Below are 72,089 nucleotides of genomic sequence, written 5' to 3'. Positions count from 1 at the left end.
TTGAGCTTTAAGCTAACTTTTTCACTCTCCACTTTCACCTTCATAAAGATGCTTTTTAGTTCCTCTTCAGTTTCTGCCATAAGAGTGGTGTCATCTGCATATCTGAGGTTATTGGTATTTCTCCCGGCAATCTTGATTCCAGTTTGTGTTTCTTCCAGTCCAGCATTTCTCATGATGTACTCTGCATATAAGTTAAATAAACAGGGTGACAATATACAGCCTTGACGAACTCATTTTCCTATTTGGAACCAGTCTGTTGTTCCATGTCCAGTTCTAACTGTTGCTTCCTCACCTGCATACAGATTTCTCAACAGGCAGATCAGGTGCTCTGGTATTCCCATCTCTTTCAGAATTTTCCACAGTTTATTGTGATCCACACAGTCAAAGGCTTTGGCATAGTCAATAAAGCAGAAATAGATGCTTTTCTGGAACTCTCTTGCTTTTTCGATGATCCAGTGGATGTTGGCAATTTGATCTCTGGTTCCTCTGCCTTTTCCAAAACCAGCTTGAATATCAGGAAGTTCATGGTTCACATATTTCTGAAGCCTGGCTTGGAGAATTTTGAGCATTACTTTACTAGCATGTGAGATGACTGCAATTGTGCGATAGTTTGAGCATTCTTTAGCATTGCCTTTCTTTGGGATTGGAATGAAAAGTGACCTTTTCCAGTCCTATGGCCACTGCTGAGTTTTCCAAATTTTCTGGCATATTGAGTGCAGCACCTTCACAGCATCATCTTTCAGGATTTGGAGTAGTTCAACTGGAATTTCATCACCTCCACTAGCTTTGTTCATAGTGATGCTTTCTAAGGCCAGCTTGACTTCACATTCCAGGATGTCTGGCTCCAGTTGAGTGATCACACCATCATGATTATCTGGGTCATGAAGATCTTTTTTGTGCAGTTCTTCTGTGTATTCTTGCCATCTCTTCTTAATATCTTCTGCTTCTGTTAGGTCCATACCATTTCTGTCCTTTATCGAGCTCATCTTTGCATGAAATGTTCCTTTGGTATCTCTGATTTTCTTGAAGAGATCCCTAGTCTTTCCCATTCTGTTGTTTTCCTCTATTTCTTTGCACTGATTGCTGAAGAAGGCTTTCTTATCTCTTCTTGCTATTCTTTGGAACTCTGCATTCAGATGTTTATATCTTTCCTTTTCTCCTTTGTAGGGAAATGAGTATGTTATTGGGAATAGGTCAGAAGCAGGTCTGAGGTTGTAGAAGTTTTTCTCTTGTTTGTGCCTAAGACATTTATTTATAAACATCAGCAAAACTGAGGAGAAAAAACTTAATGAGTTTTATATAATGAGTGCCCTTCAGAAGAATAAAAATAGGATAGGATATGTAACTATTAACACAGGAGAAGAAAATTTGATTTACCCATTGGAAAGTAATAAATAGAAAAATAAATGAAGTAAAATTATTGTGAAATAAAAAAATAATGGTATAAATAAAACCTAATTTATTAGTAATTACAGTAAATACACATGGGTTAAAATCACAATTCACCATTCAAAAACAAAGATTCAGATTAATTTATCAAAATATACCAAAATCTAGCAATATATTGCCTAAAAAGAAAAAAAAATTAAAACAATAGGGTGCATAAAAAGGTGAATATGAATAAAAAGAAAGTTGGGTAGCAATTTTAGAAATGGCAAACATAATTTAAAGATTAAAATGTAAAAGGAAATAAAAGGAATGTTAATGCAGAAGATATAATAATAAAGATGTATACATCTGTTAATATAGCCTCAAAGTACAAAAAGCAAGAAAGTGAAAAATAAAGATATGGTTACAATAATAATTATGTTTGGGTAGTTAACTGATCCAGAATTGGAAAAATATCATAGAAGATTGCAATAATAGTATCATATTCTATGTGAATTTACATATATACATATAATTTTCACCTCCCCAAAAGAGAATACTTTGTTTCTGAGCACACATGACTCATTCACAAATATCAACTGAGTGCTGATCGAAAAATTAAGCTTAATGCATTCCTGAAAGTTAATCCTACAGAACAAAGTTTAAAATTTATAACAAAAAGATAGCTAAAATGTTTAGTGTATTTGAAATGATAAACATACTTTATATGTTACATTATATTAGCTGTTGATGCAAGAAGAAAATCATTTAGAGAATTATTAATTTAGCTGTGAAAAAAGCATATATCAAAATTTGTGGGATGGAGTTAGATCATTCTCAAAAGTTATTTCTGACAGTAGATATATTTATCAAAAAGCAAACAGCAATGACAGCAAAGAAACAGAAGCAAAGGAGCTAAATATTCAACTCAAACAGCTTGATAATGAGCACCAAAGTAAATTCAGAGAAACAGAGAAGCAATAGATAAGGGAAGAAATCAATAAAATGGGAATAGCAAAAACAATACTACCATAAAAGTTATAAAAAGGAAACAAGGTTTTTAAAAAAAGATTGATAAAATATGTTGTGAAAACCAGTCAGGAGAAAGATGAATTGCAAATTTATAATATGGAAAATAATTAGTTATAATTTATATTTAGAAAATATATAATTATTTTCTAATTTATCATTAGAAAATAATTTTAAAACAGAAGTTTTAAAAATTGGGAATCAGTGTACAGAACACTGAACTATGAATTATGAAAACTGACTGTGTGTGTAATTCAGAAATCCTAGATAAAGTATATAAAATATATGACTTTATGATTTTCATATGCAATTTAAGAACTTTTTGTTTTGAAAAACTTAGAGAGATGTTTGCCTTGGTTGGACATGCCAAAGAATTTTTTCACTTTGATCAAAAACCATGGTAATTTGGCAAGCCTGCTTTGGGGAGTGATGTAGTTCAGCCTTAGGGTCATATCCTTAATCTCTCAGGGTTTACAAGAGAAGACAGATGGCCTTACTATGTTAAAGCAGCTCCTAGTTAAATACTGTCTCCAGAGGATACTAAGCAATGATGATAAATAAATGAGAAAGTGAATTATATTCTTATGGAGCAAATCACAAACAAAAGCTCCAGTGTCCTTGATGGGCAAAAACTCATCATCAAGGAAGCAATGTTAATTCAGAGTCACCCGATCATGTATGGTTATCTCATGCTTAGTGGGCTGTGTTGTTTTGTTAATTTTTAAGTAGACTCAGGAAAATGTGTGTGGGCACTCAACTTGAGAGCAGTGTTGATTTTCTGTGGGACCCTGTGAACCACGCTTTCCTGAATCCATCTCATCCTTTAGTCGCACGATTTACTCTGTCGTTTCAAGCCCTCTAGCTTTGATACTCAGAGTTCTGAGTCACTTTCTCCAGGTAGCAGTGGCTTGGCTTGACTACCAAGGATTTCTCTGTGGAAGTGGTAAAATGTATAATTTCCTCAGTACTTTTTTATGCTCTAGAGAATTGAAGGGGATATTTTATACCAGGGTAAAATGGTAACATTTCTGAAAAAGATTGGCGGTTAGTACTTCTTTCTAGATAGCATATTCAAAAGCAGAGACATTACTTTGCCAACAAAGGTTCATCTAGTCAAGGCTATGGTTTTTCCTGTGGTCATGTATGGATGTGAGAGTTGGACTGTGAAGAAGGCTGAGGGCCGAAGAATTGATGCTTTTGAACTGTGATGTTGGAGAAGACTCTTGAGAGTCCCTTGGACTGCAAGGAGATCCAACCAATCCATTCTGAAGGAGATCAGCCCTGGGATTTCTTTGGAAGGAATGATGCTAAAGCTGAAACTCCAGTACTTTGGCCACCTCATGCGAAGAGTTGACTCATTGGAAAAGACTCTGATGCTGGGAGGGATTGGGGGCAGGAGGAGAAGGGGACGACAGAGGATGAGATGCCTGGATGGCATCACTGACTCGATGGACATGAGTGTGAGTGAACTCCGGGAGTTGGTGATGGACAGGGAGGCCTGGCGCAATTCATGGGGTTGCAAAGAGTCAGACACGACTTAACTGAACTGAACTTCTTTCTGTCCTTATTATTCAGAAGCAAAGGAAAGCTTTAGTCTTGGATCAGAGAATGGAGGGGTTCGAGCTTGTGCCCTAGAGGACATTATTTCCCCCTCAAAGCCTTCACTGGGGCTGCTTTATAGGGCTCTTTCCAGCAGGGAGGGGCGAGGGCAGGGTTCTTGCAGGTCAGGTGGGGCAGCTCTGTTCCTGCTGCAGCTCCCAGTGCAGGCACAGGGTCTCTGAACACTGGCCTGCTACTTCTGTCTTGGTTGCAGAACTTCTGCACACAGCCCCAGAGCCAAGGTGTCAGCACCCGCAGGTGGGACTCGGGTAGAGGCAGAGCACAGTGGCCAGGTAGAGAAAGACCTCTTAAAAGGAACAATTCCTCTCCCTCCCCGCCAAAGCTCATTGTGATAGTTTCATAAGCACTTCTCACCTTGAGAGTACAGCTGAAGTACCATTTCCACCTTCCTAAGACTGGAACAAGAAAAGATCTAAAATGATGTAGCTATTTGTACTCTCCCCTTTTCTGTTCAGTTAGACCAGTGCAATTGCAAGGGCGAGAAAAGATACATACTATAGCTAAATGCAATCTGCTTCCACAGAAATGCCTCAGATCTTACAAGAACCACAGACTTTCCGTTAATGCCCTGGCTAAAGTTGCAGACTTGTAATATAAAGAGTGGGTCAGGTGTGAGTATTGTCAGCATTGTACTGGTGACAGAATTTGTTAGGCATAAAAAGAAAAATGAGCTTTAGAACGTTTCAAGTGTTTCGGCTGAACAGACATAAACAAAAAGATTGGCATTCTTATAGCTGTATCTTATGTTTTCAGAAGTCCCTTCCTATCCCTGGGGAAAAAAAGAGTTCATAATGTATTTATGAAAAACAAAATTAGCTGTTCATAAAAATCAAAGGCAATATGTTTTGCTTATATCAACTGGTAAAATTAATACATTTTTTCCTATAATAGTTCATTTGGTCTGACATGATTTTGAATATCGGAACAAAATGTCAAGAAGAGTTATAAATTGAAATAAGAGATAAAATTCTTCAAGTGAATTATTTTCTCTGTAGAGTTATAGGAATCAATTATTTATTATTCAGAAGAAATGTTACACTTCTAACTTATACAGGGGCTTTCCATCTTTACTTATTGATTCACCTATAGGGCATGCCCCTATTGTAAACATCAAGGTACATTGTTATTATTGCTGGCACTACCTATTAATAACTGGATATTGGAGCTGTGCTTCCAGTGACATGCTTAATCTGCTTTTGATTAAACCGAGCCTTCAAATCTTCTTAGATAATATTGCCTTGAATCATACTTTTGAATATTCGGAGCAACAAACTTTCTCTTCTTCCTCTCATGTTCTTTTAAATGTGTCCCTGTTTTGTAAAAATGACTGGTGATGTATTAAAACTGCCTCATGGTCAATCTTGCAGACATCAGTGTTCTCTTCCCCGAACAGGTAGTGATGGAACAGGCAGCTTCCTACATACAAGACAGCACTTGGTAGGATTATTCAATTTTCAAACTTGCTGCTGCTACCAAGGCTGTTAATTGGTGCCAGCTATGACAGCTTGTAGCATGATTGGACTCTTGTTCAACACAAATAATCATTAGCTGCTAATGATTTTAAATCACTGTGAACAAGGCAGAAATTGACCCTATGACCTAAATGTTCCAGGGGATACTCAGGAGTTATGTGGTCTCCTGAAATGCATAAAGTTAGTTGTCTGGATTGAGAGCTGAATTTCTTTTTTTTTTTGAAATTCAGGCAAGGCTTTATTGGGACCCCTGCTGCAGCAGGGAGAAGCTAGAACAAACACCAGGTTCCCTTGCTTGCTCCCTCCCCGTGGGGTGTGGTGAGCTGTTTCCTTGAATAGGGCGAGGGTAGGGGTGTGTCCGGGGTCAGGCTCAAGGGGCCTTAGGAGTTTTGCCCAGCCCCGCGGCGATGTGTGAGAGGAGCATGTTCAGTGCCTCACTTTTGCTCCTGACACCATGTTTTTGCTCCAAGTCCTTCAGAAGTGGCTGTTGGGCTTTTTGGACTCTTGGTATCTTTTGTTTCTAATTTTCCCCAACTGCACATGCACGCAGTTATTTTTAGTTCCATACAGTTTCTTTGTATTTTGTTGCTAGAAGAGAGGTGTGTTCAGGTGCGAGCATTATGGCTCTGCAGTCAAGGGTCCCATATCCCTGCCTGTTTCATTCCACCCTGTTTTTATTTTTTTGTTAGGCACGGAAGTAGTTTCCTTAAATAAGTAATGTATGATATTGAGGTCTCAATTTAGTTAATTTAAAAAATGAATGTTTAATCTGATGTTGTATATTATGTGTGTAAAATTAGTTGCATACAAAAAAGCCACATAGGAAATGAAGTAATTCTTGCAGATTTTGTTTGCATGTTTTTAAGCTTTAGGAATGTCACTTTTATTTTTCTTTCCATCATGATTACCATCGTTAGTTCTCCCATAATCTCTAGATAATGGGTCACTTAAGATTTGCTTGGCTGAAAAAGGAATGAATCAATGGAAAAAGAAAGATGACTCCATCAAGTCATTTTGAAAGATTAACAAAAGGATGAATTGGTGGTGTAGTTTTTCAAATATATTTTGGATATATTTACTGTTTTGTAAACAGATACTGGGGTTACACATGCTAACAGAAGCAGAAGACATTAAGAAGAGGTGGCAAGAATACACAGAAGAACTATGCAAAAAAGATCTTCATGACCCAAATAATCACGATGGTGTGATCACTCATCTAGAGCCAGATATCCTGGAATGGGAAGTCAAGGGGGCCTTAGAAAGCATCACTGTGAACAAAGCTAGTGGAGGTGATGGAGTTCCAGTTGAGCTATTTCAAATCCTAAAAGATGATGCTGTGAAAGTGCTGCACTCAATATGCCAGCAAATTTGGAAAACTCAGCATTGGCTACAAGACTGGAAAAGGTCAGTTTTCATTCCAATCCCAAAGAAAGGCAATGCCAAAGAATGCTCAAACTACTGCACAATTGCACTCATCTCACATGCTAGCAAAGCAATGCTCAGCGTGAACCATGAACTTTCAGATGTCCAAGCTGGATTTAGAAAACGCAGAGGAACCAGAGATCAAATTGCCAACTGTTGGATCATCGAAAAAGCAAGAGAGTTCCAGAAAACATCTATTTCTGCTTTATTGACTATGCCAAAGCCTTTGACTGTGTGGATCATAACAAACTGGAAAATTCTGAAAGAGATGGGAATACCAGACCACCTGACCTGCCTCCTGAGAAATCTGTATGTGGGTCAGGAAGCAACAGAACTGGATATGAAACAACAGACTGGCTCCAAATCAGGAAAGATGTATGCCAAGCCTCTATATTGTCACCCTGCTTATTTAGCTTATATGCAGAGTACATCATGAGAAATGCTAGACTGGATGAAGCACAAACTGGAATCAAGATTGCTGGGAGAAATATCAATAACCTCAGATATGGAGATGTCACCACCCTTATGGCAGAAAGAGAAGAACTAAAGAGCCTCTTGATGAAAGTGAAAGAGGAGGGTGAAAAAGTTGGCTTAAAACTCAACATTCAGAAAATGAAGATCATGGCATCTGGTCCCATCACTTCATGGGAAATAGATGGGGTAACAGTGGAAACAGTGTCAGACTTTATTTTTTTGGGCTCCAAAATCACTGCAGATGGTGACTGCAGCCATGTAATTAAAAGATGCTTGCTCCTTGGAAGAAAAGCTATGACCAACCTAGACAGCATATTAAAAAGCAGAGACATTACTTTACTGACAAAGGTTTGTCTAGTCAAAGCTATGGTTTTACCAGTAGTCATGTATGGATGGGAGAGTTGGACTATAAAGAAATCTGAGCAGTGAAGAATTGATGTTTTTGAACTGTGGTATTGGATAAGACTCTTGAGAGTCCCTTGGTCTGGAAGGAGATCCAACCAGTGCATCCTAAAGGAAATCAGTCCTGAATATTCATTGGAAGGACTGATGCTGAAGCTGAAACTTCAATACTTTGGCCACCTAATGTGAAGAATTGACTCATTTGAAAAGACCCTGATGCTGGGAAAGATTTAGGGCAGGAGGAGAAGGGGACAACAGAGGATGAGATGGTTGGATGGCATCACCGACTCAATGAACATGAGTTTGAGTAAGCTCCAGGAATTGGTAATGGACAGGGAAGCCTGGAGTGCTGCAGGCCATGGGTCGCAAAGAGTCAGACAGGACTGAGCGACTGAACTGAACTGAAACGGTTACTGAATTTATATGTATTACTATATCTAGAGACAGACCTAAGAATGATCTTAAACCATACTAGAATTAAATAAAGATTTAACAAAAAATTTTAATGTAGCATAGGGGATATGAGAAATAAGAATGTAAGAAATATAAAAGTGTAATAATGAATAAAGTATTTGAGACCTCCCAATGGTATTGCTAAATAACTTATTATAGCATTACTCTATGCTTTAACTTCTAAACAGAGCGTTAGAGCATATGAATTGGTATGAGTTGGGAGTAGAGTTTTGGGTTGTAATTTTATTTGCTACTTGCTTATGAAAAGTGAAAGTGTTAGTGGCTCAGTTGTGTACGACTCTTTGTGACCCCATGGACTGTAGCCCACCAGGCTCCTCTCTCTGTGGAATTCTCCCGGCAAGAATATTGGACTAGGTAGCCATTCGCTTTTGCAGGAGGTCTTCTTGACCCGTGGATTGAACCCTGGTCTCCTGCATTGCAGGCAGATTCTTTACCATCTGAGCCATCAGGGAAGCCCCACGTGTTGCATAACAGCATCTAAAACAGTCAGTGCACAGAACCCCTCAAAGGTGGGCGATTATTGCCACTCTCCCAGTGGTGACACTGAAGACACAGAGTTGTCATCACACTTGTCAATAGCCAGTGAGTGGTATTCACAGACACCAAACATGACATATTTTCCAAAATAGAGTTTTACTTTTAAACAAGCACAATTGCCACTTTTTTTTTAAGATTCCCTATAAACTTGTATGCATTTCTTAAGAGATTATTATATATGGGATTGATTAAACAATTATTAGTCTCATCTGGCAGATAATGTGGAACAAATCAAAATGGAATGACTTAGAAATCTGCCTGGTTTCTTTTGGAATGACAGTGTAGGGAGAGTTACAGATGGGAAGTAGGAATTCTCAAGTTTTTCAGAATTGGATTCAGTGACGTCCATATTCTTAGATGAAGGTGAGGTTTAGAATTTTTATGGTAACATTGCGTGTTCTCAGTGTGTGTTTTATTCTACCTGGCTCAACCAACTTGTAACTTTTCCATACCAACTGGGTAAATTTTATGACAAGAAGATGCTTAGTTTAGCAGTAAAAACTTTTATTTATTGGTTGTCTGCCATGTCCCAAGAATTCGGCTAGGTACTTTCACATATATTATCTCATTTTCACAAAACACATTCCAAATTGATGGAGAAATTAAAAGCCAAATGTAAATGCATCTCAACTCTCAAGAAGCATGGGGTTGGTTCTTGGCAAAGTTGTCTCTATTTATCTCTGGTCCTTCCAGTCTCCCTTTTTTTGCATCCTTTCCTAAATCCTTGCCCCATGAATACCTGCTCTAAAGAAAGAATATGATATTGGCCATTTGCATCTTATGAATATTTAAGAAACATCGATGACAAAAACCCAAGAAGTTTTGATGTTAATATATAAATAAGAACAATAGCTTATTTTAGGATAAAGCCCTGGGTGCTCCTGAGGGCATTAGAATCTGGAATTCTCTGAGATCCTGAGACTGACAGTCACAGATCTTAAGACTGCTGTTGGGTCTGGGGAAAGAAATCAGAGTTTCCTCAGTTGAAGGTAAAATCATAGAACCATGATCCCAGAAAGGTTCTGCAGAGGAACTTTATTATTATTTATCACAAGCCCCAGGACCCAAAGTATCAATGTCTAAATTAGAGGGACAATCAAAGAGCAAAAGCACTTCCAGATTTTTTTTTCTTTTATCATTAAGAAACTCTAAATGTGTGTATTCTTGAGTGTGTGTACACGTGCTTGTGTGTGTGTGTGTTCTAATGTCTATATGCCCACATCTTTGAGCTTATGTTTGTGCAATGGTGTGTACACGCATGATTTCTCAGAAAGAAACATCATGCACAATGCAGAACACCATGCTGGTTTGTCACTGAGTGATCATACCGCAGCGAAACAGAAAGAAATTTTATTAAACTTTATCCCTTTTGCAGATAAATCTACATCAGGTTAGATTCATAGGAGAAAAATGAAGCAACAGATGAAGTTATGGTTGTGAAAGACAGAGGATGGAAAACAAAGGAAAGAATCATTCTAAAATTGTCAGCTTCAAGCCAGGGAAATTTAATCAGAGCCATAAAAAAGTCTAAGATGTGACAAAGCCAGGAGTCTAACTGGATAACCGGGTGCTTGAAAAATCTAGCTGGACCATCTTTCTATCTGTAAATTGAGGATAATCTTTGGAGAGAAACGTGGGCCTCTGGCTGCTTAGATTCTTCTTCTAGGCTCAGCACTATAATCCAGGTCAATTAAAGGAAATTGGCAGAGGTTCTGTGGTGAAAACAAAAGCAGGTTTTTAATGCAACATGTGCTGTAGGTTAAATAATGAGCCCCTGGCTTCTTGGGACAGGATGTACCACTGGATGTGTACTGGGTTCATTACAAAGAGAGCTTGAAGCGTCCACCAGGGTTACAATCAACAGTTATTAAATCCATTTCCGACTGAGACTACAGCTCGCTCAGGTTCTTCACAGGCCTCCTTCCTGAACTGACCTGATTCTCCTGCCATGAAGGTATGGTGTGACTTGCAAAAGCTTCGCTCAGGATAGTAACAGTACCTTCTTTTCATGATAGTCTTTTCCTCTAGGGCTGGGCGTTTTTCCCATCTGGCTCTTATGTGACTCTTGAGAAATCGAATCCTGTCCTGGCTCTGTGTAAATCACCCTAATGTTTTTGTGTTTCATTATTATTCTTTAATATTTATGGATGTGACATCATAATCATTGTGTGCCCTCTGCCAACTTCTGTAACCTCATTTTGACAGTCTGTGCCCACAGGGCTGTAGATGCTCTGTGACAAAGGTGCAGCTTTGAGAGCACACTTCAGTGAGGTATCTTAGTGATAGCTTGCGAATTATAATTATCGTGTTTTCTCTGCATTTTGTTGGGTGGCTTCAATCTTTTTATTTCAGCTTTTCTGCATATTATTTATTTATTCATATATTTGCCTCTTCAGACCACATCATCAAATTTTACTTTGTGTAACTACCTCTGAAAAGAAAATATCCGTCATTTTCCCCAGTAATTAAATGGGGCTATTTCATTGCTAATTTACTATCTGGTAAAATCTCAGAGTTTTCTTGAGCATTATTCTCAAACCTAACCCATACGACATGTTATCACAAATATTTAAAGTTTTGTGATGAACCTAATGAGATCTCATGATAGTTTTGGTGATACCATATTAAAAATCCCTGCAGTATAATTAAGCCCCACCATCCTGCTTTTAATTGAGGGGAGGAAATTCTGAACTGTAAAGTCAACAGCTGCAACCACTTTACGAAAATGTTAAGACAGTTAGCAAAGCCAAAACAGATACAGATTACTATTATGTAAATTTTAAATTTACACACACATTCACATATGCACACATGCACAATAATATACACATCTGCAGGAGATGAGACTTTGCCTTGAAATGAAGATATAAGTTACTGAAATTTACATCTACGTTAACATCAAGTCATGTATAAATCAGCACCTTCTGCTTGGCCCTCTCCCCTTTCCTCTGCTATACAGGTCCATGGGAACTCACCCTTCATTAGTATTCTCACTTCTGATTGACACTGGAAGTCTTGCCCTGCCCCGTCACAATTCCTGGAACTTCTTTCCCCCATGTTTGAAGTCACAAGGCTATAAAACCTGCTCTAGAGTGTGGTAGGGCAGCAGTAGCCCACCTACCCTTAAGTCCAAACCACTAGATATGGAACCAGCTTCTGAAACCTGGTTCTCTCTCTACTCGTGCACCAGAAACATGCTCTATAACAGCCAGGGATGTATTCTGCTCTAGGTCTCCAGAGGTTTTCATCTGTTGGTGAAATGAAATAATAATAAAGTAAAATAATAAGTAATGAAGTCTCTGGATATAATTTTTAATTGAGATTTTTGAAATGAATGTAGATTCACATGCAGTTAAAAGTCAGGGCTTCCCAGGTGGCTCAGTGGTAAAGAATCCGCCTGTCAATGCAGGAGATGCAGGTTCGATCCCTGGCTCAGGAAGATACCCTGGAGGAGGAAATGGCAACCCACTCTAGTATTCTTGCCTGGAGAATTCCATAGACAAAGGAGCCTGGTGGACTATCGTCCATGGGGTTGCAAAGAGTCGGATACGACTCTAAATGTAGATTCACATACAGTTATAAGTTATAAATAATCCAGAGAGATCCTTTGTACACTTTGACCAGTTTCCCCCATAGTAACATTTGTAAAACTACAGTATAAAATTACAATCAGGGTATTGATATTGTAATAAGCCACCAATCTTAGATTTCCTTAGTTTTTTTTTTTACTCATATGTGTGCATTAAGTTCTATAAATTGATCACCTGTGCAGGTGTGTGTATCCATCCGTGGTTAAGAGATCGACTCTTCTTGTCCTTTTACAATCGTCTCCACCACCTTCCTTCTTCATCATACCTCATTTCCTAACTCCTGGCAACCACTAAACTATCCTCCATTTCTAAAATTTTGTTCTTTCAAAACTGTTATATACATTGACTGATACAATATGAAACCTTTGAGGACTGGAAATTTTTATTCTATTCATAATATTCCCTGGAGATTCATCTTTATGGTACTGTAGCAAGAATGTGTTCCTTTTTCTTTCTGAGTAGTATTCCATTGTATGTATTTACAGTAGTTTGTTTAACTCTTCATTTATCGAGAAGCATCTGGGCTGTCTTTAGTTTTGACTATTACAAATAAAGCTGCTATGAACATTTATGTAAAAGTTTTTGTTAACATACGTTACATTTCTCTGGGATAGAAGTTCAGTAATGCAATTACTGTGTTATATAGTAAATGCATCTTGATTTTTAAAGAAACTGTCAAGTTGTCTTCTAAGGGGCCAGACCATCTTACCAGCCATGTATGAGTGATCCCATTTCTCCAATATCATCATATCCTTGCCAGCAATTGGTTTTGTCAACTATTTTGTTTTAGCCTTTCTCATAGGTATATATAGATACTTCACCGTGGCATTAATTTACATTTCCCTAGAGGCTGTGGATATTAAATATCTTTTCTTGTATTTATTTACCACCTGTGTACCTTCAGTGAAATGTCTGTTCGTGTATTTTGCCCACTTTTTAATTGGATTTTTTGTTTCTTTACTGTTGAATTTTGGGACTTCTTTAGATACTAGTTCTTTGTCAGATTACGTCGTTTTCAAATAATTCCTCCCAGTCTATAGCTTGTCTTTTCTACCTCTTCATGTTTACTTTCACAGAGAAAAAGTATTAAATTTCTGGACATCATTGTAACAGTGCTGCGAACAAGGCCAGAGGGAAAACATTGGTGTCTATTACTTAAAGACCATCATTAAGATGTAAATGAAACCACAAAGTCTGTAATAGTCCCATATCTAGTTCAGTATAAAGATAATAACAGCCAGTGGCAAAATACAATATTTGAGGGCCTGTTGTGATAAATAACTCTCTATGAATTCATGTATTCATTCACTGAATAAATATTAAGTGAGGCTTATGTGTTAGGCCCTATGCTGGTGATGCAGTAGTAACATACTGCAAGGATGGAAAACCAGAGCTGAGGTGAGAAGTCCACAGTAATGGGATATTGTATAATGAGAGTGTTTAACAGAGGAACTGAAATGCATTTTCAGAAGTAATGCCTGGGTTGAGAGTTGAAGGATGAGTAAGAGTTAACTGGGTGAGGAGCAGAGGAGAAAGATCCTCAGTGGGCCTGAGATGGGGAGATGGATTGTACTCAGAGGGGCACCTCAAGTGCAGAGACCCTCCAGTGGGAGGGGACACTGAATGCTGAGGAGTGAACAGGGCAGCTGTCGGGTGTAGCGAGTGAGAGGGTAAGATGGGGCTGGCCTTGGTCTCCATTCCAAAGGTGGTTCAAAGGCTTGATGACATTTACAAGGTAGAAGCGAGCAACGAGATCAAACCTGCATTCTGAAAATAATACCTCCACATTGTATATAATGGAGGGCACAGGCATTGACTCTCGTCACAAAGTTAAGAGGCTTCCGTGGTTGTCCCCATGGATTCCAGTGGTGGTTTGAACTGAGATGCTTCCAATGTGCTCTTGTTAAAATTTTCTAAGATTTCACAACCAGCCTCGGACAGAGGAATTTCAGACAAGATTTGGACTGCATTTGTTCTGAGGATTTGGTGGACTGTTTTCGAACACACAGTGAATGGACCGCTGCAGGGGCAGTTGCTTCTTTAAGAAAAGACAAAGACTATTTACTCACCCTTGAGGGCTGAAGCTAGAGCTCTGAATGCTTTGTCTGGTGGCTGAGGGCTAGGTGACACTATTCTAACCAATTTTGCGATATTTTGGTTCAACCAATCCTAAACCATTCTGTAGATCTAGGACCCCAAATACAAATGTACCGAATAGCTCTCCTAAGACCTAGTGGTAAGAAGAGCAGTATGCTAAAAAAAAAGGGGGGGCAGGGGACGGGGGCGGGGAGGGGAGAAAGGATAAGAAAACGTAAGATAATAAGAGAAAAAAAAAGGAAGTGAGTCAGGGAAATATAGAGTCTGTGACAAATAAGAATGAGGAAAGAAAGGCGTACATGTAGGGAGTGCCATTCCATGATTAGTTGGCATATTCTCACCAGCAGAGGTTCCTACGTGTGTTTTTCCCCTTTTCCAGGCATGATTGGTGGTGGGGTTGCTATTTTGTGGAAGAAGAGTGTAGCAACCCTAAGAGCTAAATTGGAGCCATCTATGGGGTAGTCTTAGTTGCTGGAAAGGGTCCATGTAAAAAGCAGCAATTTTGTTATAGAAGCTGTGAGAGGGGTGGGGCAGGAGTGGGTGTAGGTACATCTGTAATATAAACCAAGGACAAAATTTTACTCTAAATTCAGAGTCAGGTTTCCAAGTCTACTTGAAACATTTGGTGTCTGTGCTTGTTTATACTTGGCAAATCATAGTTTCCTCTGCGTGTATGTTTTAATAAAGAGCTTGAAGAGAAAAGAAATACTTCTAAAGCTTTTGGATGACAAATAGAGCTTCCAAACCTTTTTTTTTTTTTTTAATAACCTAAGTGTAAGTGATTCAAAAGCATGTAGATGGAATCTCTCAAAATATTAAGCAAAAGAAAAATATGTAACTAGCACAAATGTATTTTTCTTACCAAACATTTCAGAATTTCTCATTAATATGCAAAAGGTCTGTGCCCCAGTCATGTTTACCTGTCTCAAGGTTAAAAGGGAAAGGAAGGACATCTCTATGAACTAAGAGGCAAATGAAATCTAATTTACTTTGGATATAGGTTAATAAATATGTATCCTGGATGTCAAATTAGTTCTAGTAACTTAATCACTGCTAAGTATAGTTGCTCACAGAGAAACTATCTAGTTACTCAGTGAGTTCAGATAAACTCATTTTGATATTGTTGGCTTTTAGAAAAACTACTTTTTTCCCCCCATTATTCTTTCAGCAACCATATTCACATTCTAATTTTAGCATATGGGAAAGGGGGGCCATGCTGGTGGTTTGGGCCTTGGGGCAGTAGGGGCAGCTGGCATCACGAGAAGAGAAGTCCAGGAATGCTCAGGACGGCCCTGAAGAAGTAAGCGCAGTTGTTGATGGCTGTCTCGAGCAGCATCACCACAGCTTTGCCTCCATGAAAATGACCCCTCCTTTTTTGTGCTTGGAAAACTCAGGAAGAATTGCTTATGTTCCACCTCAGATAACTGCATTTTGCACACTTCCTTTTGATATTCTACTGAGGCAGATCCAGTTGCAAACTGTGCCCTGAAAGACATCCACAGACTAGTACTTGCCAAGTGGTCACGCACATTAGCTATTCCATCTGTAGGCTGTTGTCAGATCATACTCCCTCTTTTGTCCCTTTGAATGAAAGAAAGAGAAAAATATCAGAAAGATCAGAAAATCTCAGGAAAGAAAAGGATGAACCAGTTATATTTTCTACGTCATTTTACCTATCTCTTTGAGACAATGTTAGATTAGGAATGATTTTATTGTTTGAACTCAGATTGCTTTTTTTTTTTTTTATAATACTGTTTCACCTTGGGAGTTCTTGTCTATTTTGTGAAGAGCCAATTCCATTGGGGGAATTTTCTGAAAGCACAGAATCCTCTCTTTCTCAGTTGCTGCCAAATTTTCAAAAAAGATGATTGTGTTGTGCTGCCCAAAGAGTCAGGTGAATACATTTACCTCACAGAAACTTTATCCATATGGGGGAACTTCATGGATAAAGGATCCCAAGAGTTGATTCTCTATACAGTTGGAAATCACTCAGATGAGCTTGAGGAAAACGAGAGCCAACTGGGTGGGCCAGACAATGAGAAAGGGATGGAGAGACTCAGGGAAGTAACTGTACTAGATAAGGCTGAAGAGCCTGCCCGACGTCTGTGTTGTGAAGGAAGTCCCAAAGGACTCTCCATTTATCAAAGCAGTAAGGAATGTGTTGTTGCTAGGCACCAGCATCATGGAGAAGCTCCATGGTGGCTCTGCTCCATAGGCCAGAGTTGGACAGTAGGAGTTGCCTTAACAGAACTGGACTCTCTGACAACAAGGAAGAAAGGATCCTAAAATAATGACTACAATGTCCTACACCTGCTTTCCATTGCTGGGGCGTTCAGATCTGCCCTGAGCCACCACCATGGAGTAGAAAGGAATCCCTCTATTCTGTTGGACTATTACATGCAAAATGGTGAGAACCTTTGTTGATACCCTTCAAACCTGAAGTGAAAGCTGCTTTCCTCCCTTCTGTGCAGTGATTAAATTACTGTTTTTGTAGTAGTAAATCAAGGACAATTTTACCTCTCATTTGGACTTTTGAAGTTAGCTTCTGTTTTGAATTGTAAGATCTAGATTTGGTTTTATCCATTACTTTTAGAAGGCTTCCCAGAAGCTATAACCTGAAGTGTGTACCTATATTCTGCTGCTGCTACTGCTGCTAAGTCGCTTCAGTTGTATCCCACTCTGTGCGACCCCATAGACGGCAGCCCACCAGGCTCCCCCGTCCCTGGGATTCTCCAGGCAAGAACACTGGAGTGGGTTGCCATTTCCTTCTCCAATGCATGAAAGTGAAAAGTGAAAGTAAAGTCGCTCAGTCGTGTCTGACTCCTAGCGACCCCATGGGCTGCAGCCCACCAGGCTCCTCCATCCATGGGATTTTCCAGGCAAGAGTGCTGGAGTGGGGTGCCATTGCCTTCTCCGACCTATATTCTAAAGGTTGCTAAACCCCAGATAAATGGGGAAAGGCATTAATATTTACCAAATATCTATAGTATGTCTGCCATTATGGTTGACCTGTCCTTATTCATTTACTTTTCACACCCATCATGTATTTTAATTATTATTTTTATGTAATTATTCCCATTATATAAAAAATGTGAAAGATAAAGTGACCTGACCAAAGTCAACTCATGAACTGCCAGTAATCAAGGGTAGAATCCAATCAAGGATAGAATACATGTTCTAAATCTAAGTTTAAAGCTCTTTCCACAGCTAATTTGACTGCACTTTATGACTAAAGCCCAATTTCTCTTCTTGACATGTTTTTAAGGTCTTAAAATTATATCATGCTTACCTGTAATATTGTGATTTTACAGAGAATTAGACATTGTTAAAATATTATTTCATTTTCCAAAAATCACAGAGAAATTTCTGAGATAATTTCAGAAAAATTATCTCACTTTTTTGCCTCTGAAAGCCATAGACTATATCATTATTCTTTTTAATTCTCTGGTCTCAATTTGGATAATATTTCACTTGTAAGAATGATAATTTTATAAAATACAATTGTGGTTTGTATATGTAAACGTGTAAGTTTGTGCTTATGTGTGTATTTAATTTGTGTGACATATATCATTGCCTCCTGGAAGTGAATTAATGACTGTTAGAGTGGTTTGGAAATATTTCATGTGTTTTGGGGATGATTCTCTGTCTACCTCACCAGTGGTTTTAAAGGGTGCCAGGGTGATTGGCTTCCCTGGTAGCTCAGAAGTTAAAGCATCTGCCTGCAATGCAGGAGAGCTGGGATCGATCCCTGGATTGGGAAGATCCCCAGGATGAAGGAAATGGCAACCCAGTCCAGTATTCTTGCCTGGAAAATCCCATGGACAGAGGAGCCTGATGGGCTATACTCCACAAGGTAGCAAAGAGTTGGACACAACTGAGCGACTTCACTTTCTTGGAGAAGGAAATGCCAACCCACTCCAGTGTTCTTGCCTGGAGAATCCTAGGGATGGGGGAGCCTGGTGGGCTTCCGTCTATGGGGTTGCACAGAGTTGGACACGACTGAAGCGACTTAGCAGCAGCAGTAGCAGGGTGATGGGATAAAGTGGTAGTTTCCCTAAATAGATAAGAAACCAATGACCCTGAATGTCCCAGATAGTGACTATAAAGGATGATATATTCTCTGTACGTTAGATACAGTTGTGTAGTGCATGTGTGTGTGCTCAGTCATGTCTGACCCTTTGTGACTCCATGGACTGTAGACCACCAGGCTCCTCTCTTCGTGGGATTCTCCAGGCAAGAATACTCGAATGGGTTGCCGTTTCCTCCTCCAGGGGATCTTCCTGACCCAGGGATCAAACCCATGTCCCTTGTGTCTCCTGCATTGGCAGACAGGTTCTTTACCACTGAGGCACCTGGGAAGCCCTAGCTATAGTTGACCCTGCTAATATGTATAATTATCAAAGGAATGACTTTAGGAAGTAAGTCCTTCTGCTTTATCATTTTAGTTAGAAGAAACCCTTTGAAAGAACTAGCAGAGTATAATAGCCTAGCATAGCATGGAGAGATAAATAAATGATGCCAGACAGCATTGAAAAATACTTGAATGCATCTCCTTAAGTCAACAGCAGAATTTGTAACACACATCTCAATTTTCTCTCTACTCTGGAGAGGAAAACCAGGGAGTGCAATATATCATTTATGTCAGTACAACAAGAACAATTCTTACTGGTTCAGGGTCTGGAGCAGTGACTCAAAGGTTTATGGGACTGCTGTTCATCTCTGAGCATATTCTGCTTATTGTTTCTGATGCTTCATTTTGGAATCTTAGGGTCAGTGTGTTTTCATGTGGAAAACCCTAGACTGCCCAATAGAGTCTGTTTTGACACTGACTCAAGAGAGTTCCCTGGTGGCTCAGACGGTAAAGCATCTACCTACAAAGCTGGAGACCCGGGTTCAATCCCTGAGTTGGGAAGATCTCCTGGAGAAGGAAATGACAACCCACTCCAGTCTCCAGTATTCTTGCCCGGAAAATCCCATGGACAGAGGAGCCTGGGAGGCTACAGTCCATGGGGTCGCAAAGAGTCAGACACAACTGAGCGACTTCACTTCACTTCAAGAGAGTTACAAAAGAACCCAATTCAGTGCTTGCACAAATGGTTAATCTTACTTAACACTGCAGTAGTTCTATAAGCACAAACCCTTTGGTTTAGTTATGAAATTACACCCAATGACTATTACACCCAATGAAAGTTCTGATGACCTGCAGTTAAACTACTGGAGCGATAATAATTCGTCCTTATGTGTTTATTTTATAATTTCTAAGGTGTTCCGTTTCATTTGAGGTCTTGAATGTTTAATATGACTAATTGCTTCTTGCTCTGGAAATAAGCTTGTTCTTTGATAAATTGTGTGAGTGTTCAGGCATATAAATTGAAAAGATTTAGATTTCTTGACACTGCATAGAGCATGTAAGTTGATGAAGGGAACCTCATGATTACATGCCAAACAGGTTCTTCAACATTATATATTTCCAGAAAGACTGCTGAAAATTAACATAGAGTTAGGAAAGGTAACTTCCTTTCATTGCAAGGTTTTTGTTTTAAGCTAGAAACTGTTGAACTGTCCTTGAACAGGCGAAAAAGTCTTAAAGGTTTACCTAACATATAATGCAGACACATACACGTACAACCAGCCATTAAATATTATGTGTTTTCTGAAACATGTGAGAAGGCCAAGAGTAGACCTTGGAATAACTATAGATGGTGGTGGGCGGGGGAATAGAACAACAATGCCACCAATTACCTTCATCAGCCATGTCATCTTATTATGTAACTCATAGAGATAATGTGGATGTAATTTGATAGATTGGCTTTGGTTTATCTCTCGAGACAGATGTTATCATCTGAACTGAACCCGGTACATCATACATTCATAAAAGCCAGATGGGTGACATGCCTGCAGTGAGTTTAGTGCCTGTCTATAAAGACCAGATGGGTGCCGCTTCACAGAAAGGTTTATGTCGATCAGCTGTGGCTGCCTTCCAGAGAGTGAGGAAATGCTCTCCATTCTCCAGAGAGTTTCTCCATTCTTTGTTCTCTGTTGTAATTGTCTGCAGAACCTTTCAGGACCAAGACTTCTCATCAATAGAATCATATGGATCCTGTGTTGAAAGACAGTTGTGCTTTTGATACATAAAGAAGACAAGGCCCTCGGTAACCACTCTAGCCAGAGAAAATAAACCAGTCCTTGCAAGATGATTTTATGCTGGCCTTTTCTCTCACTTATAAATGGCTTTGAGTCCTATAGATGTAGCTGAAAATATGCAAATGTACAAGAGACTTCTTGGATGGAAAACACCCAAAATCTAGTCTCTTCACTTATATTAACACACAGGATTCCAGAACCTTGTGGTGAGTGAAAATCAAGCCAATGTTGAATGGAGACTGATTTGATATTCCATCTCTATGTGGTTTCCTCATAAAACATTTATTTTTTGTGACTTGTTCTCTTTGTGACTGGTGCTGACTTGGTGACTAAATTGTTCATGCTTGGTTTCTTCAATTTTCAGTCTTATAAATAGTTTGCTCATGGTATAATATTATGATGTTTAAATCTTGGATATATAACCAACTCTTGAAATTCAAGAGAAAGCCATCGCAAGGCTTCATAAATATTCAGATGTATAAATATCACAAGAACAAATTATTTTCCCCATGAAACTTTTTATATTCTAAGACCCATGACTTTCTTAGATCATTTTGCATTCTCTTTCATTTCTTCTACTAGCAATATCAATTCTTTCTCATGTGAGGATGTTTTTCTTCACAGGATGGATTTGTATCATCTTCTGATTTTTACTGTGTAATGGCAACAAGTAAAGATAACAGATCTTCCAGCTTGCAGCATGTTCAACCCAAATTCTTCAGGGTTACTCACTATGGGTAAAACGATGGATATTGTATCTGTGAATGCTATGCCAACTGTGTTACCTAACCCAGGGTACCTGTGCATGGCAAAACCCTTAAGGATTTGGAGATACATGAGATACATGACTATTTATTGTGCCTAGCAGAGTAAAGAAGCATTTGATACAGGAGACGGAAAGTATGGATTCCTTGCCAGCACTGGGGTCTTTGTTGTCTTCAGATTTCTCCAAGTATTTCTATGTAGCTTCTCTTCACATAAAGCTTGAAAAACACTTAGCTAGACAATGAATTGAAGGTTCCCTCAACTTTCAGGTGTCTGGAGCCAAGGATTCAGAGGATTTAAATTGTTTGGTGAGAAAGCTAAGAGAAAAGAAAGCCATAAGGCACAACCAGTTCACACTGCTCACGGGCCAACAAGCCAAAGAGATGGTTCATCAAATATCCCCCACACTTGGCTCTTCCAGCTTTCAAAGCAGTAGGGTTTCTTCACAGGTATTATGGGGTTGTTGAAAAGTGAACATGGCTCTATTGCTGTTCCCCATCAGAAAGTAGAACTGACAGCCTGAATAGTAATTCCTCAGGAGTCTTGGACTCCTGAGTCTGCTGTGGTCTAAAGAGTGACAGGCTGGAGCCCAGCGCCACCATGTTGGCAGGACCCTGTTTATCTGTAGTGCTCAGGGTGAAGCAGGAGAGATGAATGAGCTCTCTGGGAATATGGGAATCTGATCTCCTTAAAGATCATTTACAGTTAGAAATAAAGTACTGTGAAAATTAGAAATTGCCATGTCCACTGTTACAGACTTTTTTTTTCAATTAAAAGGAATCAGCATTATAAATAAAATAATAGATCTTTTAAGATCATTTATAAAGTGTTGTTACTAATTGCACTAATACCTGTTGCTATTATAATCCAGTTGCTTTGGGAAATTTTATAATTAATAGTAAGTCCTTAATTGGAGTGATAACATTTTCTGTGTTACATTTAATGTTACTTTTAATGAGACTGCTGCTTCAAAAATTTATAACAGATTTGGCTACACTGGAAAGGACTCAGAGTTATATAATAAGAGGGTTTGAAATGAATTTTGGGACGAATTGAAACTAGGGTTTTATGTTTGTTTTTTGTTTTGTTGTAGTTTGAGGAAGATAAACTGTGATTATATTAATATTTATTATTCAAATATCTAGATTAAAGTGATACTATTTGGAAAGCATCATATTTTGTCTGTAATAATCTGAATATTTACATCCCAAAGTAGACTCTGAAAGATGGTTCTAAAGTACCAGAACTATAGAGATAATTCTTGTAATAGCAAAATTAAAATAGGTACTTGCTTTTTCTTGCTTGATTTGCATCAGTTTTTATTTCTCTAGACTGTGTATAAACTTAAGGAAAGCAAATACTCATTTTTGGGGGCCAATTCTTATTCGATCTTACTGGATTTTAACCACACAGTCAGAACAAAACCAAACTTTAAGGACTTGTTTACATTTGGTTTACACATTTCTAGACTTTTCCAAATGGTCTAAATAATTTTTGGTAGTTTACTTTTGTAACTGAAGCAGATGTATGACATTGACAGAAACACTGAAGAAAGGTTTCAGTTTATTAATTAGAATGTTTATGACTTCTTCAAGGCTGGTATCTAAATGCAAGGTAAGGCACTGGTCTGTGAATTCTTCTTTGTTTTCAAGATAGAGCTGCTATGGGCATTTAAGCAAGATTTAACTGAAAGAGAAAGTTCTCTGGCTAAATCAAAGCATTATAACATTTTAGTGAGGTTTACATTTTGTTTCACTTTCCAAACTTGCAAATGAGTTCCCCCAAGCATGAAAGGCAGAAATAAGAAGCTTGGGAAGAATTCAGTCCCTGTATTACGAAGCTCAGTCCCTGATTTCTGTATAACCACCCCATTCCATTTTGATTTATTTCCAAAGTTTGATTGGGATTTCTTTTGTGGTCATCTGCAACTAAAAATGTTGAACTGATAACAAACAACTGTTAAGTTTTCCTTCCAATAGTTAGGTGACAGATAACCCATTCTGACTTAATCGAATGCAGGGAACTTGAGGATGGAACCAAGGCAATTCCTTTTCCATAGTTTTGTTCCAAGAAGATCAGTCAAGATTGAACTTGAAATAGATCACTGGCACTTTCCAAAGTGGTCTCAGAAAATGGTCCCTAATAGGGTCAGTCACTCACTCTCTGACCAGATCTGGTCTAGATCACTTCCATCAGAGAGGTAGAGAGAGAATGAAAGATGATCTAGGCTAGATCTCCAGTGTAGTTACAGCAGTTTTCTCTTTCATCTTTGGTAGTGTGACAGCCGTGGTTAAAGTCAAGTTGGTGTTACCATTTGTACTACTCCTTCCTCAAGGAAAGCTCCCTGGTAAGCAAGGTGTGCTGAAAGACAGAACAAGATGCAGTAGGCACTTTTGAAGGTCCCTGGCCACCCAACACTTTTCTATAATATGTGCTCCATTTCTTGCCAATCTTAGTGCTTAACACTTTGCTCAGCCTGAAAATGAATGCTTTGTCAGTTTAATAAAACTTTAAATTAAATCTTTAAAACTGATAGGAAATATATAGCAGATAAGAACTTAGTTACTAGAGAATAAAAATATAAAGAGAGAGAGATGACCTTGAGCCATAACAGATGCAAGTTTCCATGTATAATACTCATTGAATATGACCTTGGAAAACATTAGTGATTTCTAATTTTGTGCTCCCAGGTGAAATGATACTAGATTTGAGAGGAATCCTGCAGCAAAACCACTCTCAAAGATACACAATGTGAGGAAAATTGGTTTGAGCTTTCAGTACATCCTCATTAGAGATCTTACAGTGATGGCTTTATAAAAGTATTTAAAATTAACATGGAAGAATTAGAAAATGTTTATATTCTTTTTGATGGATTAATGCAACTTCTGAGAAAACCAATAAATCTAAAAAAATTCATGAATATGGGTCTTAGATCTATAACTCTCTTTATTTCAGGTTCTAGAGGATCAAGTCTGTGATAAAACTGGGGTGCTCAGGTATTACTGATAGGCATAACCCCAGAGCAGGTCCAAGGCAAAAAGGCAAGTGAGACGAGAAGAAGGAATGTAAACATGAAAAGATACATAACCAGGCTGGCCTCAGCTTTGTAAGAAACCTAACTGATGAACTTGGTTCACAGAGCTTTCCAAGCAGGTCCTGCCTCAGAGCAAGCCTTTGTGGCAGGGGTCCACATACTTTCTCTATAAAGGGTCGGATAGTAAACAGTATTTCAGACTTTGCAGGGCACATATCTCTGTGACAATTATTCTACTCTGTTTTGTTGTGAAGATTGTCATAGACAATAAGTAAATGAATGGGCATGGCTATGAATGGGCAGGTTCCAATAAAGCTTTATTTACAAAAAGAGGAGGCAGGCCAGATTGGCTGTTTAACTATAGTTTGACAGCCTCTGTCTTGGAAAAGGGAGAGGAATTTACTTGACCTTTCTTTCTCTTTTAAAAAATGTGCTTATTTGGCTGTGGGCACTCTGGTTTTGGTAGTTGCAGCATATGGGCTTCGTTGCTCCGAGGCACATGGGATCTTAGTTCCCTGACAAGGGATCGAATCTGCATCCCTCGCATTGCAAGGCAGATTCTTAACCACTGGACCAGCAGTCTCTGACCTTTCTTGTTTCTTCTTTCTCATTGGTCAAAGTTTACTTCACTTCAGTTGCTCAGTCGTGTCTGACTCTTTGCGACCCAGGGCACTACAGCACGCCAGGCCTCCCTGTCTATCATGAACTCCCGGAGCCCACCCAAACCCACGTCCATTGAGTCGGTGATGCCATCCAACCATCTCATCCTCTGTCATCCCCTTCTCCTCCTACTCTCAATCTTTCTCAGCATCAGGGGCTTTTCAAATGAGTCAGCTCTTTGCATCAAGTGGCCAAAGTATCACTTCATGGGGTGGTAATACTTCTGGACTCTGTTACCTGCCCCGCCAGGTGGTCACTGAGGAAACAGACATCAGACATCACAGTGTGGTGCATCATTTGGCGTTGGAAATGGAGGAGGAGGAGTTACAGCCTTTGCGAGTCCATTCAGACTGTACTGCTTCCACCAGTCACTGTGGCTGTCTCCCCATTGGCAGAGGCTCAGATGCTGATGCTGAGGGGATAAGGGCCCGTGGTGGAAGCTCAGGCTGCCCACTTGAACACCCAGCCATGGCCTGGGGGCTGGGACCCTGGTGGGGCTGATCCAAGCTGAGGAACCACTGAAACCAAGCCTGGCAATGTATCCTAGTCAAATAAGAATGAAAGGTCTCCATAAAGGAGACAGAAGTGAGAAGAGATGATTGAAGTGTATCCGACCTATCATTTTGCTTTAGTTTGTTAAAGTACCACCACTGTAAAACTGATGGTGCTTCCCTCATTTTTAAATATTTGATCATCTTTTTAAAAACTTCATTTTTAATTGAAGGATAGTTGCTTTATACTATTGTGTTGGTTTCTGCCATATGACAACATGAATCAGCTATAACTATACATACACCCTGTCCCTCGTGACTGAGCCTTAGATGATTACTGAGAAAATTGGGATATAGCCAACATTTGAAGATAATATCCATGAAGACTTCAGTTGTCCTCCCATATGCCCTAGGAGGCTCCTGTAATCAGCAGAATAGGTAGCTGAGGAGATGGCTACAGGAGGTCTGGCCCTATATGTCACAACAGTAGGCGTGACCCAGTTATAGGTGTCAGATAGTCTGGGTTCAAATCCTGGTTTTGTCTCATGGAGGAAGGTGACTCAGGGAAAGTTACCTAATCCCTCTGTGACCCCATTTCCTTGTTTATAAAATAGGAAAACAATACCTAATGCCGTGAGGCTTAAGAACGTAGTAAGTTAACTGACAACCATAATGCTTGGCACACAAAGGCATTCAGTGAGTGGAAAGGATCAGCTACTTTTATGTAGACTTCATAAAGCTACTGTTATATTCCGCGTGAGCCTCTTGAGAGGAAGCTTCCTGTGGATGACGTATTTGGTTTACTGTTCCCTTATTTATCATGCATTTTTCTTGTAAACATTCATCATGAGTGACTGCAACTCTGAGCTTCAGTTTTTCTGTTCATCAAAGGAGTTTTTTTTATACCTAACTTCATACTTTTATTGGGAGCATAAGTGATTTAATATGCATGTGTATGAAGTACCTAGCACAGTGTTTGACATATAGTAGGAGTCAGCTCAATGATAGTTACTATTGTTATAATTATTACAATTCAGAACTCCTCTCATACAATAAATAAATCATTCACTGTTTAGGGTCTGTTGTTTCTCCATAGCCTCTTCCTATAAAGAAGCACAGTGGGTCGTGAACAAATTAGCTGTATCAGTGAATTTATTATGCTTCTATTTTAATCATTATTAGAGTTGTCTGATAACATCAGTCCTGCCAGGAGCATTGTGCTCTGTGGTGGGCTAAACACCAGTTGGAAATGATGCCCCTGTGACCTGTAGATGCTGGGATTGTGGGAAAGGAGAGTGGAAGCTCCCTTGTTTTGAACACCAGCTACTTCCCAGTCACTCCGCTGGTTTGCTTTACATATAGTTAATCACCAGCACAGTCCTATGGGTGTGTGTGTGTGCGCTAAGTCGCTTCAGTCATGTCTGACTCTTTGCAACTCTGTAGTCTGTAGCCTGCCAGGCTCCTCTGTCCATGGGGTTCCCCAGAAAAGAATACTGGAGTGAGTTGCCATGCCCTTCCCCAGGGGCTGTTCCCATCTCAGGGACTGAACCTGTATCTCTTATGTCTCCTACATTGGCAGGCAAGTTCTTTACCACTAGTGCTACCTGGGAATCACCAACACAGCCCTATGGGTGGGTGTTCTTACTATCATTCCCAGTTTCCTGATGCCTGGAGAGTCCATGGAGCTTCCCCAAAGCTATAGGGCTATCCTGTGACCCAGCCAAGACCCCCAGATTGTCTGGTGCCAAAGCCCTTGTCTTTCAGCTATTCTCCTGCTAAATTTCTGTGTGAGAATAGAAATAACATCTCCAGTTCTTCCTGGGCTATAAACTCAGCTTGTGACTTTGAACAAATCATATCCATTTCTAGGCCTCAGTTTCCTAATCTTTAAAATGAGGTGGTTGTATAAAATGAAGTGGTTGTATTTAAATTCCCTTCAGATCTACAATTCTGTGCATAGTGATTAGAAGAAATGTACATAATAATGATAAGTGTGTCTGTGGCGGATGGGGGGCAGATATTGCTGGAGATGGGACAGGCAAGGTATGCACCCCTCCCTTTCATCCTTGCCCCTGTAGCTAAAGGTGCAGATGCCCTCAGCAAGCTGTTGCCTTTCAAACGTGAGCTGGATCCCGTCACTCCAGTATCTCTGTCTCTCCGAGTGAGACACCCTGTAGTGGCCTATGAGTCTCCTGCTGCTCTTCCTGTCACCCCTTTGTCTCTCTGACCCCATCACTTACTCTGGCTGTTGCTCACTCCTCTCCACCAGGTTGGCCTCCTTGCTGTTCCTGAAACACACCATGCATGCTCCTGGCACAGACCATCTCACCTGCTGCTTTCCCGCCTGGATACCCTCAAGACTTGGCCCCAGGACTTGCCTGGTGGTCCAGTGGTTAAGAATCCACCTTCCAGTGCAGGGGATGTGGGTTAGATCTCTGGTCCAAAAACGAAGATCCCACGTGCCGCAGGACAACTAAGCCTACGCAGCACAACTACTGAGCCTGCACACTGCAACAGAAGGTCCCGTGTGCTGCAGTTAAGACCCAGCACAGCCAAACGAATAAAACTAAAGCTGGGACAGTGTTGTTTAAAAAAATGTACCGGACCCCCACCTCCTCGGGGTCATTGATGTGATGGCGCTTGTCCCGTGAGGGCTTCCTAGGCCACTTGTTTAAAATCACAGACCCCTTCTCCTCCAGCACTCCAGCTACCAGTCCCTTGTTTCATTGTCTGCATAGCACTTAGGTCGTTCATTTAATGAATGACACTTGGATTTCGTTATTTGTATCAGTTGCCTGTCTCTCCTCCTGTAGAGTAGGCAAAGATGTCTCTATTGGTTGCCGTTGGATCCCCTATGCCTTGAACAATCCTAGCACATTTTTACATGAGGGGAAATTAGAAATAAGGCCATATAGCATTATATATATTTTATTTCAAGTGTATAAAATTATACATATGACTCGGAGAAGGCAATGGCAACCCACTCCAGTACTCTTGTCTGGCAAATCCCATGAACAGAGGAGCCTGGTAGGCTGCAGTCCATGGGGTCGCTAGGAGTCAGACATGACTGAGTGACTTCACTTTCACTTTCATGCATTGGAGAAGGAAATGGCAACCCACTCCAGTATTCTTGCCTGGAGAATCCCAGGGACGGGGAGCCTGGTGGGCTGCTGCCTATGGGGTCGCACAGAGTCGGACACAACTGAAATGACTTAGCAGCAGCAGCAGCATACATAGGACTTAGTGACTGAATAACTGAACAACAACAATACATGTGACTTGTAGACATCATTTAAAAATTCATCGTTGCTGTTATTCAGTTGCTAAATCGGGGCTGACACTTTGCAACCCCATGGACTGCAGCAGGCCAGGTATCCCTGCCCTTCACTACCTCCTGGAGTTTGCTGAAACACATGTCCATTGAATCAGTGTTAAACATTCATATTCATTAAGAAGGAGTTAGTTAACTTTTAATTTTATATAATATCTACCTTAATTTACTACCAATCTGTAATGTGTATCCAAAATTTGAGGGAAGGATGAAAGGCTTTAAAAATTAAGAATTCCCTGCAGATTTCAATTTTTCTAGCAACAACGCTCAAGACTAATAATTTATGTACAAGTAAGTGATTAAAATTTTGAGTTTACGTATTCAGTGGAAGTTGTATATTGTGGCTATCAAAATCATTAAAACATCTTTAAATGAATTAACATATATTATAAATTAACTTCATATTACAAAAAGAAAATATCATCAAAAATTTTGGAGGTTAAAGTGCATTGAAATGATGCTGATTTGTTGCCAGGACCAGGACTCAGAAGCTACCTTGTTATGATTTTGAGTAGAATTACTGACTATTTTAAAAATTACTGTGTCTCAAACTTTAATATGTAGATTAATCACCCCAGATCTTATTAAAATGCAGATTCTAATTCAAAAGGTCAGAGGCAGGACCTGAGATTTCTTCATACCTAGAGGACAGAAAGGTGATACTGATGCTGGTCCTTAGACCATCTGAAGTGGAACCAAATTCCTAGTGACTCTGCCTCCTCCTTATAATATCATTATGAGGTCAGGTGAACTTGAAGTAGAAGAGACATTTTCTCCAGAAGAAGCTTCGTTGAGCCATTGACCAACTGGTGTCACTTAGTGCTGGAACTTAACGCTGTCCTGTGGCTCAGATGGTAAAGAATCTGCCTGCGATGAGGGAGACCTGGGTTCAAACCCTGGGTTTTATCCCTGGGCTGGGAAGATTCCCCTGGAGGAGGGCATGGCAACCCACTTCAGTATTCTTACCTGGAGAATCCCATGGACAGAGGTGCCTGGCAGGCTACAGTCCATGGGATCACAAAAAGCTGGACATGACTGAACGACTAAGCACAGTGCTGGAATGAAATAGACACTTGCTGTTACAGACATCACATCAGCTGGGAGAGGACCAGATCTCAGGCTTAAGGTGTATCTGACACCTAAAGGGATGCAGTGAGGCATCCTGACCATTCTCTATGAGTAGAACTGATTTCATTCCCATATCCCAGCCTCAAACTGGGTTTTCAAAACTCTAATATTTAAAAACGCATTCTCTTATTTTCTAATAACACAGCAGAGATGGGAAGAGAACTGAACACTTTAATCCCTAAAATATGCAGTGAAATTGAATAAGGGGTTGCGGAGGGGAAGAACAACCACAAATTTAATATTTAACCACAGCAAACTTAGAAATTGCACAGAAAATAACAGGCTTGCCTCTTTTTGCCCCTGTTCTCATTTGGCACGGCTGAGGGAACCTTGGGGAAGAGGGTGTATCCAAGTGACTTGATGCATGTGAGGCTTAGTTTTGCAGGTGGAGTGCAGCACAAGGGTGGAGTGACCTATCTTACTACAGTAATTCTGCTGGATAAACACCAGCCCCTGGGCCCCTCCCTGGAAGCAGTTCTGTTTGTTTGAAGTGGTCATACCAGAGCTTCTTTGGTAGTGATTATTGACAGTACCCAGAAACCTTTTCTCAGCTTGACTGTGGATTGGCTGGAAAATATATGTTCAGGAAACTCCATTGCTGACATTCTGAAGGGGGTTGCCCTTTCAAGTACATCTCCATAGTACTCTGAAGCTTGTTGAAAAAGAATAAAGCTGAAAAATCCTTGAAGAGTTTCTTGTTTGTTTGAATTCAGCTAGAAATTCTTTTTGAAAATGTTTTAATTTATTTAAAAAATGGAAGTGTAACTGCTTCACTGTATTATGCTAGTTTCTGCTGTACAACATGAATCAGCCGTATGTCTCTTGAGCTTGAGTTTCTGCTGTACAACATGAATACATCCCCTGTCTCTTGAGCTTCCCTCCTGCCCCTCATCCCACCGCTCTAGGTCACCACAGAGCACTGAGCTGAGCTCCTTGTGCTCACAGCAGCCTCCCACGAGCTCTGTTTTACATATGGCAGTGTATATATGACAGTCCTACTCCCAATTATTCCACCCTCTCCTTCCTCCTCTGTGCCCACAAGTCCATTCCCTATGTCTGTGTCTCTATTCCTGCCCTGCCGAAAGGTTCGTTTGTACCATTTTTTCTAGATTCTGTATAAATGCTTTGCTGCTGCTGCTAAGTCACGTCAGTCGTGTCCGACTCTGCGCGACCCCATAGACGGCAGCCCACCAGGCTGCCCCATCCCTGGGATTCTCCAGGCAAGAACACTGGAGTGGGTTGCCATTTCCTTCTCCAATGCACGAAAGTGAAAAGTGAAAGTGAAGTTGCTCAGTTGTGTCCGACTCTTAGCGACCCATGGACTGCAGCCCACCAGGCTCCTCCACCCATGAGATTTCCCAGGCAAGAGCACTGGAGTGGGTTGCCATTGACTTCTCCGATATATGCATTAATATGTGATATTTGTTTTTTGTTTTTCTCTTTTTAACTTACTTCAGCTGAGAACTTTAATCAAGTTACTCTCTATCTTGACTTCCTCTTGATTTCTAGGACATGCTTTTGAGCCAGTCAAAAGCAATTAACCAAGTTGTTATGGTCACGAGAGGTAAGATGTGATGTCCCTATCTGCTTCTGGATTGGGTGGCACAAATGTCATCCTGAGTTACTCTCTTCACTGTCTCAAATCCCTCCCTTCTCTCTGCCCAGTGAATAGAGGGAAATGGTCTCCACTTGCTAGTGTAGCCAGAATGACATTCAACAGCTTGGGGCTTTCTGTGAGAATACAGGAATGTCAGACTTTCCCACCTCTGCAGTCATGAAGCCAGCTCCTCGTTCAGAAGATCCCTGAGATCTAACTTTTATTTGCTGTCTTAAGCAACCTCAGAGCCAAGACAAGTTAGGTCCTCTGTATTTTCACATGCAACACTCACCAAGTGATGAATGTGACATTATAGTTTTTCCTCAGTAGAGCCAATCCTGGGTCAGTGTTAAACATTACACAGTTTGGTATATTTCTTCAAGTAGTTTTATTTTTCTAGGGTCATAACAAGTAAGCCAACAGTGTCTTGTTCTCATCCATTTTCTCCTGAGTATATAGGTTTTCTACTTGTTTACTGTGAAGAACCAGGACTGCAGGAGGATTTATGATTTTGATACCCTAAACAATGTTACTATCTTCCTATGGAATTTTTTTTCTGAGTTTGGTCAAATAGTAATAATTATAATAATAATAATTAATACTTGGTTTTCCTGGTGGTTCAGACAGTAAATAATCTGCCTGCAATGTGGGAGATCAGGAAGATCCCCTGGAGGAGGGCATGGCAACCCATTCCAGCATTCTTGCCTAGAGAATTTTATGGATGGAGGAGTCCCATGTGGTCACAAAGAGGCAGACATGACTGACTAAGCACACAACACTAATGCAACATTGGAGGGATTTTAAGTTTATTAAATCATTTAAACATTAAAGCCTCTCTGTAATGCAGATTCTATTTTAAATCCACTTTCTAGATGAGAAAGCTGAGTCACAGAGAAATTGAGTAACTAGTCCAAGGTCACACAGCTAGTACTAGTCCTAGAGCTAGGATCTGAACCAGGCAACCTAGTACCTTAGTACATTCTCTTACCCTCTGAGTTATAACATTTTATTACCAACTAAAACAGACTCATGTATTATAACTATTGCTGCTGCTGCTGCTAAGTCGCTTCAGTCATGTCCGACTCTGTGGGACCCCATAGACGGCAGCCCACCAGGCTCCCCCGTTCCTGGGATTCTCCAGGCAAGAACACTGGAGTGGGTTGCCATTTCCTTCTCCAATAACCATTGCTACTTTCTGTTAATTACTTTATTCTTTCCTGAGTCTTATTTGGTTATATAAGTTCTGTGATTAAGTGGTCTAATTGAGTGATTTTTCAGATATACCAACTGCCTTATTTTTTTTTATTTATATTTTATTGAAGAATAATTGCTTTACAGAATTTTGCTGTTTTCTGTCAAACCTCAACATAATCAGCCATAGATATACATATATCCCCTCCCTTTTGAAACTTCCTCCCATCTCCCTCCCCATCCCACCCCTATAGGTTGATAAAGAGCCCTTGTTTGAGTTTCCTGAGTCATACAGCAAATTCCTGATGGCTATCTATTTTACTTATGGTAATGTAAGTTTCCATGTTACTCTTTCCATACATCTCACCCTCTCCTCCCCTCTCCGCATGTCCATATGTCTCTTCTCTATGTCTGTTTCTCCATTGCTGCCCTGTAAATAAATTCTTCAGTACCATTTTTCTAGATCCCATATATATGAATTCGAATATGATATTTATCGTTCTCTTTCTGACTCTGTATAATAGGTTCTGTGTTCATCCACCTCATTAGAACTGACTCAAATGCATTCCTTTTTATGGCTGTGTAATATTCCATTCTGTATATGTACCACAACTTCTTTATCCATTCATCTGTCAATGAACATCTAGGTTGCTTCCAAGTTCTAGCTATTGTAACTAGTGCTGCAGTGAACAATGGGATACATGTGTCTGTTTCAATTTTGGTTTCCTCAGGGTATATGCCTAGGAGTGGGAATACTGGGTCATATGGTGGTTTTATTCCTAGTGTTTTAAGGAATCTCCATACTATCTTCCTTAGTGGCTGTATCAATTTACATTCCCACCAATAGTCCAAGAGCATTCCCTTTTCTCCACACCCTCTCCAGCATTTATTGTTTGTACACTTTTTGATGAGGGCCATTCTGACTGGTGTGAGGTGATATCTCATTGTAGCTTTGATTTGCATTTCTCTAATACTGAGCGATGTTGAGCATCTTTTCATGCTTGTTTGTTAGTCATCTGTATGTCTTCTTTGGAGAAATGTCTGTTTAGGTCTTTTTCCCACTTTCTGATTGGGTTGTTTGTTTTTCTGGCATTGAGTTGTATGAGCTGCTTGTATATTTTGGAAATTAATCCTTTGTCACTTGTTTCACTTCCTATTATTTTCTCCCATTCTGAGAGTCGTCTTTTCATCTTGCTTATAGTTTCCTTTGCTGTGCAAAGGCTTTTAAGCTTAATCAGGTCCCACTTGTTTACTTTTGTATTTATTTCCATTACTCTAGGGGGTGGGTCATAGGGGATCTTGATTTATCGAATGTTCTGCCTATGTTTTCCTCTAAGGGTTTTATAGTTTCTGGTGCTACATTTAGGTCTTTAATCTGTTTTCAGTTTATCTTTGTGTATGGTGTTAGGAAGTGTTCTAATTTCATTCTTTTACATGTAGCTGTCCAGTTTTCCCAGCACCATTTATTGAAGAGGCTGTCTTTGCCCCATTGTATATTCTTGCCTTCTTCATCAAAAATAAGGTACCCATAGGGGCATAGGTTTATTTCTGAGCTTTCTATCTTGTTCCATTGGTCTGTATTTCTGTTTTTGTGCCAGTACCATACTGTCTTGATGACTGTGGCTTTGTAGTATAATCTGAAGTCAGGAAGGTTGATTCTTCCAGCTCCATTCTTCTTTCTCAAGACTGCTTTGGCTATTCTGGGTCTTTTGTGCTTCCATATAAATTGTGAAATTTTTTCTTCTAGTTCTGTGAAAAATGCCATTGATAATTTGATAGGGATCTCATTAAATCTGTAGATTCCATTTGGTAGTATAGTCATTTTCACAATATTGATTCTTCCTACTCAGGAACATGGAATATCTCTCCATCTGTTTATGTCATCTTTGATTATTTTTATTAGTTTCTTATAATTTTCTGTGTACAGTTGTTTTGTCTCCTTAGGTAAGTTTTTTCCTAGATATTTAATTCTTTTTGTTGCAATGGTGAATGGGATTGATTCCTTAATTTCTCTTTCTGATTTTTCATTGTTAGTATATAGAAATGCACGTGATTTCTGTGTATTGATTTTGTATCCTGCAACCTTGCTAAATACACTGATTAGCTCTAGTAATTTTCTGATACCATCTTTAGGATTTTCTATGTTCAGTATCATGTCATCTGCAAACAGTGAGAGCTTTACTTCTTCTTTTTTTTGATCTGGATTCCTTTTATTTCTTTTTCTTCTCTGATTGCTGTAGCTAGGGCTTCCAGAACTGTTGACTAGTACTGGTGAAAGTGGACACCCTTGTCCTGATCTTAAGGGGAATGTTTTAAGTTTTTCACCATTGAGAATAATGTTTGCTGTAGGCTTATCATATATCAGATCAGATCAGATCAGTCGCTCAGTTGGGTCCGACTCTTTGCGACCCCATGAATTGCAGCACGCCAAGCCTCCCTGTCCATCACTGACTCCCGGAGTTCACTCAGACTCACGTCCATCAAGTCAGTGATGCCATCCAGTCATCTCATCCTCTGTAGTCCCCTTCTCCTCTTGCCCCCAGTCCCTTCCAGCATCAGAGTCTTTTCCAATGAGCCATCTCTTCACATGAGGTGGCCAAAGTACTGGGGTTTCAGCTTTAGCATCATTCCTTCCAAAGAAATCCCAGGGCTGATCTCCTTCAAAATGGACTGGTTGGATCTCCTTGCAGTCCAAGGGACTCTCAAGAGTCTTCTCCAACACCACAGTTCAAAAGCATCAATTCTTCGGCGCTCAGCCTTCTTCACAGTCCAACTCTCACATCCATACATGACCACAGGAAAAACCATAGCCTTGACTAGACGAAACTTTGTTGGCAAAGTAATGTCTCTGCTTTTGAATATGCTATCTAGGTTGGTTGTAACTTTCCTCCCAAGAAGTAAGCGTCTTTTAATTTCATGGCTGCAGTCACCATCTGCAGTGATTTTGGAGCCCAGAAAAATAAAGTCTGACACTGTTTCCCCATCTATTTCCCATGGAGTGATGGGACCGGATGACATGATCTTTGTTTTATGAATGTTGAGCTTTAAGCCAACTTTTTCACTCTCCACTTTCACTTTCATCAAGAGCCGTTTTAGTTCCTCTTCACTTTATGCCATAAGGGTGGTGTCATCTGCATATCTGAGGTTATTGATATTTCTCCCAGCAATCTGGATTCCAGCTTGTGTTTCTTCCAGTCCAGCGTTTCTCATGATGTACTCTGCATATAAGTTAAATAAACAGGGTGACAATATACAGCCTTGACGTACTCCTTTTTCTATTTGGAACCAGTCTGTTGTTCTATGTCCAGTTCTAACTGTTGCTTCCTGACCTGAATACAAATTTCTCAAGAGGCAGATCAGGTGGTCTGGTATTCCCATCTCTTTCAGAATTTTCCACAGTTTATTGTGATCCACACAGTCAAAGGCTTTGGCATGATCAATAAAGCAGAAATAGATGCTTTTCTGGAACTCTCTTGCTTTTTCGATGATCCAGCAGATGTTGGCAATTTGATTTCTGGTTCCTCTGCCTTTTCTAAAACCAGCCTGAACATCAGGAAGTTCACGGTTCACATATTGCTGAAGCCTGGCTTGGAGAATTTTGAGTATTACTTTACTAGCATGTGAGATGAGTGCAATTGTGTGGTAGTTTGAGCATTCTTTGGCATTGCCCTTCTTTGGGATTGGAATGAAAACTGACCTTTTCCAGTCCTGTGGCCACTGCTGAGTTTTCCAAATTTGCTGGCATATTGAGTGCAGCACTTTCACAGCATCATCTTTCAGGATTTGGAATAGCTCAACTGGATTCTATCACCTCCACTAGCTTTGTTTGTAGTGATGCTTTCCAAGGCACACTGGACTTCACATTCCAGGATGTCTGGCTCTAGGTGAGTGATCACACCATTGTGATTATCTGGGTCATGAAGATATTTTTTTGTACAGTTCTTCTGTGTATTCTTGCCATCTTTTCTTAATATCTTCTGCTTCTATTAGGTCCATACCATTTCTGTCCTTTATCAAGCCCATCTTTGCATGAAATGTTCCTTTGGTATCTCTGATTTTCTTGAAGACATCCCTGGTCTTTCTCATTCTGTTGTTTTTCTCTATTTCTTTGCATTGATCTCTGAAGAAGGCTTTCTTATCTCTTCTTGCTATTCTTTGGAACTCTGCATTCAGATGCTTATATCTTTCCTTTTCGCTTCTTCTTTTCACAGCTATTTGTAAGGCCTCCCCAGACTTTGCTATGTTGAGGTTGGTTCCTTGAATGCCCATTTTTTGAAGAGTTTTAATCGTAAATGGGTGCTGAATTTTGTCAAAGGCTTTTTCTGCATCTATTGAGATTATCATATGGTTTTTGTCTTTTAATTTGTTAATGTGGTGTATCACATTGATTGATTTGCATATATTGAAGAATCCTTGCATCCAAATAAACCCAACTTGATCATGGTGTATGAAATTTTTGATGTGTTGCTGAATTCTGTTTGCTAAAATTTTGTTGAGGATTTTTGCATCTATTTCATCAGTGATATTGGCTTATAGTTTTCTTTTTTGTGTTGTCTCTGTCTGGTTTTGGTATCAGGGTGACAGTGGCCTTGTAGAATGAATTTGGAAGTGTTCCTTCCTCTGCAATTTTTTTGGAAATAGTTTTAGAAAGATAGACATTAGCTCTTCTCTAAATGTTTGACAGAATTTTCCTGTGAAACCATCTTGTCCTTGGCTTTTGTTTTTGGGGAGATTTTTGATCACTGCTTCAATTCCAGTGCTTGTAATTGGGTTGCTCATAATTTCTATTTCTTCCTGGTTCAGTCTTGGAAGACTGAACTTTTCTAAGAATTCTGTCTATTTCTTCCAGGTTATCTATTTTATTGACATGTAGTTGCTCATAATAGTCTCATATAATCCTTTGTATATCTGTTTTTTTTCTTGATGAGTCTGGCTAAAGGTTTGTCAATTTTGTTTATCTTCTCAAAGAACCAGCTTTTAGTTTTATTAATCTTTACTAATGATTCTTTCATTTCTTTTTCATTTACTTCTGCTCAGATCTTCATGATTTCTTTCCTTCTACTAATTTTGGGGTTTTTTGGTTCTTCTTTCTCCAGTTGTTTTAGGTGTAAAGTTAGGTTGTCCATTCAGTGTTTTTCTTGTTTCTTGAGGTAGGATTGTGTTGCTATAAACTTCCCTCTTACAATTGCTTTTGATGCATCCCATAGGTTTTGAGTTGTCCTGTTTTCACTGTCATTTGTTTCTAAAAATTTTTTGATTGCCCTTTTGATTTCTTCAGTAACGTGTTGGTTATTTAGAAATGTGTTGTTTAATCTCCATATGTTTGTGTTTCTTACCATTGTTTTCTTGTAATTGACATCTACTCTCATAGCATTGTGGTCAGAGAAAATGCTTGATATGATTTCAGTTTTCTTAAATTTACTGAGGTTTGATTTGTCACCCAAGATATGGTCTATCCTGGAGAATGTTCCATGTGCATTTGAGAAGATGATGTATTTTTCTGCATTTGGATGGAATGTCCTGAAGATATCAATGAGATCCGTTTCATCTAAGACTTATGTAAGTCTTATTTAAGACTTACATAAGTCTTAAGTCTGCATCATTTAAGACTTCTGTTTCCTTATTGTCTGTTTTGATGATCTGTCCATTGGTGTGAGTGGGGTATTAAAGACTCCTACTATTATTGAGTTACTGTCAATTTCTCCTTTTATATCTGTTAGTGTTTGTCTTATGTATTGAGGTGCTCCTATGTTGGGTGCATAGATATTTACAATTCTTAAGTCTTCCTCTTGGATTGATCTTTTGATCATTATGTAGTGTCCGTCCTTATCTCTTGTAATCTTCTTTAAGGTCTATTTTGCCTGATATGAGGATTGCTACTCCAGCTTTCTTTTGCTTCTCATTTGCATGGAATATATTTTTCCATCCTCTCACTTTCAGTCTATGTGTCTTTAGCTCTGAAGTGAGTTTCTTGTAGACAACACATATATGGGTCTTGTTTTTGTATCCATTCAGCCAGTTTGTGTCTTTTGGTTGGAGCATTTAATCCGTGTACATTTAAACTAATTATTGATATATATGTGCCTATTGCCATTTTCTTAATTGTTTGTGGTTGATTTTGTAGGTCTTTCTTCTTATGTTGTATTTATTGACCATGTAAATCCCTTTAATATTTGTTGTAAAGCTGGTTTGGTGGTATCGAATTTTCTTAATTTTGTTTGTCTGAAAAGCTGTTTATTTCTCCATCAATTTTGAATGAGATCCTTGCTGGGTATAGTAATCTTGGTTGTAGATTTTTCCCTTTCAGTACTTAGAATGTATCCTGCCATTCCCTTCTGGCCTGCAGAGTTTCTGCTGAAAGATCAGCTGTTAAGCTTATGGGGTTTCCCTTGTTTGTTACTTGTTTCTTCTCCCTTGCTGCTTTTAATATTCTTTCTTTTATTTAGTCTTTGTTAGTTTGATTAGTATATGTCTTGACATGTTTCTCCTTGGGTTTATATTATATGGGACTCTTTGTGCCTCTTGGACTTAATTGACTGTTTCCTTTTCCATGTTGGGGAAATTTTCAACTATAATCTCTTCAAAAATTTTCTCATACCTTTTCTTTTTCTCTTCTTCTTTTGGGACCCCTATAATTCGAATGCTGGTGTATTTGATATGGTCCCAGAGGTCTCTGAGACTGTCCTCAGCTCTTTCATTCTTTTTACTTTATTCTACTCTTCAGAAGTTATTTCCATCATTTGATCTTCCAGCTCATTGATTCGTTCTTCTGTTTCAGATATTCTGCTATTGATTTTTTCTAGAGTATTTTTAATTTCAGTAATTGTGTTGTTTGTATGTTTAGTTCTTCTAGGTCTGTGTTAATTGATTCTTGTATTTTCTCCATTTTGTTTTCAAGGTTTTTGGTCATCTTTACTATCATTATTCTGGATTTTTTTTCAGGTAGTTTACCTATTTCCTCTTCATTTATTTTGACTTCTGTGTTTCTAGTTTCTTCCTTCATTTGTGCAGTATTTCTCTGCCTTTTCATTATTTTTTTTAAAGTTACTGTGTTCGAGGTCTCCTTTTCCCAGGCTTCAAGGAAAGTTGAATTCTTTCTTCCTTTTGGTTTCTGCCTTCCTAAGGTTGGGCCAGTGGTTTGTGTGAGATTTGTGCTGAGTTTTTGTTTGTTTGTTTTTCCTCTGATGGGCAAGAGAAGGAAATGGAAACCCACTCCAGTATTCTTGCCTGGAGAATCCGATAAACAGAGGAGCCTGGCAGGCTACAGTCCATGGGGTTGCAAGAGTTGGACAGGACTTAGTGCACTGTCTGTCTCTCTGATGGGCCAAGCTGTGTGAGGTAGTAATCCTGTCTGCTGATGATTGGGTTTGTATTTTTGTTTTGTTTTTTTGTTTAGGGGAATTGTCCTGCACAGGGTGCTACTGGTGGTTGGGTGATGCTGGGTCTTGTATTCAAGTGGTCTCCTTTGTGTGAGTCCTCACTATCTGACACTCCCTAGGGTTAGCTCTCTGGTAGTCTAGGGTCTTGGAGTCAGTTCTCCTACTCCAAAGGCTCAGGGCTTGATTTCTGGTCAGGAACAAAGACTCCATAAGTGGTTTGTTATGGCATTAAGAGAGATTAAAACAAATATCCAAAAACAAGAAACCAAAGATGAACCCCAGATAAATGGCAGCTACAAAATCAGGCAAATAATAATTAAAATAATGGAATATACCTATATACATATACACCCATGAGCAAAGTCAAAATAGTCCAACAAAAATACAGTAGATTGACTTGGCGAACAAAGGAAATCAAAACTTATATTTACCAGTTAAGAAAAAAACTAACTTAAGCACAAACTGGAAACTAAAACTAAAGCAAAGTGCCCAGTGGGTAATAAAACAATGAAAACAAATCTAACAAATATATTGAGAGGAAAGGAAAGAAAGAAAAGAAAGAATAGACATGCAAAGTTACCCAGAGGTAGATGAAGAAGATTTATATACATTAAAGATTAACTGCAAGGGGAAAAGAACTGTAGGAAAGACAAACAAAGGAAATGTATAAAATATATAATAGGTTTAAAAAAATTAAAATTATAAAGGAGAGAAAAGAAAAAAGAAAAACAGAAGAAGAGAGAAAAAAGGGGGGAAAAAAAAGGAAAGCTCCACAGAACTCCTAAGGCCCAACATAGAGGCAGAGGTTTATAACAACAATAAAAAGTGTGACTGAATATACACATGTATGTATACACCCATAAGCAAAATTGAAACAGCCTGACAAAAGTAAAGTACGATAGATTGACTGGGTGAACAAATGAAACCAAGAATTATATCTACCAGAACAAAGCTGACTAAAGCAGAAACTGGAAAACAAAATTAAAGCAAAGTGCCAACTGGGGAATAAAGCAATGACAATAAAACTAACAAATATGTTGCGAGGAAAGGAGAGAATTAAAAGAAAGAATAGATGTGCAAAGTTAAACAGAGGTAGATAAAGAAGATTTATATGCATTAAAGATTAACTGAAAGGGGAAAAGAGCAGTAGGAAAAGCAAACAAAGGATAAATGTAGAAAAAAATAATAATAGGTATAAAAAATTAAAGTTAAAAAAAGAGGAAAAATCCACAGAACTGCAAAAGCCCAATGTAGAGGCAGAGGTTTATGTGACTGAGGCAAAAAAAGCTCAAAAGCTTAATTGGATTTCTTAGTGCCAATAAAATCAACAACTACAACAGAGGTGGAAAGAAAGGAAAAGATAAAAGAAAAAAAATCCAAAAGAATTTATAGAACAAGTCAAAAAATAAGAATAATAAGTGTTTTTCTTGAGTCACTGCCGTCAGAGTCCTTTCCCTCCCTGGGAGTCAGTCCACCTTACCTCCCTAGGATGCCCTCCAACACTGTGCTGATCTCTGGACCTGCAGTGGGGGCAGCTCAGGTTCTAATCTGGTCCTACTCCTGTGTGTTCTTGCCTCCAATGTCCACAACTATCAGAACTAGTGCATTTTTCTTTTGTAGGTGCTCTCAATGGCCTTTTATATATTTCATAGACACAGTCTGCTTAGTTGATTTAATCTGCAGCTGTACAGCTGATGGGAAGGTTTTGGATCTTCTTCCTTAGCCACACTGCCCCTGGGTTTCAATTGTGGTTTTATTTCCACCTCTACATGTGGGTTGTCCACTGGGGTTTAGTTCCCGAGGCTGCCCTGGAGGGCTTGGGTTTGCCCCTGTGAGGGCCAGGTGGAGGTGGTGCTTGGGGTCACAGGAGTTCTGGCAGCACCAGGTATTCAGGGGAGCTGGCGGCTAGGGAGCAGGAAATACAGTGGTCTAGAAGGGGATGGCAACCTGTATTGGCCAATATACTCCAGTATTCTTGCCTGGAGAACCCCCTTTCTGACAGAGAAGTCTGGCAGGCCCCAGTCTACAGGGTCACAGAGTCGGACACGACCGAAGCAACCCTACGCGCATAGATGCGAAACTTTTTTTGCCTGTGGCAGCTCTGCCCCAGTGAGAATCGAGCGTGAAGGTGTTGCAGCTGCTTGGCTTTTGGGGGCCCTGGTGGCGACAAGTGTGCAGGGACACGCACTGCCTCTGCCTCAGGAGTTATGGCTCTAGCAGAGTCTTTTTTCCAGTGTCTTGTAGCTGGCGACCAGAAAGTCTCTTTGGCCAGTGTTTCTCCGTAGCTCTACTGGTTCAGGCACTTAGAGGACTCCCTTCCCTGGAGTCTTTCTCTGTTGTTCAGAACATCAGGCACATAGAGGGGCCCCCCTGGCTTGGGTCCTACTCTGTAGTTTGGTGCGTCAGTCACTGAAAGGAGCTCCCTGGGTGGGGTCCTGCTCTGTAGTTGAGTGCATCAGGCATTTGATGGACCGGCCTCTCTATTGCTCAGCTGCCCGAGCTGGCATGTTGGGGGAGAGAGGCTATGGTGATGGCTCCAGCCACTAGCATGACTCAGCAGTGTTGCCTTGCTTCCATGGCTGCCTGGTTTTCCTCCACCAGCATTTCCCACCACAATCTCCTCCCTGACATCACCTCAATCCATCTCTCCACAGTCAACAGCAGCCCTTGCCCTAGGATTGCTCCGCAATCCCTAAACTCCAGCTCTCAGCCACTGTGCCTTCCCAGAGACTAGCTTTTCTGTCCGTGGTATGTATGGCTGCAAGGACTATCTGATTCTCATTCCATTTACTCTGCCACAGGTCAGCTGTTTCACTGTCAGCCTTAAATGTTTCTCCTCTGACTCAGACAGTTGCCCCACTGTGGGGATTGGACCCCTGCTTCAGTTTCCCCGCCCACTGAGGGCAGGTCCAATCCTAATAACACTCCTGTTTTTCCTCCTAGTTCCTTCATCCTACCAAGTTCTGCGTGGTTCTATATGTTTTTTTCCTCTGGTCGGGTCCTCCTGTCTGCTCTGAGCTGGTGTTCTACATGCACTTCTGTGTCTGAAGGTGTGTTCCTGATGTATCCGTGGAGAGAGAGGCACTCCACGTCCACCTCCTCCTCCACCATCTTGTTCTCTCTCTGCCTTATCTTTTTGATACATTTAGATTTTGGTATTGATGTTGTCTCAGATTTTCCCATAATTCTTAATTTAAAAAATGTCTCAGTGAAAATACTTTTATTTCTTAACTTGCTAACAGATTTCATGACCACACAATGACAAATATAGTAATCTTAAAGACGACCATAAAAAACTTATCCCGGTGTGTTTTAGCTTTTGAAAGTAGTCAAATCATGCAAAATGGGCAAGATGTGAATTGAAGACTACCACTTTACAAGTCTTAAAAGCAATCTGTGTATTAGAAATCCCATTTTCCTTTTATAGGTAGGCAGTGGGCACACAAGCCTCATATGACTTAGGAATATATTTGCTTAATGACTTACCAGATCAAGCACCAGTTCTGGTTTGTGATCACGGCCCTGTCTATTGCTATGTAGATGATGGATTGTAATAAGTGTGTTCAAGGACATGGGATCACATCTGCAGAGAAATTCAGAGAATATCTTCTATAGAGTGTGGAAGAAAGAGAAAGCTAAGAGAAAGCTTTCTGGCTAAAAGAAAGCTAATTTTTCGTGAAGGTATTACTTCATCTTTCTATATATTAATCTATGTAAAATTATACAATCAATTCTTTTATCATATTTCTTTCAAACCTACTACATGAATCTTGGAATATAAGTAGATATCATTGGATGATAGCTGTTTGATTTCACTTCATAGCCTTGAGTTTCTTTCATTTTCATCAAGGCAACATATTGAATGAATGTATTTTACAAACAGGAGTTGTTGAATTCCAGTGTGTGTGTGTGTGTGTGTGTGTGTGTGTATGTGTAGTACATCTAGGAACAAACATGTTTCAGGGTGGACCCTCGACATTGCAAGTTTCAGTCAGAATTATTTTTTTAAGACTTTAGTTATCAACCCACAAAACATGGCCTTATAATGTAAATGCTGACATAACCTTTAGATATACCTGGCTATAAATCAAGGTACTGTAAAGCACCATATTTGAAAAGTCAAGCAAGATAAAGTACTGAGTTAATGTTCATTGGGAGAAAGAGAACACTCAACTAGTTAAATACTTCCAGTTTCAGCTTTGAATGAAATATAGGCCCTTTTGCATCTTTAGTAACAAAATCAAATGTATTAAAATGATTCTCATATACAAGTGAAATGAATGTCAAAAAAGATTCTCTATGGGGAAAAGAAAGATACTTCAATTAGGGCTTTACTGTTTTCCAGTCCATAACCAAATCTATAAATGCATTCAGTTACTTCCCTAAGGAGTTAAATTTCTGTCCTGCAGGTTTTGCTGGAGGTTGAAAAGGGATTCAGTCCTTCCTGAGTGCTGAGGAAGACCAAAGAGCACGAGCTGTCAAATGGGATATCGTGCCAACAGAATTCTCATTGAACACTTGATGTCATATGTCATCTGACACTGGCTTTTCATTCAGGTCATTTCAGGATAAGGTAGGACTGCAAACACAGAACCAACTTAGTGGGTGTATTGCTACCAAGTTTCAGGGGTTTGGCTGGCATTCCAGAGTTTATTTGAATTAATCTTCATTCTCACTGGCCTGCGGAGCTCAGTGAAAACTGGCTTTTCAGCCAACGCTTTCATTGCTTCCTGATTGTGCTGATATCAGAAACACCACAAGAAAAGCACTTGAGAGATTTTTAAAGGAATAGTTTGCTTCAGAGAAGGATGAACTTTCTGCCAGAAGGTACAAAGACTATCTGTTTATTGTTTATTTGGGACACATGGCAACTAGCCTCCTGTTTACTAAAGCCAGTCTTGTGGGTGTGCTGACAATTTATTTCTGGGGACTATTTAGAATTTACACTTTCTCCAGTAGGTTGCAAAGAATTTTCATTGATTGATTCAACAGGTAGAATTTACCAACAGATACAATCAATTCTATCTGTGAATCTGTAGAAATTCTAGTTGTATTTTTGAACCTAATAGATGATGATTGAACTGAGAAAGTATTAAGCTAAATAAAAACATCATATTTTTCTGAGTTTTAAGGTCTTAGGGTTAAAAGACATTATGAATTATATGATGATCCTCACACTGCCATATATTCTCACAGTTTCCAGTGAAGACACTTGGAGTCTTTCCTGAAAATAATTTCTATACACTTATAAAATCCTGTTTATGCTTTAGTAATGTTATGGATGGACATGAGTCTGAGTGAACTCCGGGAGTTGGTGATGGACAGGGAGGCCTGGCGTGCTGCGATTCATGGGGTCACAAAGAGTCGGACACGACTAAGCAATTGAACTGAACTGAATGTTATGGAAAACGTGTGTTCTGTTCAAACCTCTCTGAGTAAGTGTGCCACTTTTGATTGGGTTTTGTTTGAGGTTTTGAGTGTACATATAAATATAATAAAACTAAGTGGGTGGGAGGGAGGTTCAGGATGGGGAACACATGTACACCCATGTGTGAATGTATGGCAAAAACCATCACAATATTGTAAAGTAATTAGCCTCCAATTAAAAAAAAAATAGGAAAGGAAGAACTATCTTGATTAATGGCAGGGTGAATAGAAACACTCATATTGTTGGGCTTTCTTCAAAGATACATTTGGTCCAGTGGTTAAGACTTCACCTTCCAATGCAGGTGATGCAAATTCAATCCCTGGTCAGACAGCTAAGGTCCCACATGCTTTGCTGCCAGAAAACCAAAATATAAAACAGAAGCAATACTGTAACAAATTCAGTATTTTAAAAATAGGCCCAAATTAAAAAAAAAAAAATCTTAACAAAAGGAAAAGGTGCGAGAACACAGTTTAATACTGGAAGTCTAGATGAGGCCTCTGGCTTCCTCTGAAGGAAGTCTCAGTCCCTATGGCTGTCACCTGTGCAGTGCGACAAAGGCTGGCCGACCATGCCTACCTGTGCCGGGGAGAAGGGTGGGGAGCAGCACGTGCAGCCCCTCTCCACTCTGGGCTGTTTATCCACTGCCAGGCTTGACTGACCTTCTGAAGCCAAAATTTAAAGAGAAAGTGGGAGTGATGTGCTCTGAGTAGACACAGGAAATGAGAGAGGGAAGCAGGACATGCCAGGTCTTTCTCAAAACACAGTAACACTACCCTCTGTTAAAATAGGATCCAGAGATGCGGGCTTCCGTCCAATCAGATGAGAACGTTCTCCGTCCGTGGGGCGGTGGGAGGGGCTAAAGCAGGGGCTGCTGTCTGCTTCTCTAGGAGCAGAGATGGCGGTGCAGGGCAAGGGGTGGGGTGTTCTTCTTCCCCAACACCACACATCCCTCCTGACAGTGATTCCCACCCCCGATGACTCCCCAAACTTGCTTGAATACCCTCAGAATCTGAACGTTGCCCCTAGCAACCCGTTGTGATTGACGAACATGGTAAGAAGTTCTCATACAGAGCTCAACCCGCCCCATGTCTTCCATTAGATCCTTTATTGAGTTTTTGGAACGGCAAGGAGCAGGTCTAATCATGCAACTGATTTTCAGTTATTTGAGTCTGTTATCTCTCTGCACACCCCTGTCCTTCAAACACCACATCTAACCATGAAATCCAAATGCATTCCGTTGAAAAAAATTATTTATTTTAATTGGAGGCTAATTACTTTACAATGTTGTGGTGGTTTTTGCCATACATTGACATGAATTAGCCATGGGTGTGCATGTGTTCCCCATCCTGAACCCCCCTCCCACCTCCCTCCCCATCCCATTCCTCTTAGCATCAGTTTGCTTCCCCCTCCTCCTCCTCAGGACTGGGAAGTTCAGGTGAGAGCCTGTGGGACAGGTGGCATTGACCGGCAGGGCCCCTGGCACATGAGCGGAGCGGGGGCAGTGGCTCTTCTCTCCTCTCCCTGAGCGGTGGTGAGGGCTCCTGCCCGCCTCTGCCTGCCTGCTTTTGCCTATGCTCTCAAAAGTGAAACGCTGCACCGTCGGGAGGACTGGTGCAGAGAGTTAAGACACGTAGAGCCAAGAAAATAAAGAGTCAGATGTCCCGGCAGCTTTCAGTGCGTCCTGATTCTCACCACCCCCAGAGCAACCATGAAAGTAGGAGGGACCAGATGAAGACATTTAGAAATTGGTTCCGCTCCACAGCTATCCGGAGCAGGCTGGGACTCGGCTGCTTTGAGGTGGCTTGAGAGCCTCCTCTCTGGTGTCAGAACATTCACGTGGCAATGCCGCTCCCTTTTGAAACCTCTCTGACTCACCCTAACCTTGAGGTAGGGAGACGGAAATTTTTCTTTAAAAAAAAAACAACACATTGAACCTACAATCGAATGAAACCAAATTCCATGGAAATCCAACAGAAGTGTGTAATCAGCATAGCCATGGCCAACTTCTGGTCTTGAGTACGGATCCCTGTCGGAGGGAAGTGTGTGGGTGTTTGTGTCGGGTCTGCAGTGAGACCTGCGCTAGTGAGCTGAGAATTCCATTTTACTTAGAAGTTGCAAGGGGAGAAAGGAAGTGCACTTAGGGTGCAGTGTTCAAAAAGCAAAAGGAAACAAAACAAGATCCATACAATGGGAAGGCCCACACTTTTCAAACTGTACCAGCTGTTGGAGAGTTGATTACATGAACTTAGACCTTTCTCTGAGATGGGTCTAAGGTAACATGAACGTATGTTATTGCATGGTTGCAAATGTAGCGACTATTCTGGTGCATGGCGACTTAAAAACATTCATAGAAAAGCACAAGTGTGACATGAAATGTGGGCAAAGAGCCAGACATGACTGAAGCGACTTAGCACGCACAATGTGAAAAGTGTAGGAAGCAAACTTATTATGCCTGCTTGCCTGCTAAGTCACTTCAGTTGTGTCCGACTCTCTGTGACCCTGTGGACTGTAGCCTGCCAGGCTCCTCTGTCCATGGGGATTCTCCAGGCAAGAATACTGGAGTGGGTTGTCTTGCCCTCCTCCAGTGAATTTTCCTGACCCAGAGATCGAACCCATGTCTCAGGCATCTCTTATGTCTCCTGCATTGGCAGGTGGGTTTTTTGTTGTTTTTTTAAGTACCACTAGCGCCATCTGGGGAAACTTACTCTAGCCACCTGCATATGACTTGGCAAAGAGTGAGCCCCTGGAATCACCTTGTAGAAATCTAAAATCTTCCAAGTTGTTTAGTGACCTTGGGAATTCATTAAGAGCATCAGGGTCTCTCATGAGGTAAGTGTTGAGTGGCTAAGGTTGAAGGAGCAGTAGATTAAACTTTATTTCCTTCTCATTACATCACACAAATGTCTGTGTTCCTAGCCAAATACATTATGGCAAAAAAATAAAAGGAAACTCTAAATAATGATTGATAATATGCCAAGCAACTTCAGAACTTTGTTGACATTTGCTCTCTTGAATTGTATCTTAATGACTATATAACATGTAACTCTAAAGAAATGTAACCTAAAAAAAAAAAAAAAAAAAACACCTCACCACATACTAGAATAAATAAATATTTATTATTTCCTTTGAAGCCGTCATTCTGGAATGCTAGCTCTTAACCCAATAATTCTGAAGTTATTCAAAACTATTTTTGTATTGTCTTTCTGCAAGCATCTTCAGTTCCGTGTACTTTATTTTGAATGGCTTACGGTGGGCCTTACAGTCTGGCACATACATCTTGTCTAGCATCCTTGTTTTATGGAGAAAGTTGATCTGGAAATTTCAAGTGATTTGTCCCAAGTCACATAAAGCTGGGACCAGAACCAAGATCTGTTTTCCAGGAGAGCATTTTTGCCACAGCATCCTTCTGCCTTTTTCCTTCGTGGGTGGACTTAATTTTTTGGAAAAAAAATTTTTTAAGTTATTCACAGCCAAATCTAGTGAATAAGATGGATGATCAACTCAGTGCAATGCGGTAAACCTTCATTGGGTACCCACTATATACAAGGTATCCTAACAAGTGCTGCAAAAGAGACAAAAGACTTTAAGGCATAGGACTTGATCTTAAATTAACTGTAATAAGAGAATAAAAAAAATAGCTGTTATTACAGTAGAATTGAGAGGAGAGTTATTTCCTTGAGTTCCTGATTTTGTATTATATGCCTTCAATCAATAGGCAAAGCCCCTACTTTGGTTAAGTACCTGTTTGTCGTGACCTTCTTTCAAATTCACAATGACAGGATTGGAGTGAACAAAATTGTTAGCTTATGAAAGGATTATGAGTCTTTAAAATGAAAATGTGACCTAACATTTTAGGGAAGGGTGCAATTATTATTTTCTGTAAAAAAATAAAACTGTTAGAATTTTCAGAATATTTGTGTACTGCCAAGTTGCTATGTGGATACTTTTGGGGAAATGAAATCAACATATCCAATCTGTGGTGACAGACCTTTAATCAATCCTGTGCTATTCTGGAGTCTTTCAAAATATGGTCAGCACTTAATTCTGCTGCCTTTTAAAATACTGAAGTAAAGATAATAAATACCTTGCTAATCTATGCTCTCAATTAATTTATATGATGGTAACATAACTTGCCTAGAAACATAGGATCAGCTTCATCTTTTCTTAATGTTTATGTAATAAAAACAAATACTTTTTTATAAGAATATCTTGCTGCTGTTGCTCAGTTGCTTCAGTCATGTCTGACTCTTTGCGACCCTATGGACTCTAGCCCACCAGACTCCTGTGTCCAAGGGATTCTCCAGGCAAGAATATCTTACTATTGATTTATCATAGATAACAGTTTTGAGTTAGTGTTCTAGTAATAATTTTCACTTGGAAGGTTAACACTTGTTGAACATACATTAAATGTCTGGCACATTTCATAAAACTTTTTTTGTTACTTTTTATTAGAGTGTAGTTGTTTTACAATGTTGTGTTAGTTTCTACTGTACTGCAAAGTGAATCAGTTATATGTACACATATATCCTCTCTTTTTTGGATTTCTTTCCCATTTAGGTCACCACAGAACACTGAGTAGAGTTCCCTGTGCTATCCAGCAGGTTCTCACTGGTTATTTATTTTATACACAGTATCAGTAGTGTACTTTGCACTTTTTATGCAAAGATGGCACAATAAAGGACAGAAATGGTATGCACCTAACAGAAGCAGAAGATATTAAGAAGAGGTGACAAGACTACACAGACGAACTATATGAAAAAGATCTTCACAACCTAGACAATCAAAATGGTGTGATCACTCACCTAGAGCCAGACATCCTGGAATGTGAAGTCAAGTGGGCCTTAGAAAGCATCACTACGAACAAAGCTAGCGGAGGTGATAGAATTCCAGTTGAGCTATTTCAAATCCTGAAAGGTGATGCTGTGAAAGTGCTGCACTCAATATGCCAGCACATTTGGAAAACTCAGCAGTGGCCACAGACTGGAAAAGGTCAGTTTTCATTCTAATCCCAAAGAAAGGCAATGCCAAAGAATGCTCAAATTTCTGCACAATTGCACTCATCTCACATGCTGGTAAAGTAATACTCAAAATTCTCCCAGCCAGACTTCAACAGTACCTGAACTATGAGCTTCCAGATGTCCAAGCTGGATTTAGAAAAGGCAGAGGAACCAGAGATCGAATTGCCAACATCCACTGGATCATCGAAAAAGCAAGAGAGTTCCAGAAAAACATCTACTTCTGCTTTACTGACTATGCCAAAGCCTTTGACAGTGTGGATCACAATAAACTGTGGAAAATTCTGAAAGAGATGGGAATACCAGACCACCTGACCTGTCTCCTGAGAAATCTGTATGCAGGTCAAGAAGCAACAGTTAGAACTGGACATGGAACAACAGACTGGTTCCAAAACAGGAAAGGAGTATGTCAAGGCTGTATATTGTCACCTTACTTATTTAACTTGTATGCAGAGTAGATCATGAGAAATGCTGGACTGGATGAAGCACAAGCTGGAATCAAGATTGATGGGAGAAATATCAATAACCTCAGATATGCAGATGACACCACCCTTAAGGCAGAAAGTGAAGAAGCACTTAAGGGCCTCTTGATGAAAGTGAAAGAGGAGAGTTAAAAGGTTGGCTTAAAGCTCAACATTCAGAAAACTAAGATCATGGGATCTGGTCCCATCACTTCATGGCAAATAGATGGGGAAACAGTAGAAATAGTGACAGGCTTTACTTTTTTGGGCTCCAAAATCACTTCAGTTGGTGACTGCAGCTATGAAATTAAAAGATGCTTGCTTCTTGGAAAAAAGTTATGACCAACCTAGACAGCTTATTAAAAAGCAGAAACATTACTTTGCCAACAAAGGTCCATTTAGTCAAGGCTATGATTTTTCCATTAGTCATGTATGCATGTGCAATTTGGACTGTAAAGAAAACTGAGCGCCAAAGAATTGATGCTTTTGAACTGTGGTGTTGGAGAAGACTCTTGAGAGTCCCTTGGACTGCAAGGAGATCCAACCAGTCCATTCTGAAGGAGATCAGTCCTGAATATTCATTGGAAGGACTGATGCTGAAGCTGAGAGTCCTGTTCTTTGGCCACCTGATGGGAAGAACTGACTCATTTGAAAGACCCTGATGCTGGGAAAAATTGCAGGCAGGAGGAGAAGGGGATGACAGAAAATGAGATGGTTGGATGACATCACCAACTCAATGCACATGAGTTTGAGTAAACTCCGGAAATTGGTGATGGACAGGGAGGGCCAGCGTGCTGCAGTCAATGGGGTCGGAAATCGTTGGACATCACTGAGCGACTGAACTGAACTGACTGATCAGTAGTGTGTATGTGTTAATCCCAATCTCCTAATTCTTCCCAGTCCGTCCCCACCACTGCCTTACCCCTTGTCATCCATATGTTTGTTCTCTACATCTGTGTCTCTATTTCTGCTTTGCATATGAGATCATCTATACCATTTTTATAAAGTGTTAATTGTTTCACTTAGACATTTAATCCTATTAATAAATTCCTGAGTTAATTGTTACAAATTCAATAAGGAAACCAACACTCAGTCTAACTAAACACATTACCAAAATTCATAGATTGAGGAAGTAACTGTGCTAAGATTCAAACTCAGATCTGTGGATTGCTAAACTGCATTCTTTTTATTGCATTGTCTGTACTTGGTTCTTTAAGTCATAGTGCTATGTGACTTCCCCTATTATAATCAAGGACGTATACTACGAGATATCTGGCCTTTAGGGAGGACAGAGTTTGGAGTAAGTGGTTGCTGCTGCTGCTGCTGCTAAGTCGCTTCAGTTGTGTCCGACTCTGTGCGACCCCATAGATGGCAGCCCACCAGGCTCCCCCGTCCCTGGGATTCTCCAGGCAAGAACACTGGAGTGGGTTGTCATTTCCTTCTCCAATGCATGAAAGTGAGAAGTGAAAGTGAAGTTGCTCAGTCATGTCCGACTCTTAGTGACCCCATGGACTGCAGCCCACCAGGCTCCTCTGTCCCTGGGATTTTCCAGGCAAGAGTACTGGAGTGGGGTGCCATTGCCTTCTCCAGGAGTAAGTGGTTGAGAAACAATAATTGGCTAGATGGTATATGAATTCCGAAACCTAGCCCTTGCCCTGCCACACTTTCCTAAACAAATTCTGATGGATATATATGCATAGAAGATCAGGTCTGGCACTTTATCAACATCTGTACTTTTTTTTGCACGTTATGTTGTTCATTTTTTTGGAGATCAAGCAAGGCCTTGTGGAGAATCTCTGAACTCTTGCATAGGCCAGGTGCTGCCCAAATCACCTTTTCCCTCTGCTTTCTGTTGTTCCCCCTTGTCTTCTAAGGGAAAATGGAGTAGAGAGGAAGGCACTTTTTCTTAAATGAGGACAAGACCTGGTTCTATTTCACCAGGCTCTGCCGTCCCTGGGATTCTCCAGGCAAGAACACTGGAGTGGGTTACCATTTCCTTTTCCAATGCATGAAAGTGAAAAGTGAAAGTAAAGTTGCTCAGTCGTGTCTGACTCTTAGTGACCCCATGGACTGCAGCCTACTAGGCTCCTCCACCCATGGGATTTTCCAGGCAAGAGTACTAGAGTGGGGTGCCATTGCCTTCTCTGATGTAGGGAAGAAGCAAATCCAAAGACACACTTGTTTTTGTTCTTTCTATAAAAGTAAGTCCTGGAGCTCTGTGTCCCTTAATCCTTACCTTCTAGCACACTAAAGGTTTTACTCATATCCAACCTTGAGACAGGGAGGCCTGGTGTACTGCGATTCATGGGGTTGCAAAGAGTTGGACACGACTGAGCAACTGAACTGAACTGAACTGAACCTTGAGATCATTATTAGCCCAGGGGCCAATGAATATTCTTGTCTTTTGAAACAGCCACAATGGATAGATTAAGGAGAGTGGAAAGGGAAGTAGGGTAGTACAGAGGTGGGTGGGGAAGCTGTTATTTTCCCTTGCTATCAGGGAGCAGTTTGCATTGACACATGGACAAACCCAATTCATGATGCTGTCTTTACTCATCCAGGGCACTCATCTGAGTTAACTCGCCTCAATCTACTTTAGCATTGGATGAAATCATTTCAATAGAAACAGGATAAAAGAAATGTACCATTATCACTTCTGACCATACCCTTTATGCATTGCTGTGGAAATGGCTTTATGTGCAATTGGAGATTGAATATCTTCAGAGACATCACTCATAAAACACCTGCAACAAATCTTTTCTAAATATGTGGCTAATGGAAACAATAATTATGGTAATTCCAACTTTCTTCCTCCCAAACCTGTCACTAAGGCCATGTCAAACTTCTAAACACATACATCAAAACTAACTGATTAGCCCATAAGGATAGTTTCTGATCTGTATGGTATAATCAGGGCTTTAAATGCATGTGGTTCTATGAAGTTAAGTCCTTGTGTTGTTTTCTGTATATTGTTCTCATCATAAGTATGTGTAAACAGTCCTAAAAATATCTTGATAATTTGAGATATTATGGAATACAACACCCATCTGAGCCCCAAGAAATAAATATAGTATTTTATTACCACAGAAATGATTTTACTTGCTTCTTATATTTTACTTCCTGTTGGTATAATATTCAAGAGTGTGTTTAATATTTTTATTTTGCGAAATCTAAGTGTGGCATATGCTATGACTTGACTGTCCAAAAGCTATAGTCTCTCTCTGGCTAACAAAATCCCAAGTTTTTTAGGTAGGCCATGTACCATCTCCAGGAAATGAATCATAATTGGACCAGTTATTAAAATCCTTTCTGGTTTATCACATTCTTGCTTTCTCAAACTTCCTTGTGAGGGAAGCCATAGGACAAGTGTTGGCCCATGAGGCACATGAAGAATTCTGGGGGGCTATCTTTCCCCTCTTCAGTTAAAACGTAGTAACCCTTCTCCACCTGCTGCCTTTTTCCTTTTCGTTTGAGACACTGAAATGAGTATGTGGTTCCTTCTGAAGATGAAAATCTACCCACTGTGGATGGCAGAGCAGGAGGGCTGAGCTGGTGCATTTAACGTGGAACTACAATCCTCCAGAAAAAGAGATCCATCCCTGTTAGTGAGATTGGGGGTGCAGACAATGGTGATATGCTTACGTATACCATACAGAGGATGCCTGAGGGACTAAGAACATGAAAAGGGATACCCGTCTCAGAATTCCAACAGATGGAGCAGGTAGCTCAGGAGTTATTCAGATCAAGGTAGGTAGGGAAAAAAAAACCTTGTAAGGAAGAATCCAAGAGAATAGCAGCATGTGCAAAGGCGGAGCAATGGCAGAGAACATGACGTGGTTGCTGAATTCTGGTCGGTAGTTTAGGAGAGATGCAGCAAGTGCCAAAGGGTCAGTGGTATGGTTAGAGAGGGGATATCATCCTGATCCTAAGAAGACTTGTATGCTAGACTGAGGATTTTGCACTCTATTCTGATGATAGAGTACTATGACAGATATTATATATTATTACATATTATGCATTATATTCTAGGAGTTCCAGAACTTGGAAACAAAAGAGATAAGATGGGATGAAGGAGAACACAAAGAATGTTTTGAGTTTTAAATTTTCTAATAAAAATGTCCAGACTTCATTGACTGTGTCTTAGGGCTAGTGATGTTTTAGGAGAAAGTCCTACTGGTATCCATGGGAAATTTTCATACAGACAGATTAGAGGGTCATGTCTCTGGGTATGAAACCCATGAAGTGGGATCTTAAGCCAAAGTGTCCATATAAGCCAAGAGCAGGGCCTTTTCTGAGAAACAGCAGCTTCCCGCTAGATCCAGGCAAATTTCACAGTGCATGTCAGGCATCTAACAAGGAGGCCCTTCTGGCTCCTCTCAGTTGCTGACTCTGTTTTCAAGGGCCATTGATAAGCAGGAATAGCGTAACCACAGGAATGCCTTCTGATAACAGTAGAGTAGGCTGCTGCATTCCTGAGCCATAGCTGATGTCTCTCCATCTACTGCCAAGCTGTAGAAAAAGAGTCAAATGCATCACATCTAAAGACTGACCTATTTGGGTTGGCCACTCTTAGGGAAAGAGTTGTGGTGCATGCATATGAATGTGTATATGAAAGGGCCAGGATAGGAGAAAGAGAGAGAGAGAGAAGACAGATCAGGAGCCAGCCAGGCAGAGGCACAGATCCTTCCCTTAGGTAGAGGTGTGGCACTGCAGTAAATGCCCTGTCTCCCACCCTCCAGAAAATATCATTTGACTGGTTGGTCACCCCTGCATCAGAAGTGGAGTCTGTCGATGCTTGCCTTCTAGTACTTTGCCTCCAGCATTTGGAAAGAGTCATGGTAAAGCTGCTCACTAAGCACCTGGGCTCCTCCTGTTCCATCCTCCTCCTTGCCACTTCTCTGGAACCAAACTACCTATGGTTACATGAGCATAGGCCTGCTTTGCACATGCCCTCCCCTATTCCTCCTTCCTTTTCTGCTTGGCAGAATTCTATTTATCTTTCAAGCCAGCTCATCAGTCACTCTGTGCAAGAAAGAGATTCCCTCTTCCCCCAGAACAACATGTATATGAGTGCATTTCCCTGATAGATATGCTGAACATTTTTTCATAGCTTGTTGGTAGTTTTTATATCATCTTGGAGCAATGTCTATTCAAGTCCTTAGCCCTTTATTGAATTGAATGGTTTCCTTTTTATTGTTGAGATGAAGAAGTTCTTTGTATGTTCTGGATGTTAACTCATCATCAGATATACAACTTGCACATATTTTCTCCCATTCCATAGTCTGTGTATTCTGTTGGTTGATTGTGTCCTTTGATGCACAGAAGGCTTAATCTTGATATAGTCCCACTTGTCTGTGTTTGATTTTGTTGTCTGTGCTTTTAGAGACACATCCAAGAAAACATTGCCAAATGCGATATCACAAAACCCTTCTTGTGTGTTTTCTTGTAGAACTTTTACTGTTTCAGGTCTTACATTCAGGCATTCTATTCATTTTGAGTTAATTTTTATATATGGAATAAGGTAAGGATCCACATTCATTCTTTGATATGTGGATATCCAGTTTTCCTACCAACATTTGTTAAGGATACTGTTCTTTCCCACTGAGTAGGCTTGTCATATTCTTGTCATATATTATTTGACAATATACATTAGTGTTTATTTCTGGGTTCCCTATTCTATTCCATTGGTCTACATGTCTGTCTTTATGCCAGTACCATACTATTCTGAATACTATAGCTTTGTAATATGTTTTAAAACACAGGAAATTTGAGACTTCAAACTGTTCTTTTTCAACTTTTTTTTTTTTTTTTTTTTTTTTACTATTTAGGGCCCCTTTGAGATTCCATATGGATTTTAAGATGGGTTTCTCTCTTTCAACCAAAAAAAAAAAATGTCATTGAATTAGGGATTGCATTGAATATATAGATCACTTTGGGAACTGTAATGACTGAACTGTGTCTTCCCCAAATTCGTGTATTATAGCCCTAACTCCCATTGTAACTGAACTTGGAGTTAAGGCCTTTAAAGAGGACAAATTAGATCAGATCAGATCAGTCGCTTAGTCACGTCCGACTCTTTGCAACCCCATGAATTGCAGCATGCCAGGCCTCCCTGTCCATCAACAACTCCTGGAGTTCACTCACACTCACGTCCATCGAGTCGGTGACGCCATCCAGCCATCTCATCCTCTGTAGTCCCCTTCTCCTCTTGCCCCCAATCCCTCCCAGCATCAGAGTCTTTTCCAATGAGTCAACTCTTTGCGTAAGGTGGCCAAAGTACTGGAGTTTCAACTTTAGCATCATTCCTTCCAAAGAAATCCCAGGGCTGATCTCCTTCAGAATGGACTGGTTGGATCTCCTTGCAGTCCAAGGGACTCTCAAGAGTCTTCTCCAACACCACACTTCAAAAGCATCAATTCTTCGATCAGCCTTCTTCACAGTCCATCTCTCACATCCATACATGACCACAGGAAAAACCATAGCCTTGACTAGCTGGACCTTTGTTGGCAAAGTAATGTCTCTGCTTTTGAATATGCTATCTAGGTTGGTCATAACTTTCCTTCCAAGGAGTAAGCGTCTTTTAATTTCATGGCTGCAGTCACCATCTGCAGTGATTTTGGAGCCCAGAAAAATAAAGTCTGACACTGTTTCCCCATCTATTTGCCATGAAGTGATGGGACCGGATGCCATGATCTTTGTTTTCTGAATGTTGAGCTTTAAGCCAACTTTTTCACTCTCCACTTTCACTTTCATCAAGAGGCTTTTGAGTTCCTCTTCACTTTCTGCCATAAGGATGGTGTCATCTGCATATCTGAGGTTATTGATATTTCTCCCGGCAGTCTGGATTCCAGCTTGTGCTTTTCCAGTCCAGCGTTTCTCATGATGTACTCTGCATATAAGTTAAATAAACAGGGTGACAATATACAGCCTTGACGTACTCCTTTTCCTATTTGGAAGCAGTCTGTTGTTCCATGTCCAGTTCTAACTGTTGCTTCCTGACCTGCATACAAATTTCTCAAGAGGCAAGTCAGGTGGTCTGGTATTCCCATCTCTTTCAGTTTATTGTGATCCACACAGTCAAGGCTTTGGCATAGTCAATAGAGCAGAAATAGATGTTTTCTGGAACTCTCTTGCTTTTTCCATGATCCAGCGGATGTTGGCAATTTGATATCTGGTTCCTCTGCCTTTTCTAAAACCAGCTTGAACATCAGGAATTTCAAGGTTCACATACTGCTGAAGCCTGGCTTGGAGAATTTTGAGCATTACTTTAGCGTGTGAGATGAGTGCAATTGTGCGGTAGTTTGAGCATTCTTTGGCATTGCCTTTCTTTGGGATTGGAATGAAAACTGACCTTTTCCAGTCCTGTGGCCACTGCTGAGTTTTCCAAATTTGCTAGCATATTGAGTGCAGCACTTTCACAGCATCATCTTTGAGGATTTGGAATAGCTCAACTGGAATTCCATCACCTCCACTAGCTTTGTTCGTAGTGATGCTTTCTAAGGCCCACTTGACTTCACATTCCAGGATGTCGGGCTCTAGGTCAGTGATCACACCATTGTGATTATCTGGGTCATGAAGATCTTTTTTGTACAGTTCTTCTGTGTATTCTTGCCATCTCTTCTTCATATCTTCTGCTTCTGTTAGGTCCATACCATTTCTGTCCTTTATCGAGCCCATCTTTGCATGAAATGTTCCTTTGGTATCTCTGATTCTTGAAGAGATCCCTAGTCTTTCCCATTCTGTTGTTTTCCTCTATTTTTTGCATTGATCGCTGAAGAATGCTTTCTTATCTCTTCTTGCTATTCTTTGGAACTCTGCATTCTGATGCTTATATCTTTCCTTTTCTCCTTTGCTTTTCACTTCTCTTCTTTTCACGGCTATTTATAAGGCCTCCCCAGACAGCCATTTTGCTTTTTTGCATTTCTTTTCCATGGGGATGGTCTTGATCCCTGTCTCCTGTACAATGTCATGAACCTCATTCCATAGTTCATCAGGCACTCTATCTATCAGATCTAGGCCCTTAAATCTATCTCTCACTTCCACTGTATAATCATAAGGGATTTGATTTAGGTCATACCTGAATAGTCTAGTGGTTTTCCCTACTTTCTTCAATTTAAGTCTGAATTTGGCAATAAGGAGTTCATGGTCTGAGCCACAGTCAGCTCCTGGTCTTGTTTTTGCTGACTGTATAGAGCTTCTCCATCTTTGGCTGCAAAGAATATAATCAGTCTGATTTTGGTGTTGACCATCTGGTGATATCCATGTATAGAGACTTCTCTTGTGTTGTTGGAAGAGGGTGTTTGCTATGACCAGTGCATTTTCTTGGCAAAACTCTATTAACCTTTGCCCTGCTTCATTCCGTACTCCAAGGCCAAATTTGCCTGTTACTCCAGGTGTTTCTTGACTTCCAACTTTTGCATTCCAGTCCCCTATAATGAAAAGGACATCTTTTTTGGGTGTTAGTTCTAAAAGGTCTTGTAGGTCTTCATAGAACTGTTCAACTTCAGCTTCTTCAGTGTTACTGGTTGGGGCATAGACTTGGATTACTGTGATATTGAATGGTTTGCCCTGGAAACGAACAGAGATCATTCTGTCGTTTTTGAGATTGCATCCAAGTACTGCATTTTGGACTCTTCCGTGGACCATGATGGCCACTCCATTTCTTCTGAGGGATTCCTGCCCCCAGTAGTAGATATAATGGTCATCTGAGTTAAATTCACCCATTCCAGTCCATTTTAGTTCGCTGATTCCTAGAATGTCGACATTCACTCTTGCCATCTCCTGTTTGACCACTTCCAATTTGCCTTGATTCGTGGACCTGACATTCCAGGTTCCTATGCAATATTGCTCTTTACAGCATTGGACCTTGCTTCTATCACCAGTCACATCCACAGCTGGGTATTGTTTTTGCTTTGGCTTCATCCCTTCATTCTTTCTGGAGTTATTTCTCCACTGATCTCCAGTAGCATATTAGGCACCTACTGACCTGGGGAGTTTCTCTTTCAGTATCCTATCATTTTGCCTTTTCATACTGTTCGTGGGGTTCTCAAGGCAAGAATACTGAAGTGGTTTGCCATTCCCTTCTCCAGTGGACCACATTCTGTCAGATCTCTCCACCATGACCCGCCCGTCTTGGGTTGTCCATGGGCATGGCTTAGTTTCATTGAGTTAGACAAGGCTGTGGTCCTAGTGTGATTAGATTGACTAATTTTCTGTGAATATGGTTTCAGTGTGTCTGCCCTCTGATGCCCTCTTGCAACACCTACCGTCTTACTTGGGTTTCTCTTACCTTGGGTGTGGGGTATCTCTTCACGGCTGCTCCAGCAAAGCGCAGCCATTGCTCCTTACCTTGGATGAGGGGTATCTCCTCACTGCCGCCCTTCCTGATCTTCAATGTGGGATAGCTCCTCTAGGCCCTCCTGTGCCTTGTCAGCAAAGGTTAAATGAGATGACAGTGGTGAAGTCCTACTCAGATATGACTAATGTCCTTTAAAGAAAGGATGTACAGTCTACAAAAAAGGCCATTTGAGGACACAACAAGAAGGTGGCCATCTGCAAGCCAAGGAGAGAGGCCTTGAGAAACCAAACCTGCTGACACCTTCATCTTGGACTTCCAGCCTCCAAAACTGGGGGAAAATAAATTTTTGTTGTTTAAGTCACATAGTCTGTGTTACTTTGTTATGGCAGCCCCACCAAACTGATACAAGTAGTATTGACATCTTAACAATGTTAAGTATTCTAGCCTGTAAACAAAGACTATCTTTCTATTTGTTTGTGTCTTTATTTCTTTCAGCAATGCTTTGTAGTTTTTAGTGTACAGATCTTTTATCTCTTTAGTTAAGTTTATTGCACAGTATTTTACTCTTTTTGATGCTATTATAAAAGATCTCATTTTATTAGTTTCCTTTTAGGGATTATTCATTGTTAGTATAAAGAAACACAATTGATTTGTGAGTGTTGATTTTGTATTCTGCAACTTTGCTGAATTTGTTTATTATTTCTAACAGGTTTTTAAAATAGAATCTTCAAGATTTTCTGTGTCTTAAATCTTGCCATCTGTGAAGAGATAATTTCATTTATTTCTTTCCAATATGGATACCTTTTATTTCTTTTTTTCCCCAAAAAAATTGCTGTGGAAAGGGCTTCCTGTACTGTGTTGAGTAGAAGTGGTGAGAGCAGACCTTATTTATGTTTTCACAAGTTTCTCTGTTGCTAGGCTGGATCAAGGGCTCTTAAGAGTAGGAATGAATCTTTTTTTATGTGTATAGCTTAAGTGTCTGGCATTGACTAGTATATATTCCATGGATTTTCTTAGTGAAAATTAAAGAATGCATGGATTTTGGGAGAAAATAAGTTATTTTGAGACTGCCTCAGAAATATCTTTATAGCGATTTTATGAATACAAATATAACAATTGGTTTAAAAAATTCCATAAAATAAAGAGCTCTTACTTCAAGTCCCACAGGTGATCTAGGTTAGCATCAATGGTGATGTCGTATTGACAGTAAGTATTCTTCATATATTGTGATGAGAATGATGCATCACCTCGGTGGTCTTTGGTCTTCCTCCTCCAGACCCCAGGCTAATCATGAGAAAAACCTTAGACAGATTACAATTGAGGAACATTCTATAGACGATCTGACCATTGCTCCTCAAAACTCTAAGTAATCATCAAAATCAAGGAAATTCTGAGAACCTATCACAGCCAAGAAATAAGGAGACATAGCAAAATATCATGACAACAACAACAAAAAGGATCCTGGAACAGAGAAGGGTGTTTGAGAAAACTGGGTAAGTCTGCACAAAGTATAAGCTTTATCCATAAATGTTGCTTCACTAGTTGTAAAAATGGTGCCATGCAAATGTAAGGTATTGATAATATGGGAAACTGACTGGAAGATCTATGGGTACTCTACTTTTTTTCACAACTTTCCTGTAATTCCTAAATTCCTCTTAAAAAACCCGTTAAAAGGGTACATCTCATGTTAAGTGCTCTTACCTCAATAATAGTAAAAAAGAGGAGCTCAAGTAAGCTGTTGGAACACGAGAAGATCAGAAGGCTTGAAAAGAGAAGATTCTGAATGTAAAAAATTTGAATAATTAGCTGTAAGTTTATGTTTCTTCAAAGAAATGTAGATTACTCTTACTCTCATCATTCTCATAGGCTCTCTCCCATTCTCCCCCCACCCCCCCCTCTCTCTCTCTCTCACACACACACACACACCATAGTTTGTCTACACAGAAGTGTGTGCAAGGAGCAAATGCTGTTGACATGCATGGGTAGAAGCAACCGACTGAGGGAGAGAGCAGGGAGCAGAACAAAGGGTGACGTGAGATAAATATCATTAAGGTGCCAGAGCATCTTGCCTCCAACTGGAGTGAATAGTGACCTAGGTTAGGATACTGGCCTGATTTATTCTATTTTTTTTATTAAATGAAAAATATATAAATTAATATTTGCATAAGATCTTTTGAAGTGGCACAGGGCAGGGAGACCTTTCCTTTGGCCTGGTTGATTGCACTATCATATAAGCTTGATTAAATCAGAGAGCTTCTTTCTGGTGTACTGCTGTAATCCTAATACTTGGGACAATGTCTGGCATACAGCAGGCACTCAATAAAGGCTTACTCACAAATGAATAGATAACAGGCATCTGTGTGACACTGTGCTGATGACAAGAAGCTCCATGGTCATACTTGTGTCTCTTGAGAACTCTTGAACCCAGCTCTGTTTGAGTGCAGATGTCATGTTCTTTCAGGCCTGTTCTGTAGCTTTAATCCCTTTTCTTCCACATTTTAAAATTTTTTAAATATTTTTAATTTGAGAATTTTTGCTTTACAGTGTTGCATTGATTTCTGCCATACAACAATGTGAATCAGCCATAAGAATCCCCTTTTTGTGTCCTTAATGCTTTGTAAGTAACAGATAGCCTATAAGCTTTTGTTCAGTGAATGCCTTCTTTTCAAAATGTTATGTCTGAGCATTTAGTAGGTAATTTGTTTCAGCCTTTTTTCATCACCCCCACAGCAAGTGTTTGTAGCTATAGTATTCTGAAATATTTCCTCATAATGATTGATGAACAAATGGTTTTGGTTAAAAGTGGTGTGCTATGCTTAAGTCACTCAGTTGTGTCTGACTCTTTGTGACCCCATGGACTGTAGCTGGCCAGGCTCCTCTGTCCATGGGCATTCTCCAGGCAGGAACACTGGAGTGGGTTGCCATGCCTTCCTCCAGGAGACCTTCCCAAACAGGGATCAAACCCAGGTCTCCCACACTGCAGGCAGATTCTTTACTGTCTGAGCGACCAGGGAAGATCAAATGGTTGTTCAGTATAAATCAATTAGGCCAACCGAGTCTTCTTGAAGTGAAGTGTTAGTTGCTCAGTCATATCCAACTCTTTGTGGCTCCCTGGACTGTGACCCCGTGGACTGTTCAGTATAAATCAATTAGGCCAACCGAGTCTTCTTGAAGTGAAGTGTTAGTTGCTCAGTCATATCCAACTCTTTGTGACCCCGTGGACTGTAGCCTGTCCATGTATGATAGTTCAAAGAAATGAATAGCTGTAGATGGAAATACACTCACATAGCTAAGAGCAGTAGTGAGCCTAATTAACAATTTTGGCTATATGAGTATATTTCCATCTGAAGCTATTCATTACTTTGAACTGTCCTACTCACTCCACACTTTATTATATATGAGTAAGTGAGTGAGTGAAGTCGTCCAGTCGTGTCTGACTCTTTGTGACCCCATGGACTGTAGCCTAACCAGGTTCCTCCGTCCATGGAATTTTCCAGGCGAGAATACTGGAGTGGGTTGCCATTTCCTGGGATTTAGCATATTTATAAGTCCCTGGTGGCTTACTTGGCAAAAAATCTACCTGTAATGCAAGAGATTGAGGTTCAGTCCCTGGGTTAGGAAGATTCCCTGGAGAAGGGAATAACAACCCACTCTGGTATTCTTGCCTGGAGAATTCCATGGACATAGGAGCCTGATGGGCTACAGTCCATGAGGTTACAAAGAGTTGGACATGACTGAGCGACTTTCACTGGTATATATAATATGAGCCTGTATATAATAGGTGCTTCCCTAGTGGCTCATATGGTAAAGAATCTGATCACAATGCAAGAGACCTGGGTTTGATCCTTGGGTCAGAAAGATGCCCTGGAGAAGGGAACAGCAAACCACTCCAATATTCTTGCCTGGGAAATCCTATGGACAGAAGAGCTTGAAAGGCCACAGTCCATGAAGTCACAAAGAGTCAGACATGACTGAGTAACTAACACTTTCTTTCACTTTGTATGTAATATGTATGTCTAAAATATACATATGTGTGTGCTTATACATATATACATACACACACATATATATACACACATGCATATATATATACATACACACATACATGTGTGTATATATATGTATATGCACACACACACACACACACACAGGCTTCCCTGGTGGCTCAGATGGTAAAGAATCACATGCATATCTATGTGTATATACATAGATTTATTTATATATATATGATATACAAATAAACTAGGTTTTAATCCCTGGAAACAAGATCCTCTGGAGGAGGGCATGGCAACCTACTCCATTATTCTTGCCTGCAGAATTCCATGGACAGAGGAGCCTTTCAGGCTACAGTCCATAGGGTCACAGAGAGTCGGACATGACTGAGCTACTAACACCTCCATGTCTCACTTTACTGGACCAGTGGGCTGTCATTCCTTCAGGAGATTATACGATTGTAAATTGATTTTGTTTTGGTTTTGTGTGGATGTGTGCTAAAGCTCAAGGAATGAGCTTTGTATGTATAAAGACAATAGACAGAGCTGCTGTAAAGTCTACATTCTTGGTCTGAAAGATGGGCCTGGGGCCACTTTGAGAAAGGGAAAGAGCTAGTAGGGGGCAGAACAGATTTTAGCAGGGACTCCAGTCTCCTCAGACAGATCACTTGCCAGTGGCTCTGGTTCCCCAGATACTGGGCTCTGGAAACAAGGCATGCTGTTGCCTGGGACTTTGCTGTTTCCATAGAGGGCGTCAGGAACCGGTTGTGTCAGGGTGCCTGAGGCGGGGGTGGGAACACAGGAACATGAGCAGACATGTTCCAAGTACTCAGAAGAAACCATCATGAGATACTGAGGAATAACTGGAGGTAGGGTGAGGGCGTGCTAAGTCCTACAGTTATGAAGATAGGGGCATAGAGCTGCTGTGATTTGGATGGTAATGTGACTAAGACTTCATATAGGAAGGATGCCTGGAAGTATTCAGTTTACAGGGATAGCAACCAAACTGTGGTTAGTATATACAAAATTGAATATGGAAATAAATAAGGAAATGGCCAAGTAGGAAAGCAACAAACACCAGGCTCCTTTGACACAAGGAGAAGAAACTCTTGTGGAGTAAGAAGTGAGGCATTGCTGTATTCCTGGCTGGTTTTGGCTTACTGAAAGTTAAAGGGGTGGGTCTGAAGCTTGTCCCTTCATTTTCTTGTTTTGTAGCTGATAACCAGCATTAGCAAGACTGTTTTGTCATAGATTTCAGTTCTAAGGAAACAGCAACCACCATTATTTTATTTTATTTTTTATTTTTTAAAAAAATTTTAATATCAAAATGAATCCACCACAGGTATACATGTGTTCCCCATCCTGAACCCTCCTCCCTCCTCCCTCCCCATACCATCCCTCTGGGTCGTCCCAGTGTACCAGCCCCAAGCATCCAGTATCATGCATTGAACCTGGACTGGCATCTCATTTCATACATGATATTTTACATGTTTCAATGCCATTCTCCCAAATCTTCCCACCCTCTCCCTCTCCCACAGAGTCCATAAGACTGTTCTATACGTCAGTGTCTCTTTTGCTGTCTCGTATACAGGGTTATCGTTACCATCTTTCTAAATTCCATATATATGCGTTAGTATACTGTATTAGTGTTTTTCCTTCTGGCTTACTTCACTCTGTATAATAGGCTCCAGTTTCATCCACCTCATTAGAACTGATTCAAATGTATTCTTTTTAATGGCTGAGTAATACTCCATTGTGTATATGTACCACTGCTTTCTTATCCATTCATCTGCTGATGGACATCTAGGTTGCTTCCATGTCCTGGCTATTATAAACAGTGCTGCGATGAACATTGGGGTACACGTGTCTCTTTCCCTTCTGGTTTCCTCAGTGTGTATGCCCAGCAGTGGGATTGCTGGATCATAAGGCAGTTCTATTTCCAGTTTTTTAAGGAATCTCCACACTGTTCTCCATAGTGGCTGTACTAGTTTGCATTCCCACCAACAGTGTAAGAGGGTTCCCTTTTCTCCACACCCTCTCCAGCATTTATTATTTGTAGACTTTTGGATCGCAGCCATTCTGACTGGCGTGAAATGGTACCTCATAGTGGTTTTGATTTGCATTTCTCTGATAATGAGTGATGTTGAGCATCTTTTCATGTGTTTGTTAGCCATCTGTATGTCTTCTTTGGAGAAATGTCTATTTAGATCTTTGGCCCATTTTTTGATTGGGTCATTTATTTTTCTGGAGTTGAGCTGTAGGAGTTGCTTGTATATTTTTGAGATTAGTTGTTTGTCGGTTGCTTCATTTGCTATTATTTTCTCCCATTCTGAAGGCTGTCTTTTCACCTTGCTAATAGTTTCCTTTGATGTGCAGAAGCTTTTAAGTTTAATTAGGTCCCATTTGTTTATTTTTGCTTTTATTTCCAATATTCTGGGAGGTGGGTCATAGAGGATCCTGCTGTGATGTATGTCAGAGAGTGTTTTGCCTATGTTCTCCTCTAGGAGTTTTATAGTTTCTGGTCTTACGTTGAGATCTTTAATCCATTTTGAGTTTATTTTTGTGTAAGGTGTTAGAAAGTGTTCTAGTTTCATTCTTTTACAAGTGGTTGACCAGATTTCCCAGCACCACTTGTTAAAGAGATTGTCTTTAATCCATTGTATATTCTTGCCTCCTTTGTCAAAGATAAGGTGTCCATATGTGCATGGATTTATCTCTGGGCTTTCTATTTTGTTCCATTGATCTATATTTCTGTCTTTGTGCCAGTACCATACTGTCTTGATAACTTCAGGCTCTACCACCATTATTTTAAAATAGTGATGGTTTCTATTGGTTAGGAGTACAAGCAAATTGTGGATGGCTCTGTTACCCTTCTTTTTCAAGTGGACATGGAGAAAAGTTGTCTTGAATTTGTCTTCTTCCCAGACCTTACAAACCAAGCACCGTGACTGGCTGGTGGTCACTTACAGCCCAGACCAAGAGGTTTGAGAAAAGAAGCTTTAGTGAGAGGCATAGGACCGAAAGGAAAAACAAAACAGACATTTAGTACATTTAAAGAATTATTTCTCATTATTTTGAAATCCTCTTTGAATGGAAAGTATGACAGATGAACTGAGCTTTAGGGAAGTGAAGTAGTCTTCAACTTAGAGCTTTATAAAGCCTCAATTTTTGCAGTGAAAATTTTAGACACTTTAATCAAACTGACTCACTTATCACTAAGCTAAAAGTAACAACTTTAATAATTTTCTGATTATTTCTGACGTCTTTGTTCTGATAAAATATTTCATTCGTGGCTTCCAATGACTTTTTCCCTTCTCCGCTGAAGTGTTCCAAAATAAAGATCTTTGTCACATCTTTATGTAGTTCCCATCGCTTTACATGTAGAGTAGGAGCTTGGGGTATGCGTCTGCCTATCATCATAGGTCTGTTTGCACATGGTAGGAACTCTGTCACTGAGGAAGTAGCAGTGCTTGCCTCATAGACGGCAAAATTCTGTTGCAGTTTTCTCTTTTCTTTTCAATGTTTGATATCTATGCACCTTTGAAATACAGTAATTGAATTTTATTAGTGGAAATACTAGGATACAGTCAACAAACTTTGGAATCGCTTAAATTTAGCTAACTAAGTCACAAGTAATTGCCTTGAAAATCAAGAATACGTTTTCTGTCACTCAACTTCTAGAATAGGTAAAGCAGCTTCCATAAGATTTTGTATTTTTAATTCCAGGAATGTAAAGAGACTAAAATAGAAGCAGCAGTAACCATGGAGCACATCTTTTAGTACTTAACTAAGGGAAGTTGGATACTATTTTGAAAAAAAAAAAAAAAACAAAACTGCATCAAAAGTGTTTAAAAAAAAAAGTGCCCATTGGCATTGTTGTATGGTCCTTGACTTGTTATCTCAGCTCTCCTGCTCACAGTGCATTGACAAGGAAATGTTTTTCCAAATTTCTATATCACTCTCAAAATAGTCCTGGAAACAAGTTAATCATGATTTTGGGATAGAACTGAAATTCGTTTTACTCTTGAGGACCAGGAGAGAACAGATGAAACCCAGAAAGTGTAATGTGCTTCCTTTATGGCTGGGAGTCCAATACCGAGCCAATCGTGTTTTGGCATCTGAAATTAAACTCTATTGTTCCTATTTGTAATACTGTTTTCTCTCCTGTACTGCCTCTGTGCCTTGAATAAATGAGGGCTCTCACAGCTGAACTGATTACTATGGTTACAGGCAATCTGTGTTACATCTCCTGGAAGTGAAAAAAAAGAGGGTAGTTTAAGGTAAACATTACCCTTCTTTTATGGAGAACAGTTCTTTCGGGACTGCACCCCCGACTCAGGCTCCCACTGAAAACTCGGGAGGGATGTTTGAAGGTCCAGGCTTTAGTTCACCCTCATGCCCCACTCACAGATGGACACCCCTGATGCCCCCTATTATTTTTGCCAGACGACCGGCTAGCTTGATTTCTGGTGTTTGGACGTTGGGAGCAGGTTTAGAGTTACAGATAGAAAGAAATCTGTGAGTCCCGTAAAGTTATATTTATTATTATAACATGTTTGGTAAGCACTGGTATTGTCATTGGCGCCAGACAGTGAGCCCTAAGACTTCGATGTTGCAATAGCTTGCAGTTAACAGCAGTGGTGCTGACAGAAGGCATGCCTTTCTCCCCAGACCCAAGGGGCGATGGGTCTTCAGGCTTTATTGGGTGAAGGGCTGGTCTGCAGTCAGGTTTATTTAGTTGAGTCCATCTCCCTAGCATCGATTGAGCCCACTGTTTGCCAAGCGCTCTCCTAGGTTCTGGAAATAACAAAGATGAATTGGTCTCTGCCCTCTTGGGGAGTTGAGTCATAATCAGTATCTTTCCAAGGATGAGAGACTTAACCTATGAAATAAGACTCCTTTAGACATTTTATTTAGATTTTCCAAAGAATTTGACTGTGGCTGAGATTTAATTTTTTGTTAAGAGAAAGGATTCAGGTGTGAGAAATGATTGTTTCTAGATGTTTCAGTGATTTAGAGGCTGGAACTAGAATCTTATTTCTTTCTCTATATGTTTTTCTATATATTTTAAACTGTACCTCATGTGTCCTTGTGTCTTCTTTTAGTTCGTTTTTCCCTTATGTTCTTCTTTTATCCTCATGACAATGTATTTGTAGATGATTTTTTAACCACCTATTTCTCTGGCCCTTATTTTAAGATAATTCCCTTGGTAATTACAACTCTGTTGAACCTGGAATTGAAACAGGGAAGTTAATGTTGTAATTCATTACTAGTGTGTTCATGCTTTTCTTTGCATAAGAAAGATATTCACAGCATGAACTAAGCTGACTGGTTCACTCTCTGAAGAGGTTTTTTTTTCTTGGTTACAAATCCAGCTTTTGAACAAAGGTTGCTATTTTGTACAAAGCACATTTTAAACCTGATTTTGTTGTTGTGCAGGAAGCGATCCAAAGAAAGCTCAGGGTTTTAGGTAAACTGGTCAGTACCAGATCTTGATGGAGATGTATTCATTCTCTTTCTGTTGTTTTAGAGTGGTTTGGTCAGACCTGCAGCAATATGTCAATCTCCAGGCTGGAACATGGGCAGGAAACCTTGCTGTCCTGACAGTAAAGGAAGAGAAGCCATTGAGAACTGTACACATATTCCAACAATTCAGCTTCCATTTCAGAACTCAGAGATTTAAAAAAAAAGAACTAGGACAATTTTAATACGATGTAGTGTTCTCAACATTCATGCCAGTTGCTTTGCTTTGCCCTGGTGGGATAGTTTTTATTTTGTCCAAAATAACACATTGTTCAATATTGAGACTGCTCAGATAGGTTTGCCTCTTTGGTTTCAGAAGGGTCCTTCTGCCTTTCTGCCTTTTCAGTTCATCCTGATATTATACAGGTTACTTTACTTTCTGGAAGCATGTAAAAAGTGTAAGTGCTGAGTAAAACTGGCCTGCTTTTTTTCATTCTTTCTTTCTTTTTTTTGCCATTTTAGGTTGCAGTGACTGGGCTCCTCTGTTTGCTTGTGACAGTAATACACCTACTAACTTAGAATTGGACATGAGCCAGAGTACGAAGGGGGTGGACCCATTCATGGAAGGGAGAAAAATCTGAATTGTGAGAGTTTTGGCTGAATTATTAAAAGTGCATTCTTTTTGCAAAACCACTCTGGATTGCAATATTTATAGCTGTAACATGTTGCTATGTTAGTCTCCTTACTCACTGAGGATAATTATTGTGAAAGGTGTTAATCAACTTCAGAAAGGGAAATACTGGAAGCCAGTAGGCCTCTCAGGGCTTTTTGAAGCAGGCAGTTGTGCCTTTGAGACCCCGCCTTCACACACACACACACACACACACACACACCTTCACACACACACACACATACACACATACTGTTCTATCAAGCCTCTCTGAAGCAACCCTGTATGAAATTTATTCCTGGCAGGCCACAGGAACAGGAAATAATTGTCAGGGTTTCACCTCCAAGGAAGCTTTAAAGAGATGTTCAGCTTCCTTGGAAAACATTCTCAGAGAGTTTAATGGAAATGATAGAAGATTAGACATGATGACTTGGTATTGAGACATTTCATGTAGAATGAATAATAATGTAGCATTTAACAAGCACCAAACAAAGAAGACTCTTGAGAGTCCCTTGGACTGCAAGGAGCCATTCTAACGGAGATCAGCCCTGGGATTTCTTTGGAAGGAATGATGCTAAAGCTGAAACTCCAGTACTTTGGCCACCTCATGCGAAGAGTTGACTCATTGGAAAAGACTCTGATGCTGGGAGGGATTCGGGGCAGGAGGAGAAGGGGACGACAGAGGATGAGATGGCTGGATGGCATCACTGACTCGATGGACGTGAGCGTGAGTGAACTCCGGGAGTTGGTGATGGACGGGGAGGCCTGGTGTGCTGCGATTCATGGGGTCGCAAAGAGTCGGACACGACTGAGCGACTGAACTGAACTGAAACAACAATACATGAGTAATATATATTAAGAGCTTTAAGTTGTTACCCATAGTACAGCTTCCAAAATGGACTCTTGAACTGTGTCCTACCTATTTTTTAAAATTAAAATAGAAATAGTGCATCTCTTCATCCTTATTTCATTGCTCAGGCCAAGAGGACTTAGATGCCTTTTCCAAATATGGAGTTCTTTCCAACACTCTGACAAACAAATTGAGGGAGATTATGGGTTTGGTGTGCTGGCTAGGCAACCAGCTGCATCCTCTATGGGTTCTCTTAAATAGTTTGTTTTTCTTCAGAGTTTTTATTTCTGACTCTCAATTTGTAATGTGGACATTGGCTAGGTACCCCAAGATTCAGAGTAGGTAGCTGAAATACTCCCAAACAGGTAAACATGAAAAGAAGTCTGAGTTGTTTTGTTATTGGTTGGAAAGGGAATTGTTTTATGTTTTCCACCAAACATGTCTCCACCCTCATTCACCTGCCTCAGAGTAACTGTGAAGAGTGACATGTAATAGAATGACATGCTCCCCATGCATTGAAATCTTTGTCTTTAAACTTAACAAAATGCTACTGCAAACTAGGCTTTTTCTTCCTCATCCTGTATATTTACTCTTTCTTTATTCTTTGCTTTCTTGGCCTCCCTTACCTCTGTAATCCTTTACCTCTGTAAGAGGATGACATGGTTGGATGGTATCACCTACTCAATGGGCGTAACTTGAGCAAACTC

At 40.1% G+C, this 72,089-nt stretch overlaps 1 long non-coding RNA gene across 1 annotated transcript; it reads right to left on the bottom strand.

Annotated features, from left to right (window-relative positions):
* Window positions 1–15,372: 15,372 nt before the first annotated feature.
* LOC112441991 (uncharacterized) lies at window positions 15,373–47,464 on the bottom strand. Its single transcript, XR_003029947.2, has 3 exons — window positions 46,210–47,464; window positions 43,692–43,788; window positions 15,373–16,066 (listed from the first exon to the last, which is right to left on the bottom strand). It is a non-coding gene; the product is annotated as an uncharacterized lncRNA (long non-coding RNA).
* Between the last annotated feature and the right edge of the window lie 24,625 nt (window positions 47,465–72,089).

This window comes from Bos taurus, chromosome 17 (assembly GCF_002263795.3).
Source record: "Bos taurus isolate L1 Dominette 01449 registration number 42190680 breed Hereford chromosome 17, ARS-UCD2.0, whole genome shotgun sequence".
In the NCBI taxonomy this organism is placed as follows: domain Eukaryota; kingdom Metazoa; phylum Chordata; class Mammalia; order Artiodactyla; family Bovidae; genus Bos; species Bos taurus.
The sequence above is the reverse complement of the archived record's forward strand: the minus strand, read 5'-3'. Positions and strand labels throughout refer to the sequence as shown.